The sequence below is a fragment of the Adiantum capillus-veneris genome, chromosome 11, assembly GCF_014529385.1.
Source record: "Adiantum capillus-veneris isolate H3 chromosome 11, ASM1452938v2, whole genome shotgun sequence".
NCBI classification, from domain to species: domain Eukaryota; kingdom Viridiplantae; phylum Streptophyta; class Polypodiopsida; order Polypodiales; family Pteridaceae; genus Adiantum; species Adiantum capillus-veneris.
Window position 1 is genome coordinate 113,192,594 of NC_140941.1, and position 72,089 is coordinate 113,264,682.

At 42.0% G+C, this 72,089-nt stretch overlaps 1 protein-coding gene across 1 annotated transcript; it reads right to left on the minus strand.

Annotated features, from left to right (window-relative positions):
- Window positions 1-22,784: 22,784 nt before the first annotated feature.
- LOC147447851 (Protein kinase superfamily protein) lies at window positions 22,785-51,866 on the minus strand. Its single transcript, XM_086523669.1, has 4 exons — window positions 51,434-51,866; window positions 24,925-25,016; window positions 24,372-24,845; window positions 22,785-24,127 (listed from the first exon to the last, which is right to left on the minus strand). The coding sequence occupies exons 1-4, from the start codon at window positions 51,788-51,790 to the stop codon at window positions 23,077-23,079; spliced, it is 1,974 nt and encodes a 657-aa protein (XP_086379795.1). The 5' UTR covers window positions 51,791-51,866; the 3' UTR covers window positions 22,785-23,076.
- Between the last annotated feature and the right edge of the window lie 20,223 nt (window positions 51,867-72,089).

Consider the following 72,089-nt stretch of genomic DNA (forward strand, 5'->3'; position numbering starts at 1 on the left):
AGGGAAACACACACAACTTGGATAAGACAGAGGAAGATCAAGGCACACACAAAGAGTTGTATTGCTTAGTGCACAATGAAAGATAAGATATTAGAGTGATCGGTGCATATACAATGCACGGAGGGAAAAACCTGCTAGTGAGCGAAAAAATGCCCCAATGGTCCTAAGTATGTTTGCACACATCACTACCACATGCATATGGTAACAAATCCCCCTTGGGAGTGATGCAGTGAATGAGAGCTGGCACATAGTGTATAGGGAAGTGACATGTCCTAAGGACGGGATCAGTCCACAAAGGGGAGTAAGTCCAAAGCTTTGTGGAAAGCTTCAAACTTCTCATGAGATAATGAATTTGTGAGAATATATCTGAGGTCCTGTGTTGGCACATAAGCCAAGCTAATCTCTCTTGTTGAAAGTCTATCCTTGACATAGTGGTAATGCATCTCAATGTGCTTTGTGCAAGCATGAAAAGCTGGGTTCCTTGCAATTGCCAATGTGCTCTGACCATCAATGTAGATGATGTTGGTAGTGTCCTTTCCAACACCCAAATCAGCCATAAGGCGTCTGAGCCATACACACTTAACCGTAGCTGTGAGGACTGCCCTTTAATGACAAAACCGCGAGGCTTCGTTGCATAAACTTACTCAAATATGTCACCATTCAAGAAAGCAGTAATAATATCTGATTGATGTACATCCCATCCAAAATCGGCTGCAAATGCACATAGAAAATTCACAGTAGTCATATGACAAGTGGGAGCAAAAGTTTCTTCATAATCTATGCCTTTTTGTTGTGCATAACCCTTTGCAAGAAGGTGAGCCTTATAGGGATCAATCTCACCATCCGACTTGCATTTCGACTTGTAAACCCACTTCATACCAATGGACTTCTTTCCATGAGGCAAATCGCATAAAGTCCATATGTCATTTTCTATAAGTGCATCATATTTTGATTGCATGACAGCCATCCATTTTTTTGAATTTTGTGATTCATCAAAAGACAGAGGCTCCTCAACATCACATAAGCTAGAAACAGCCAAAGCATAACAATCTAATGCATATGATGCATGGTGAGAACCTGAACAAGTACGACTAGACAAAGGTGCATGCATCCAATTTACTGTCATGCTTGCTCATTCTCAGCCCTTTCCACATCAAGTACATCATGTACATCTACATTGGTAATAGGCTAATCTGTAAAAATTTTAGAAACACCCATAGGTTGTAGCCTTTGCTTAGTATTGTAACCAACAAAAATACATTTGATAGCCTCATCATCCAAAACTTTTTGCTACGTTTGTGGCACCAAATCATAAGCCAAACAACCAAAAACATGCATGTGATCAATAGAAGGCTTTCTATCATGCCATGATTTATGCCTAGAGTAATCATCAGTGAAAGTCACGAAGTAAAGGTAATTGCCCAAGGATGGAGTTTGCATACACCCACAAACATCATTACGCACAAGCTCCAACCTGCATGTATCCCTAATTGAACCATCCTTTGGAAACTTTGAACGTTGCATCTTACCCAAAATAAAGCCTTCACATGCTTTACAGGTGCTTCAAGAGGTGGCAAAGAAGCAACCATATCAGATTTCTACAAATGCAACAAACTAGCAAAATTTAGATGCCCAAAACGTGCATGCCAAATTTTTGCATCTGAAACAGCCTTCGAATCCACAATTGCATTTGCAAAATTTTATCTACACTTGTCATAGAAAGTGATCTTAAATAGCCCACGACATTAAATGCTAGATGCAACAATTTCATCACCAAAACTGAGATCATAAACTGTACATCTGTCATCCACAAATTTCACAACAAGACCAAGTCTAGCAAGTGCAGATACAGACATAAGGTTCTTTTTTATCCTAGGTACATAAAGTGCATCAACAAGTGCAAAAGAACTTGCATTTGCAGTAGTTAGCACAATCTTTCCAATTCCCTTGATCAGATAAGAGGCATTGTTGGCAAAAGTGATTGTATTCCCATGAGGGACATCCTCGAGAGAGGTAAAGAAGTCATGATGAGATGTAATGTGCTTTGTAACACAACCATTAAAGTACCACAATTGAGCATCTACAACAACAAGATACATGCATCATGGATAGATGGATCATAAGTGCACTATTCACTAAAATCCCATTATGTATCTACATCAGCATATGAATCTCCTTCCATAGAAGACTCTACAATAGCTGTGGAACTAGCCTCTTTCTTCTTAGCCTTGTTTGCCTTCAATTCTAGACACTGGTTGATCAAGTGATCATTAGTTTTATGATGATTTCAATGCATATCCTTTTTGTCCTTTTCACCAGAATTCTTAGACGATGTGCTACCAGCAGAAGCATTAGGAACAGGTAATTTACCACTCACAGAAGAACCATGAAAAGTGGCTACATTGTTGTTACCACTTTTTCTTTGAGCAACAATAAAGGCATGTTCAATTGCATGCTTTTTAGCCCTATTTTTCCTAGAAAGGGACTCTTGTAACAGCAATGTGCATAATGCATCAAACTTGACAACTTCAGGATTTCCTTGGGTCGTAAGTCTCCAAGTACTAGCAAAAGTCTGGTAAGAATCTAGCAAAGCATCAGGAACAATTTGCACAAGGAAACTATCAGAAATGACTTCACCTATAGAAATAAAAAAGCTCGTTAATATCCTTGATACCAGCAAGGAAAGTATCCATTTCCTCTTCCTCATGCATAATCTTCGACCCCGGTTCTTTATGCAGCAATGTAATTTTAGCCTCAGTGCGACTTGTATAAAGACCAGCCAGAATATCCCAACCTGTTTTGCAGATTTTGTTGCATGAATGTAAGGAGAAATAGTGCACTTCATAGACAATGCAATCAATGCATAAACTTGTGCATCTCTTACATCCCAACGAGCCTATTCAAACATAGGCAAAACAGCTCTAGCATTAGCAATCTTGCCACCAAAACCTGTAACATCCTCAGCATCGCCTGTATCCAGAGAACCAGGACGTATATCAATGCCCTTCACAATATTCCAAACACCCTTTGACACAAGAATATGCCAGCATCATGTAATCCCACATTGGGTAATTGTCCCCATCTAATCTATCCTCATCAACAAACATCTTACATGTGTGTTGCTCTTAGCTACGATGATTACATGTACTTGATGTGAAAACAATTCGAAAAGAGGAGAAACAAAGCATGACCAATACATGCTATATAGTCCAACCGTAGAAGACTATAAGGCCATGTTATGCAAAAAACGGCACTAACAAAAAATTTGCACAACATGAAAAAACTAATCCAACTTGTCGGATCTTTTGGATTTAGAGTGCACTCATCAAGATCTATCCATTGATAAATAGCATGCCATCAGACTACTTATATTCAAGAAGATTCCATTTTTTGATGTGACAACCTCCTCCCCACATTTCAGAGACCATAAATTCTACAAATCAACTCCAAATTTGTTGGAGTTTGGGGATTTAGAACCTACTTTTTAATATATTTCCAATGATTTGTTGGTTGATACGCTTTTGACAAAGCGTTTATGTACTTCACCGAGTTTCCCACTTTGAACAAGAGAGGAAAAGTCAAACCTCCTTATAGGGCCCCTTTAAGAGTCCAAATTTTCCCTAATGAAGGGCGTAGGGACTATGTTGTTATATTTCCACTCAAGTAGCTCTCTTAAAGGAGCCCTTGGTTCCTACTTTAGGACCCCTTCACCTCACAACCGTAGATTTTAAATTTCCCTAGCACCTTTGCCTTTACATAAAAACAAACCCCCCCCCCTTCTCTCTTTCCTTGTCCATTTTGCACTCGAGAGTACAACTCATAGGGACAAAAAGCACATAAGAACTCTGCAAAGGACATTTCAATGCTTCCATGGCAAGAGTTTGTATTTTCTTTCCACGGTGCACGTCAATACGTTTACAAACCTTCGAGTGTCTTGCGTGCACCGTAGAGCATAGCAGAAGAGAGTGACTTAGAAACTACAAGTGCCCGCACACGCACACACATACACACACACACACACACAAACTCTCAAAAAGGGGAAGAGAAAGAGAGAGAGAGAGAGAGAGAGAGAGAGAGAGAGAGAGAGAGAGAGAGACTATTCTCTCTCTCTCTCTCTCTCTCTCTCTCTCTCTCTCTCCCCCCCCCCCCCCCCCCCCCCCCCCCATACCTGCAAGTTTTCGTAGTCTCTGAGTTATTGTGAAGGACAACAAGATCTTCCTTTGAACTGTCTAATCTCATGGGATGCAGTTTTGGCCCTCTTTGGGATGGAGTTGTAATCTGTGAGACACCCTCTCTCTCTCTCTCTCTCTCTCTCTCTCTCTCTCTCTCTCTCTCTCTCTCTCTCTCTCTCTCTCTCTCTCTCTATGAAGGATACTCTACGTCTCCCTCTCTCTTTTCTCTCTGGTGTGCTAGACTAAACATGCTAAGGGAATGTAGTACATGCAAAAAGTGAATAGTTGAATTTTCTATTAAAATTGTACGACACATTAAATTCCCACTAGACATAATTTGACTTTTGACACGTATGAGAAATGTATTCATTAAAATAACGTGCATGGGGGAAATGATTACATGATTGTTTAGATTGTGAGAGAGAGGGACAGGGATTGATAACGAGAGAGAGAGAGAGAGAGAGAGAGAGAGAGAGAGAGAGAGAGAGAGAGATGCTTGACTGGAGGTACTTCATGCAGGGAAGATATTTAAATATCAGGCTAGAAGTGTGCTCCATGTACATCATCTTTGCAAGATAGCCATGCCAAGCCCAAAAAAAGGTAGCAAATATTTGTGCTTCTGTTTTGCAAAATTTTGCATGAGAATTATTGATGATGTGATAGAAATATATATGAGCTTTCTATTTTGTCCCACAGTGCACGTGGACGCACATAGTGTTGCTATACTCTCTTGCATGCACCATGGGACAAAATATTGAGAGGAAGTTCTTCCCACGATGTGCGTCAATGCGTTTACAAACCTTTGAGTCTCTTGCCCACATCGTAGAGCATAGTAGAGGGAGAGAAAGAGGTAGAGAGTGACTTAGAAGATACAAACACACTGTGTGTGTGTGTGTGTGTGTGTGTGTGTGTGAGAGAGAGAGAGAGAGATCCACACCGAGATATCTCTCTCTCTCTCTCTCTCTCTCTCTCTCTCTCTCTCTCTCTCTCTCTCTCTCTCTCTCTCTCTCTCTCTCTCTCTCTCTCTCTCTCTCTCTCTCTCTCTCTCCCTCCCCCCTTTTTTGAGTCTATCTCTTTCCATTTAAGTCTCTCATCAGGATGTCGCAATATGGCATGTGGGGGATGTTTTGAGTCTCTTTTAAATTGCCCCGCGTGCCATTTGGACAATTGTAAGTGATGCACTATTCTCTCTCTCTCTCTCTCTCTCTCTCTCTCTCTCTCTCTCTCTCTCTCTCTCTCTCTCTCTCTCTCTCTCTCTCTCTCTCTCTCATTACCATATACATGTGGTAGTGATTTGTGTGAACATAGTTAGGACCGTCGGGGCATTTTTTCCCTCACTAGGAGGTTTTTCCTCCATGCATTGTATATACACCCATCACTCTAGGAATAACTTATCTTTCTATTGCACACACTAAGTAACACACTCTCTATTGTGTGCCTTGAGCTTACTTCGTCTTCTCCAAGCTGTCTGTATTTTCTTGCAACCATAATTCCAACAGTTAATATTAGAGCAGGTTGCATCCTCCCGGGCTTAATCGCCAGCAGCTCCAGCACATGCATGCTCACTTTCTTTGATTTTTGTGAGCTTTGGCGAGTGTTTGCAGGTTTTGATTTGGGCTCATTTTTCCCTTCGTTTCCACTACAGGCAGTATTGTGCAGGCTATTTTGTCATTTTGTGCAAAATTTTTGTCAATGCTATTTTTTGCATAACAGATCCTTACAATCTTCTACTATTTGTGCTATATAGCACATGTTGTTCCCGCTTCATTTCTCCTATTTTCTGGCAGTTTTCACATCAGGTCCAGGCATTCGCCATGGCTGACAACAACACAGATGTGTTCAAGATGTTTGTTGTTGAGGACAGATTGGATGGGGACAATTACCCTATGTGGGCTTACATGACGCAACATGTTCTTGTGTCAAAGGGTGTCTGGAATATTGTGCAGGGCATTGATGTACGTCCTAGTTATGAGGATGTAGGCGATGTTGAGGATGTTGTAGGTCTTGCTGTAAGGATTGTTGCTATTAGAGTTGTTTTGCCTACGGTAGAACAAGGTTGTTGGGATGTAAAATATGCACGGGCTCATGCATTGATTGCTTTTTCTATGAAGCGCACTATTACTCCTCACATTTGTTTAGTCAAATCTGCAAAACAGGCTTGGGATATTATGGCTGGTCTTTATGCAAATCAAAATTAGGCTAAAATTGCATTGTTGCGTAAAGAGCTAGAGTCAACGATTATGCATGAGGAAGATGATATGGACACTTTTCTTGTTGGTGTCAAGGATATCAATGAGCAACTTATTTCGGCAGGTGTAGTTATTTTAGACAGTTTCCTTGTGCAAACTGTTCTTGATGCCTTGCCAGATTCTTACCAGACTTTTGCTAGTACTTGGAGACTTATGACCCAAGGAAATCCTAAAGTTGTCAAGTTTGATGCATTATGCACATTGCTGTTGCAAAAGTCGCTTTCCAAAAAAAACAGGACTAGACAGCGTCCAGTTGAACGGGCCTTTATTGATGCTCAAAGAAAAGGTGGTAACAGCAATGCATCCACTTCTTATGGTTCTTCTGTGAGTGGAAAATCACCTATTCCTAATGCTTTTGCTAGCAGCAATTTGTCTGGAAATTCTGGTGATAAGGGCAAAAAAATATGTGTTGCGATTATTGTAAAGCTAATGGTCACTTGATCAAGCAGTATCCTAAGTTGAAGGCAAAAGAGGCTAACAAGAAAGAGGGTGGTTCCATGGTAAATGTTGGTTCCACTACAAATGCAGCTATTGTTCAGTCTTCTGTGAAAGGAGACTGTGATGTTGATGTTGATGCAGAATGGGCTTTTAGTGCAGAGTGTACCTATAATCTTGATGTCCATGATTCATGCTTGTCAGTTGCTGTAGATTCACATGTGTGGTATTTTGACAGTGGTGCTACAAAGCACATTACCTCACATCATGATTTGTTCACCTCTCTTGAGTCTGTCTCTCATGGGAAATCAGTTACTTGTGCCAACAATGCCTCTTATCCAGTTGAGGGATTTGGAAAGATTGTGCTTACTACTAAAAATGGCAATTCTTTCACACTTGTTAATGCACTTTATGTACCTAGGATCAAGAAGAATCTTTTGTCTGTATCTACACTTGCTAGACTTGGACTTGTAGTCAAGTTTGTGGATGACAGATGCGTTGTACATGATCTCAGTTTTGGTGATGAAATTGTTGCATGTGGCATTTTATACCATGGTCTGTATAAGCTCACTTTGTATTACAAGTGTGGGTAGAATTTTTCAAATGCAGATGTGGATTCAAAGGCTATTTCAGATGCAAAACTTTGGCATGCACATTTTGGACATCTGAATTTTGCGAGTTTGTTGCGTTTGCAGAAATCTAATATGGTTGCTTCTTTGCCGCCTCTTGAAGCACCTCTCAAACATGTTTGTGAAGGCTATATTTTGGGTAAGATGCAGCATTCTAAGTTTCCAAAGGATGGTTCAGACAGGGCCATATGCAGGTTGCAGTTTGTGCATAGTGATGTTTGTGGGCCCATGCAAACTCTATCCTTGGGCAATTACCTTTACTTCGTGATTTTTATTGATGATTACTCCAGGCATGCATGGCTATATCCGCTTAAGGCAAAGTTCAAAGTTTTTATGTGCTTCAAACAATTTCTAGCTATGGCTGAAAATATCTCGAAATGTACTATGGGCACCCTCCGATCGAGGGGGGGGAGTATATGTCTCATGAATTTAATGCATTTCTGGCTATTCATGGGATAAAACACCAATGTACAGTGCCTTATATGCCTCAGCAAAATGGTGTTGCTGAGAGGAAAAACAGGTTACTTACGGAAATGGCACGATGTATGGTCAAAAGTCAAGCTTTGCCGCATTCGTTTTGGCTTGAGGCCATCATGTGTGCCACTTATGTACTAAATAGGTGTCCTACAAAAGCTTTCCAAAATCTATTACTCCAAATGAAGCATAGCATGATAGAAAGCCTTCTATTGAGCACATGCTTGTTTTTGGTTGTTTGGCATATGCTTTGGTGCCACAAACACACCGTACAAAATTGAATGATAAAGCTGTCAAATGTATTTTTGTTGGTTATAGTGTTGAAAGCAAAGTTTACAGGTTGTATCACCCACAAACAAAGCGTCTTATGGTTTCACGGGATATTGTGTTTGTGAAAGATTTTGTTTAGCCCTTGCTGTCATGTACTAGAGACAATAATGTAAGCTCACATGACGTTTATGACACTTTTTTGCCTCTTTTCAGTGGTGGAAGTTCAAATATAAATTATAATGAGGCAAATGTACAGCCTATGGGGGTTTCTGAAACGTTACAGATCAGCCTATTATATTGATGCAGATGTACATGATGTACTTGATGAGGAAAGGGCTGAAAATGAGCAGGCTAGAGGTATGCCAAAATGGTTGGTGCATACATTGTGTGACAGTAAATTGGATGCACCTTTGTCTAGTCGCATTTGTTCAAGCTCTCGCCATGCATCTTATGCATTAGATTGTTATGCTTTGGCTGTGTCTAGCTTACATGATGTTGAGGAACCTCTATCTTTAATGAAGCACAAAATTCATAAAATTGGATGGCCGCCATGCAATCACAATATGATGCACTTATAGAAAATGGCACATGGACTTTCTGTGATTTTCCTCCTGGCAAAAAGGGCATTGGTACGAAGTGGGTTACAAGTTGAACGCAAGCGGGATGGTGAGATTGATCGCTATAAGGCTCGACTTGTTGCAAAGGGTTATGCACAGCAAAAAGGCATAGATTATGAAGAGACTTTTGCTCCCACTTGTCATATGACTACTATCATTTTCTTTGTGCATTGGCAGCTGATTTTGGTTGGGATGTACATCAGTCAGACATTGTTACCGCTTTGTTGAATGGTGACATATTTGAGGAAGTTTATGTAACACAGCCTCGCGGTTTTGTCATAAAAGGACAAGAGGTCAAAGTGTGCAAATGTAACAAGGCTTTGTATGGGTTGAAGCAATCTCCTCGTGCTTGGTATGAGAAGGCTAAAACTCATTTGGTCAAATGAAGCTTTCACAACAGTCCAACACAAAGCACATTGTATGTAAAGCATGAGGGTGATGTACTTCTCGTTGTGGTTCTCTATGTGGATGATTTGTTGATCACTGGACCAAATGAGAGACATATTGCTGAATTCAAGGCTGCTTTGAATGCTACCAAGTTGAAATATTTGGGGCTCTTGCATCATTACTTGGGTATACAGCTTAAGCAGTGTGATGGTGCTATTGCCTCGCGTTAGAAAAGTTACATAGAGATATTGCTATGTAAGTTTGGACTTGAGGATTGCAAACCTATATCCACTCCCATGGAAACAGGTTTGAAATTTAGTCTTCATGATGTTTGTGATCCTGCAGATGTCACTCTTACCAAATTGTTGTTGGATACCTCATTTATATATGCAACACGAGGCCAGGTATTCAGTTTGTAGTCTCACAGGTCAACAGATTCATGCATAGCCCAGGGTCTAAGCATTGGTAGGCTGTGAAGAGGATTTTTTTCTACTTGAGTGGCACTTTACATCTTGGCTTGTTTTATCCCAAGAGGGGATCATTGCTGCCAGATTTGCATGCTTTTTCGGACTCAAATTGTGCTGGTTGTTTTGACACACGAGTGTCCACAAGTGGTTTTTGTTTCATGCTTGGTAGCTCATGCATATCATGGTTAAGCAACCTTCTGTGGCCACTTCCAATTGTGAGGTTGAGTACATGGCACTCTTTATAGTTATAGTTGAGTGTGTATGGCTCAAACGCCTTATGGCTGATTTGAGTGTTGGATAGGACACTGCCAACACTATCTACACTGGCAGTCAAAGCGCATTGGCAGTTGCAAGGAACCCAGTTTTTCATGCTTTCACAAAGCACATTGAGGTGCATTACCACTATGTCAAGGAGAGGTTCTCATCAGGAGAGATCAGCTTGGCTTATGTGCCAACACAGGACAACCTTGCAGATCTTTTCACAAAGGCATTGTCTCATGAGAAGTTCAAAGCTTTCCACAAAGCTTTGGGCTTACTCCCCTTTGTGGACTAATCATGTCCTCAAGGCATTGCACTTCCTTTTACTCTATGTGCCAGCTCTCATTCACCGCATCACTCCATGGGGGATTTGTTACCATGTACATGTGGTAGTGATGTGTTGAACACACTCAGGACCATCGAGGCATTTTTTCCCTCACTAGGAGGTTTTTGCCCCCGTACATTGTATATACATCCATCACTCTAGTGCTAACTTATATTTCCATTGCACACTAACACACTCTATTGTGTGCCTTGAGCTTACTTCATCTTCTCCAAGTTGTGTGTGTTGCAACCCTAATTCCAACATCTCTCTCTCTCTCTCTCTCTCTCTCTCTCTCTCTCTCTCTCTCTCTCTCTCTCTCTCTCTCTCTCTCTCACACACACACACACACACACACACACACACACACACACACACACATCTCTCTCCTTTAGAAGAAAGTAGCACTATGGCACGCAGGTGGCATTTTTTAATCAATAGATTTCTCCCTGCGCATTGTAGTGAGCTCCATGAAGATTTGTAAATACCATCAATATGAAATGGACATCCAAATGACCTCCAAAATTCCCTAATGGTTTATGCAGCAACACAGACTTGTGCAAGTGATTTTTTGGTGTCCAGAGTTGCAAAAAGGGCCAAAAGGGGGGTGGCCACAAAGGCGCACAAATGGGCTAGATAGGGACCCCTACCATCATAAACCAATCAAGGGTAAGAAAAAGACAATCAAGGTTAGGAAAAACAACCTTAAAAGTAGGGTAACTCCTCCTGCTCCTTGTCCTCCTCCTCCTATTTCCCTTGCCATCTAAGTCGACGCTTGATTTCATTGCATTCACGAGTTTTGGTTGATTAGAGGGGGGTTTTGCAGTGGATTAGGCGACCTAGCCACCACAACCTTGGCTTGAGTGGCCTATAAATCTTCCTCAGCCACGTGCAACTGCTCTGCTACTAGGACCTCCACACACACAACTACAATAGTGTCACTAACATAGTCACCAAGTGGCAAGAGCTTGCTTTCAAGGGCATCTAGTGCACTGTCTAAGGGAAATTGGGCACTGGTGCATAGCATGCTCAAGCACACATCCACTCTTATGCACTCATCCATGCACAAGCCAAATGCTTTCTCCAAGTCATGCAAAAATACATACTCCTCCCCATCCACTACCACTGAGGAAAAGCAGCTAATTTCTACTTCTGGGATAGCATCATCCATCATTGGTGCATCCTCTAGAGCGTCACTAGTTCCAGCCACAATGATGGATTTTTCAACCACCTCTTTGAGCCCCCTAGGGTACTCAAGCCGAAGTGTCTGGCTTTCTGTTGTATGGTTAATGGGGACACCCTCTCGCTCCTTGGCATCCTTAATGATGGACCCAACCTGGAGGTGTGGGAGGTGGATCTCCTCCAAATCAAGTTCCTCGCTTACAAAGAATATGAATGTTGCCAGCCGCAAGAAAGATACTACACCCCCAATTTGTGCTTCTTGAGCACAGGCACCCCAAGGGAAGCTCGTCGAAGAAATGGCCTGCATCGGCTGCAATTTCTAGGAACCGTCTCAACCGCTTGGATAATGGGTAATCACCTTTGTGTATTTAGCAGAACAGATCGCAAGGCACCTAGCTCCCTGCATGTGGTCTCGGATAGGTACGGAATATTTTATGATATCCTCCTCCATGAACTCTAAATCTTGGCAAATGCATCCATGTGGAGGGCAATTGTGGCATCAAGGTCGGGGAGACGAGTGAAGAAGGTATGGAGATCCAACTTCCCCTTGTAGGTGGTGTCCTCGAGGAAGAGGGTGAAGCATGACAAAGGGTTGGATGTGGGTGCAAATGCAAAGGCTGTGGAGGCATCCATATCTAGTTCGGGGTTTAAACAGAGCATGGAAGAGCTCAAGGGTTGCGAAAGTGAAAGGGTAGAATGAGTTATGCAACCCACCTTTATAGTGGTGCCTTTTTTAAAGAAGGTATTTTTCCCAAAAAAATAATTTTTTAAAAAGGTACTTATATCAAAAATGAACTTTCGTCTCAATGCGACGTGCAAATTTCAATAATAACTAAAAATGGTTCTAAAACAAGCTGTACGCAAGGCGGCTATTGTAGAATGAAAAATTATATTCAAAGTCTTAAACCAGTCGAAGCAAATCAAATTGATTATATAGGGGATTGTTTCCAAAAATGCAAGAGTTACAAAGCTATAATAGTGATAGTGTAGTTCCATCCATGCCCCAATCCTCCTGGACCTTCATTTTGTCTTCCATCCTATTTCCAATCTATAGAAATTCTTAACAATAATTAGGCAATGATTGTCAAACTTTGATGGAGTGAAAATTCGGTGGAAGGATTCTCACCTTGTGACCTTGTAGATGAAATTGTGATTGTTGAAGGTCCTCAAAACCCATAATAGCCAAATGTTCTCGCACATTATTGAGAGTCCAATGCTTGTTCACTAGGACAGTCTCCAAAGCATCATTAGGCATCCTCTATGAAATGTCAAATCTTGCAACAGCGCCATCTACACTCTGTAAGGAAGTCCACACTCCAAGCTTCCACATCCAACGATTATAGTGAAATCGTATGTACAAGGACGTGCAAGATTTTAAATAGCGCATCCTAATACCTAATGCTCCAGCCTTACAATGGTACATATCCCCATTGTGCAGTTCCTCACAAGACCCCATTCCTCTTCTAAAACCCTCCCTAAATCCTCATAATGCACATCTTTACATACAAGCATTGCGGTAGTCTCCACAAATCCAAACTCTTTGAAGATATGAACGAAACAGTGAATAGGCAAACAACAACTCAAGCCCATAGACCTAGAAGCTGTGGAATATTTCAAGGAGTTTTGGACATCTATTATCATCTTTTGCTTGAAAGATGCTGACACTCCATACTTAATAAGGAAGATACTTTGATGGTTTCAAGCTTCCCAAACCCTTGTGTAGAAGTAGGCACAATATAGGAGTGAGAATAGAATATAATTCTTATGTGAACCGGTTTGGTTGGGCAAAGGTGGTGCTCCAATATCTGCATGTATAGCATTGAATGTGCCGGAGTGGCTATGAAGTGGCTACTTCTCCACCAATGTGGATGGAAATATGGCTGTTAGATCATGGCAAATCATAATTATGAATCCATAAAAACATTCCATTGTGATTTCACACCCAACTTTGTATTCTCAAAACATGTACTTACAATGTGTTGGGAATCAAGCTAATTGTTGCAAGTGCATGCTTGGCATTGAGAAAACATGTTGCACAATGGCTACGGTCCCCTTGTTTTTGCAATTCTTGAAGCCAAGGAACTTTCCTTTCCAATGATGATCCAATTTTGCATGATTTTGCACACGATGAGAGACAATAGCACATGGTTGCATGTAAACCCAAGCACCTTTGGTAAACTCTTTTGGCACCCACTCACCATCTATACCTCTTGTGTTGTGCCATGCAAGTGTTGTGACCTCATCCTTTGGCCGCCTTTGCAGAGTAAAGATGGCCATGGGTGAGCAAAGAAAAGTAGGAGGAGGGGGAGGAACTTGCTTGTTGCTACAATGTAGGCTGGTGTGCCATTGGGAGGTGGTAGTGGCAGAGGGAGGAGTAGCGTGGTGGCAATGGAGATAGGAGAAGGTGGATGACCCTTGCTTGGTGTGGAAATGGGAGGTGGAAGGGGAGGAGAGAGGAGCTTCCTTGCTACAGCAATGGACATGGTGTAGAGCGAGAGTGTTAGAGTAGAGGGTGAGTGTGATGGTTGCAATCAAGGAGGGCTTGAAAAAGGGGTTCTAGAGAGAGAAAATCACTTTTTAATTGAGAAATAGTTTTGGGAGGGCTTTGCATAGTAGAACATGATGTTTCAAAAGTTTTTGAATATCTTTTACTTTTAGTGGTTTTTCGGTGCACGTTTTGACATTTGGAGGTCAAAAAATGCTTTTTTGACCATAAAATAAGTTTAGGAGAGTTTTACCATAAAATAGGTTTAGGAGGGTTTTAAGAAGATAAGATTTGATATTTTTTTTAAAATAAATTTTGGGATTTTTCAAAACCAAGTCAAAAAGGGGGGAAACTTGGAGGTTCCAGGTGCCCCTCCCCCCCCCCTTCTCACTAGGTAAGAGGCCATTAAGAAGTGTAAGACTACTTTGTCCCCCTACTTTTTTGAGGGCATAGAGTGTGTCCACCACCCTCATCTCATTGGATGGCTTCTAATTAACCTTAATCCCAAAGGACCCCTAAAGGGTTCATGTTTTTCCTAATGGGTTGCATGGGCTTGTTTTGGTGAGCAAGTATTGGACCATTGCAAGAAACTTCCATGTGGCATTGACAAGAAAGTAAAGAATTGGCTGGAGAGCAATGAGGATCCATCACTTCAGCCCCGTCTTGTTGACACTGTTGGGGCAAGAGGCACAAGTGGGAAAAATATTCTCTTTTCTAGCAGCACTTCTCTAAATAGTGCCTCCTTCATAAGCCAACAAGTAAAGGCACGGGTGGAGCATATGTTGGATGCAAAAAGGGATGCATTGAAGGTTGTGAACACAAAATTGGATACATTGAGAGTAGAGCTACAAGACAAGAACCAAGATATGTAGAAGATACAAGGAACATCTTCAGCAGCGGCAGTGCTTCAGGGGCAATTGCAAGAGCTCCAGATAATGAAATCCAACATGGAGAGAGACGTTGATGCTACTCACCCTGATATTTTGGTGATTGAAGGCAAGGTGGTTGCTCTCAATAGTGCGGTCATAGCTCTTGGGATTGATGCAAGTATCTCCAACATAAGAGATGAGGTAGATCGTCTCAAGGTATCCCTAAACCCATTTTTAGGTACATTAATCTACAAACCTGCAAATAATTGTGTATTAGGGAGATAGGTATAGGCATGGCATTGATACATTCAGAGGTGGATAAATTCACAGCAAATGAAAAAGGTGAAGAGATACATGTGGTCGGGTAGGTCAACTATGCTCATGGTATTTTATTCTGTTATGGTTTTTTTTTGTCATGATAGGTTTTTTTCCTATATGGTAGTGCCCAAAGTACTTGACATATCATGACATGGTAGTTTTTGCTTGGCATGGCAGTTATTTCTATTATGATGTAAGTACCCTAGGTATTTGACATGGTAGTTTGTTTTTTGCTTTTGGGTTCTTTTGTTGCATGGCTGTCTTTATGTTATGGTGGTTGTTCCCAAGGCACTTAGCATGGTTGTTTCTTATGTTATGGCAGTTTGTCTCTTTTAATAGGAGCTAGTTATGTTATGGTGGTAGTGCCCAAGGTACTTGGCATGGTATTTTTATTTGTTATGGTAGCTTTTTTTGGCATAGTCGTTGTTTATGATATTGTGGCAATGCCCCAAGGTAAATTTTTTTTATATCTTTTATTCTATGGTGGTTTCTTTTTTTATTGAAGTTTGTATATTATAGTAATTATGCACAAGGTACTTGTCATGGTAGGTTGTTTCACCATATAAGGTACTTTTCATTTTTGTTTTTTCTTCTATGGTGGTTTCTTTTTTATTGAAGTTTTTATATTATGGTAATTGTGCACAATGTACTTGTCATGGTAAATTGTTCCACCATAGAAGGTACTTTTTATTTTTATTTTTCTTCTATGGTGGTTTCTTTTCTTATTGAAGTTTGTATATTATGGTAATTGTGCGCAAGGTACTTGTCATGGTAGTTTGTTCCACCATAGAAATTACTTTTTATTTTTTTCTTTTATGGTGGTTCCTTTTTTGAAGTTTGTATATTATGGTAATTGTGCACAAGGTACTTATCATGGCAGTTTCTTCACCATAGAAGGTACTTTTCATTTTTGTTTTTTCTTCTATGGTGGTTTCTTCTTTATTGAAGTTTGTATATTATTGTAATTGTGCACAAGGTACTTTTCATGGTAGTTTTTTCCCCTATGGTGGTTGGTTTTTTCTTTTTGGAGTTTGTATGTAATGGTGGTTGTGTCCTAGGTACTTTATATGGTAGTCTGTTGTCTTATACGTGATTTTTTTTTTTAGAGCTTGTATGTTATGGTGGTTGTGCCCAAGGTACTTTATATGGTAGTTTGTTCTCTTATGGTGTTTTTTTTTTTGAGTTTGTATGTTATGGTGGTTGTGTCCAAGATACTTGTCATAGTAGTTTTTTCTACCATGGTGGTCTTATGGGTCATGGTTGTTTCTCCAAGTTATCGTGTACTATATAAGGTACCTATTATGATACTTTTCTTGGTTGAATGGTGGTTTTTTTTTTCATGGCAATCTTTCCTATCATGGTAGTAGTGGTTTGTTTACAAGCCATCGTACTTTTCTTTGCCTTTGTGGTTTTTTTAGAAAGGTAGTTTTCTGGTATGGTGGTAGTGCCCAAGGTACTTGTCATGGTACTTTTTTGTCATGGTGCTTCTCAGATCTATACACCGTGGGATAATCTTTGTTTTTAATTTTTCATGCAGAAAGAAGTGATTGACTTGGAAGCATCAGCAAGTCAGTGTTTGCAACAAATCAACTTTTGTGAGAGCTTGCTGGAGCAAGTGAAAGCAAGGTGACACAATGTTATTGCTTCCGACAGCTGGCCAACATGTGAGCCACTCACAGGCTATAGTGTCTCTTCTAGAAACATGTGCCGCATGTGGGCTTTTCTTTATGGATTTTGATATGGTTTGCGTGTACACTCTAGCATGTGTTCATGCATACCATGCTTTGTGTTTTGCTGGTTGGGTTAGATTGGAGATGGTATGTGCTAACACCTCCTACACAAGAGGAGCATTCCGGACTCATTTAAATCAATTATTTTGCATATAGGCTGGTTGCAGTTGCATTAGATCTCATTTAAAAATAAAAATTGTTCAGGTTTCCTTCAACCATCTGCTGATTGCGCAAGCTACAACTTTATTGATCTGCTTGCAAGTTCTGCTCATATTCCTTGTGTGGTGCCAGTACAAGATGACGTTCCAAAGGAGGACAGTGGTATCCATTGCATTGACCAAACAACTCCAACTGGCAAGGAAGAGTCGCATGTGGCTAGTGAGGGCACTCCATCTATGGAGGTGGAGGCCTCTGTAAAAATAGCAATTGAGTCACAACCAAGTAAAAACAATCCAAAGGAAGAAGCAGACATTGACCTTGCAGAGGCAGTAGTGCAAGAGGGAGTGGATGTGGTGCAGCGCATGGTAGCACAGTGATGAGAATCCAGAGTCTCCCATCTTTCTAAGTGACATGATGAAGGCATCAAAGAAGCACAAGAAAGAAGACAATGGTAAGTGGTAATGGTATTAGACATGTCAACTTAAAGGCAATGACTACTTGTGACTGATGTGTGGGTTTATGACAAAGCTTGACCTTCCAAGAAGAGTATATCTTCTCCAGCCACACCCTCAAAGCAGCATGCTCAGCAGGCCCCATGAGAGTGATGGTGAGTCTTGCTTTAGACTCTGTCTTGTTATGTGACCTTTATGGGCTAAGAGTCTGACGTAGTCTAAATGAGTTAACACCATATTAGTAAATTTGGGAATCTCCAAATTCCCACTTTCAAAATAAGCTTAATATTTGACCACAGGCCAAATCTTAGCCAAATTTTTGAGAGCATGGCTTGGAAGAGAATTTCAATTACTATTTCAGGTTTCTTGAATGTTTCAAGTACTCTATCTTTTGTGTACACCTAACAAAGATGACCCTAAATCTATATCAGATATTGATGCCTGGTCATTTGACAAACACAAGGAGGAATTTGGCAATTTAACTAATCAGTTTTGTTTTGAGTCTAGAAAAGTATGTACTGTGCATTCCACTCGAGTGTAAAGTAATGCATTTTGCAGGTACTTGTTTGTTCCAAAAGATGCACAGGAGTTTATTGCATGGGATGTGATGTGGGCGAATGTATACATTTGGAGTGGTGCAATGCTTGGAAAATTTTAAGTCAAGGATTCAAAGATGTTTTCCACAGGTTCACAAGTATATTAGTGGTTGGACCGGACACCAATGATGCAATGTGGGAAACTATTGTTTTGGTGGTGGAAGACCAACTTTTTTCAAAGTCTTGCAGAATTTTTTGGCAAAGGTACAATGCTATGATGAGCATAACGTTCTTTTCATTCACACCACCTTTTATAAATGCCATTGTAATCTTCTTAGTCCATACATTGTAGTACCGGATATCGAGCACCGACATGCCCAATACTTGTCAAGGGATTTAAAGGATTGGCTGGTAAAGTGGCAGCATGCTATGGATTGGCAGTGCTTGGCTATGGATTGGCAGTGCTTGGCTGAGTCTTTCAACACCCTAAAGCCTATATAGGATGACATATATGTCAATTGAGGCGATCCAAAAAGGTTTCAAGAAGATCTCATATGAGGAATATAGACGTGGACACAGCTCAAGCCCACTCTATGCCATTAGGCTTAGGGTAAAACCACCTATTGACTACCTGTGTAGGCACTTTGAAGCTTCAAATTGTTAAGGATTGAGTCAAAAAAGATGTATATTGGGCTATAAAGGTATTTGGCTACAAGAACATGTTGGACTAAACTGCATGTAATGTGCTATAAAATTGTTAATTTCCAAGGATTGAGTCAAAAAAGAAGTATATTGGGCTACAAAAATATTTTGTTTACAAGAACATGTTGGACTGAACTGCATGTAATGTGCTATGAAACTGCATAGGTTTCTACAAAAACCACTTGTGCACTATCTTTGTAGGTATTTTGAAGCTTCAAATTGGTACTTTTATAAGTGACACTACGCAACCTACATTGATATTGGCATGCTATTGTATACATTTTCTTATACCTCTGCAACTAGTTTAAACTTATGTGGCTCTCCTTCTAAGGGTTCCAAGGGTATCTTAATTGATCTAACCAAGTGTGATGCCAGAAGCACTTTTGGTTGACTAACAAGTATGTAATAAACATCCTCAACACCCTCAACCAGCTCATAGTAGAACCCTTCAACCAAATAGGAATTTGCTGAAATTATGTTTCCCCAGGAATCCCTCAAAGCTCTTGCTGTTTTGTATTTCTCCTTCAAGCACCTCAAAAGGTAGAAGTCGGCTCCATCTTCATTGGCATTGGTGGCAAAGTTATCACCAATTCATACTGCATCATCAATTGTGTCATGGTGCCTTTTTCTGCATCGTCACCATCCAAGGCCTCAAGAGTGAGATACTCCCAGTTGTCGACATGTGTGTTTTTCAAGCATCGTCTCCAACGTTGGGACGTACAAAATTCACAATAACAAGAGATAAGTCTGCAACGGATTGCACATTTGTCATTCCTTATCCATTGACACAGTGTAGTGATCGTGAACCTTCAACTCGCTTGCAGTTCCACATCTTCTCCCTAGGCACCTCAGCAGCTTGGACCTCCCAAAAAATCCGATTCACCCCTGTATGGCCACTTTCATCGTGAAATTTATGCTTCAAGAAGCCAGCAACATCCTTGGCACACTTCATGTGCCATGCATCAGGCTTCAACTACTCGTGTTAAATCCCTCTTAACAAATTCCCTTGTCCCATCATGCTCCCCTTTGCCCTGGCCCGAGGCAAAGAAACTCCATAGCATTTCAATGCCAATCAAAGTGTAGTACCTAAAACAATGACACACCTTCAATGCTGGGCAGAAACGAATCTCTTGAAACCATTAATCAGAGGTGGAAGAAAACTTAGCATACCTTGACACAAAGAAGAACGGTCTAGATGACTTGAATTGAGCAGCACATCTATTCGACCACACCGAATGCCACTTCACAAAGTTGAAGCCTTCGTCTTGCAGCCAAGCAACTGTGCAGTTGCTTGGCAATGCTGCACAAAGAACGTGTCATGCTCTTTATCATTTGAAATGTAGAAATGTGTGTATATTAACACCTTGTCTTCCTCGCCTCGAATGTATGTGATGTGTACCAAGATAGTGACTTGTGAAGAGTAGCAATGCATTGAGTGGATTTATTTTTGCTCCTTAAAAGAGTAATTTTTTGCAAAGTCTATAACAGAGAGTATTGCATCTCTAGAAGCCTTTGAATGCAATCTTTGAACTGTTGAGATTGCCATTGAGCAATAAAATTGTGCCGGATGTAAGTGGTCAGATGCTTTTGAAGGAAAGATGTGAAATCATTGCATCCCATTTGCTTCACTAGAAGATCTTTGCACTTCTTGCCTTCAGAATGGGTTGAGGCAACATCTTCAAACAACTTAATTGAAATCTCGACTGCATTTTCAAATTTTTCTTTTGGACAGAGCATTATCCTCTCCGACCCACATTCAGGACATTCTCCCTTCAAGCAAGGTAGCTTATGAAATTCAGACTCACTTGGTTTTTCACATAACACCATCTCAATAAGTGTGTTCATGCTAGTGTATGTGTACGTTGCATCTTGACACTTACTTGGAGCCTCTTCTGGCAATCATATAGCACACATCCAGCCACACCCATTGCCATGCATTCCTGTTTTGCTTTGTCTCATGTGGTTGAATGCTTCCTTGAGGTATATCATCTGAATATGAGCATATGGAAGCATGTGCAACGGTCCTTCAACTTACGAACAAACCAAGGTTTCAATCCCTCAAACATCTGAGAGAGATCTTGATGTGTGGATCTTGCATTTGGAACCTCTTGTAAAACTCCCCCTATGCAAGAAAAAGTGAAACCCATCAGAGGATTGCAGTGAAAATCAATGGAGCTAGAGATAAAAACAAAGGACAAAATAAAATTTAGATGGTTCAAGTGCTAGAGATGTATAACACTTATACCTATAGAGAACTATGTGCACGTGCAACTAGTAAATGCAAGGAACATGTCATATTAATGATTCATTCAAAGATCTCGGTGCTCCATGACTACCTTGAGAGATACTCTATGGCTTTTCTATATCCAAAGTACCTAGAGAGGCCCTTTATTGTCATATAACTTCCATGACTACCTTTGAAAGGAACTGTGTACTTTTTTCTACCCTCAAAGTGCATAGAGAACCCATTTAAACTCTCATGGTACTTCCATGAGTACCTTTGAGATGGTACCCTATGACTACCTTTGAAAGGTACTCTATGACTTTTCTATCTCTAGAGTACCTAGAGAGCCCCATTATTGTCATGGTACTTCCATGAGTACCTTTGAGAACATGTGAGGCAAATGGTTGATTCAATGATCACGAAACTCCACGAATACCTTTGAGAGGGTACTCTATGACTTCTATCATGAAAGTACCTAGAGAGTCTCTTTATTGTCATGGTACTTCCATGAGTATCTTTGAAAACATGTGAGACTAATGGTTTATTCAAAGATCACAAAACTTCATGACTACCTTTGAGAAGGTACTCTATGACTACCTTTGAGAGGGTACTCTGTGACTTTTCTATCTCCAGAGTACCTAGAGAGCCCCTTTACTGTCATGGTACTTCCATGAGTACCTTTGAAGGAACTCTATGATCCTTTTTTACCTACAAAGTACCTAAAGAACCCCTTTGGACTCTCATGGTACCTCCATAAGTGCCTATACGAGGTATTCTAAGACTTTTTCTATCTACAAAGTACATAAGGAACCTCTTCACTCTCATGGTGGTTCCATTACTACCTTTGTTTAGTACTCTAAAGACTATTATCTATCTCCAAAGTACCTAAAGCTTTAGGATTGCTACCCTAAGGTTCCTGACTCAATGCTTCCAAGAAACTCAAAACGAAGTAAGAGTATACATTGGTGGTTTTTTAGTGCTTTTTAAAGCCTACATAATTAACTCAAATTCTAGTTTTAACATCATGTATTCATAGATAATTAGTCTTCTTATGAAAAGATACAATCCTTTTTATCTTTAGAGATATTTTGGGAATTTCAAAAAAATTGAGGGATATTTGAAGGCCTTTTGGAATTTATATTTTGGGAATTTTTAAAATTTGAGGGGTATTTTGGGAACTTCCATAAATTAGAGGGGTATTTTGGTAATTTTCCCTTTAATCAATAATCTTAAAAGTGCTCTCTATGGAGCTGGTGTCTCCCTTTATGGCCTACACTCCTCTTATGCTTGATATTGTGATGGTACTTAGCAATGTCATTCCCACCAGCTCATAATGAGTAGAGGACCAAGCTAGTGGGCCTCAAACGTGACACATGATCTTCCACACACGGCTGGCCATACAGGAGACCACTGATTGAGGCAAATGATTGGTTACAGATAGAGAAGCAACCCATTGTAACCTGCCGTTCATGGGTACATCTTGTCTTAAACCCTAAACCCTAAAGCTTGTTCACTTATATGTACCTTGGAAAGGGATACTTTTCAGATATTTATAAATCATTGTCTAACTTTTGAGAAATTAATCCAATAATCAGTGTTCCAAGACATTTGATGAGTGCTGCTGTTGTTGCAAAGGCCATAAATAAGATGCAGTCTTTATGCTCTCTTCATTCAAGTCAATCCTACCTCAATCTTTTCTATAAAATTCGATGTCTTTTTTTTAAACTGCGAACGGTGAGCACCACCCAGCACATGTGCAATCTTCCGCACGTGCACGTCACTACAGGACATAAACCAAAAAAGCTTGCTAGAGCTCCAACACTCTTAACGAGCGTTGCTGCAAAAGGGACATAAAACTCCACTTGATAGGTAAATAACAGAAGGTATTATAGTCTTCAAAGGTTAAGTCAGAAATGGAGCAGCAACAAAGAGATTCTACTAGCATATTTACAAGAGCATCCAAAATGCTCATACTGAGCTTTCATGCCCCAGGGTTGGTATGATACCCACAATGTACAATTGAGTCCTATTTGCAACACAATCCCTACACCTGTATACATGTACAACATTCAGGTTTCAATGAAAAATATTCACAATTGATATGTACTGCCCATTATAAGTAAAACCTTATCCATATGATCAACTCTGTGTTGCTATTGCATTCTCCCCGAATAGTATAGTTGCAACTGATGGCGGCAGCCACGTTGGGTTTCCTGCATCTTTACCTTGACCATCACCTGCCAGCTCGATTTTGGCATTTTGCTCAACCTTGTCCTTTCCTTTTGAACCTTTTCTTGGCAAAGGAAGCACGCGAATCACCCCTGCACCTAGCTTCAGAGCAATAAAAGATGAAACGGCAAGCACCAAAGGCCGCACACCCCAATGCATTGCTTCTAAGTGATAATATTTGTCAATCAGGTTATCATAGTCCTGCATCTGAACCACTTCAACCTCTTCGGGGTCTGCCCACCATTCCTCCCAATTCCACAATCGCCCTGGAAAGGTAACCACAAGACCCCCATTGGGTGCAATCCAAGAAATCCTTCCCGTATCCCAGCATCGATCTTTTCTCAGCGGCCACTGAAACCGAGGAGAAACCACTTCTTTCCTTACTTTTATGAACTGCCCTACATGGAAAGGCTTCACTTTTTCCAGTTCCCTTGGACTACAAATCCACAGCATCTCCCGACCCAAGAACGCAACCTTCAGCTGACCACTTGTTTCGATTCCATGTATCACGCCAACAGAAGAGGAGCTGCGCACTGAGGAATTTGAAGGCGGGCTCTGAGAGAGATGGACAAGATCCCCGACAAAAAAACCAGAAGATACTCTTTCAACAATGGCTGGACTCACATGCACCGGTTCCTGAGCCTCAGAAAATTTAACAAGAACACTGCCAGCATGTTTGTCTATCATAACAATGGTTCCCTGCGTTTTTATGGGCTCACGTGAATCAGCTGTGGCTTGGGGAACTACTGAATCCTTCAATTGAACTAGGTCTCCAACTTGAAAACAATGACTCCAAAGGGACATTTTATTGATCCTGTCACAATTAACCAGCTCATTCTTCTTGTCAAAGTACTGTAGCACAATAGAATCAGTACCCATTACAGACTTTACAACTGCAGGCTTCCCACCGGACACATCTGTCACATGCACCCAATCCCCTTCCTTGAACATGACTTCAGGGCTGCATGCACATCCATACAGAAAGTTCATTTTATTGAGAAGAAAGCCATTAAACCAAACTGGTAAAAACCAGAGTTCTTTTTCTCCCAAAGGCCTCAGTGTTACTTTATTCAAGTGAGACTGTCGAGTACTCTAAAATATTTTTAGCTCTTCAACTTGTTAGTGATTTGGCAATTGGCTTTAAAAGCCTTCTCACTCTATCGCTTCTTAGATCTTTGAGCAGTGAAGTAGATATGTATAAATACCTTTCAAACGCCTGGACAATCTCAGCAAATGATGGCCGCTTCCTGTAATCATACTCGAAACAGGCCCTGATGACCCCTTTAATAGCTGGAGGCAGGCCATTGGGAATTTTTGGGGTCTCACGCTTCCTCACGACAAGGGAGAAAATTTCTTTAGGTGAATGCCCATGCCAAGGCACTACTCCTGTAAACATTTCAATAATGCTGCATGCAAAGCCCCACGAGTCTGTCTCAAAAGAAAGCGGGCCACGAACATCAGGTTCCCATTGCTCAGGAGCCATGTAATTTGGGGTGCCCAACCAAGCTGTATTCTCATCGTCATGGAACTGCATGCCTAAAATTAGAGATGGTATGCCAAATTCTCCCAAAATCACCTTATCCTGGTCATCCAGCAGAAAGTTGCAGGGCTTCAAATTTAGTGCCATGATTCGAACAGAGTGAAGCTCTGATACTGCAAGAGCCCCGTTCAAGCCATATCTGCACGCAACTTTTGAATGATTCAAACAGCACCTTCAAGAAAAAAAAAACCTCAGAACATGAAAAAGATGAAAGCTACCTTATCACGTCTGCTAAAGGAAGTCGATTCTCTTTAAGGCGAGCCATTCTATCCCCTATTGAGCCCTCATAAAACTTTGTGATGATACATATCTGGGCAAGAGGAAAAGAATGTCACATCTCTCTCTCTCTCTCTCTCTCTCTCTCTCTCTCTCTCTCTCTCTCTCTCTCTCTCAGCATTTCCACAAAGCATTTGACAGTCCCTAGAGCTCGACTGATGTGCAGGTTACAGGAGATGGGTGTACCCACAGAGCTGATTTGAGGGATCATGGCCCTGTATAGGACAGTTGTGGGTCAGGTCCGCACTCCCGAGGGGGTGTCTGAGCTTTTTCACTCCACTATTGGGGTGAAACAGGGTTGCCCACTCTCCCCCACTTTATTTGTTGTGTATGTGGATGAGGTTTCAGATTACATTGAGAGGGGAGGCGACAGAGGAGCACAGTTAGCAGGGACTTGGATCTCATTGCTACTATATGCAGATGATATTGTGTTGATCTCAGATTCACCAGAGGGAATGCAGCGACATTTGGATACATTGCACACATTTGCTAGTGATAGCGGCTTATCAGTGAACCTTGGCAAGACCAAGGTTATGGTGTTCAACACCACACCACAGTGGGTCAAGCGATCTGCACCTACCTTTGCATATGGTCAGGAGACGGTGGAGTATACAGATAGATGCATACACTTACCTTGGTGCGGTCTTTAGTGGCCCAGTGTTTTCTTTGAGGAGAGCAGCAGAGACTAGGCTAACGAGAGCATATGCGGCTTTAGGGAAGATGGAGAGGATGTGTTTGCAGGTTCAGTTTCAGGAACCTCGAACGGAACTATGGCTTTTTGACACTTTGGTCACATCAGCTATGCTTTATGGGGTGCAGATATGGGGGTCATCAGTGGACCGCCATAGCCAGGCTGGCAGTACTGATGGATGGAAGTATATGGAGAGGCCTATGGTCTCTATGATTTCTCGGATGATTAAGGCCAAGGCCTCTGTACCGCATGAGATTATCCGTGCAGAGCTCACTGCTCCCCCATTGGTCATTGAGGCACTTACCAGATCCGTTTCTTTCATACACAATATCTGGGATCTCTCCCATCTAGCTTTGGAGTCTTCTCAACAGCTTGCCTCACAGGGAGACATCTCTTGTTGGTATGCACAGATGACAGCTTGGTTCAAGCTGCATGGTTTTGACATGGATAGATTACCCTCTTTCCAGTATTCGTTGGACGCACCCTCCTTGTCTCTCACACGGACCGAGATCACTCAGCTTATCGAACAGGACTTGATTCAGTTAGACACTAGGAGGACATGGATACAGCCTATGCGTATGCTTGGCACGAAGATGGCTTTCTACAGAGAGCATCTCCTTGAGCTTACACAGGATGGTTTTGTGACCAAACCTGCCTACATGGACACTCATCTATCCCATGGATTACGATGTGTTATTGGACAGATGCGCACATCATCACATCAGTTAGAGATTGAGGCTGGCAGATTTAGAGTAGTACCAGCAAAGGCCAGGATTTATCAGTTATGCCATATAGAGCCAGAGACAAAGTTACATCACATATATCACTGCCCAGTCTACTATGAGATACAAGGACGTTTCCACTGCCTATTCAGAGAGGCCTTGGACACTGGCCAAAGTTATGAGATATCACGATCAGAGATGCCTTGGGCTATTTTTATTGGAGCTGCACAGACATAGGGAGAGCCTCTTGAGGAAACCAGACAATAGGAGATGCTCACAGAGGGAGATCAATGATTTTTTCAGACTACATATACGACATTTAGGTGAGAAGGCATTACAGCAGACTTCAGAATCCACCTGTTCCAGGGGCACACTGACTGACAAGGCCACTAAGCTTGAGAGATCCATACTCCCACGATTGCAAGGGTCATCGAGACATCGGTGGAGGCTGCATCAGAGGGTCCGGACTATTCTGGCACGACATGGGAGACGCCCAATCAGAGTACTCACTAAGGAGGACATTGATGAGCTTCACCAGCGACAAATGCTGGATATCATAGGATCCTGATTTCAGCATTTCATTTCATTCCATTTCATTTCACTTTAGCTCAGTTCAGTTTCAGTTTTCAGTCTTTTTCACCATTTGTAAACTCTTTTGTCTCATAGGTCACTTTGGCCTTTTGAAGACGTTAATATATCATTTCATTTCTCTCTCTCTCTCTCTCTCTCTCTCTCTCTCTCTCTCTCTCTCTCTCTCTCTCTCTCTCTCTCTCCCCTTTTTTAGGATCCCATAGTACTTTTATTTTATCATTTTGTCGTTTCATTGTTACTCTGACTTTGTATCAAATTCACCACATTGTAACGCTCTGGTCTCATAGGTCATTTTGGCCTTTTGAAGACGTTAATATAACATTTCATTTCATTTCATCTCATCTCTCTCTCTCTCTCTCTCTCTCTCTCTCTCTCTCTCTCTCTCTCTCTCTCTCTCTCTCTCTCTCTCTCTCTCTCTCTCTCTCTCTCTCTGTGTGTGTGTGTGTGTGTGTGTGTGTGTGTGTGTGTGGATAGTTTCCTATGACGTTAAAACCATAGTAGCAGTGGACGGAGGGACGGAGCCTAGAGACGGGGGATGCCCGATTCTGGGACGGGGACGGGTAGGGACGGGCGGCAAATTGCCTGCCAGGTGGGAACGCAAGCAAAACGTCCCAGGACGGCAGGGGACGGCAGTCACAAACAGTCAACTTTTTTTTAAATTTGAAAAACTGGTCGTTTCTAACCTCTCCAACAACCATATTTTTGAACTTTGAAGCACCCCAATGGCTATAAAAGCCACCCTTTGGGTCCTCATTTCTCGATGTTTTATAAACACATCTATGTCTATATGACTCATGTTCTTTGGTCTATTTAGTGTAAATTTATGGAAAAAGTGATGCTCTATGTGTGGCATGTGTTTAGGTCAAAAAATGCAAAAAAAACTCTTTTTTTTTTTGCCGTTCCGACCCCCGTTCCCAACATGCCGTTCCATGTTACTATGGTTAAAACTCTCTTCTTCTTCTTCTTCTCTCTCTCTCTCTCTCTCTCTCTCTCTCTCTCTCTCTCTCTCTCTCTCTCTCTCTCTCTCTCTGTGTGTGTGTGTGTGTGTGTGTGTGTGTGTGTGTGTGTGTGTGTGTGTGTGTGCGGATACACACACAACACACACACCCAATATGCACTACACACGCACCCTAGAGCTTGCACAAGTACACAAACACGTCACTGCCAGATATCAAAACACACAACCTTTGCCGTCCATCTTTGGACTTTTTCTTGCCTTCATTGTTGATTTTCTTGGATTTTTTATTATTGGAGAGATCTTGTTTCCTAAAACATTTCTCTTCAAGATGACCATTCGTTCCACAATAGGTGCACTGATGGCATGTATACAGTCCTGACGAGAGAGCCATACCAATAATGGTGAACCTGGTAGAAGTCATGTATTTGATTTGGTGAGAAAAGTAGGAGGTGGCTGATTGCCGTCTTCTTGAGTAGGAGTATCAATCGAATAGACTCTTCCCTAGAGTTTCTCATCTTTGCAGACACGATGAAGACATGGGGAGGGAGAGGCAATCCACCAATAGAGAGATTGAACAAACCCAAAAAGCTTTCAACTTCATGAACATTCTTAAGATCTGGCTAACTCCCATGGTCTCTATCTTTGCCGGGTCCATTTGTAAACCCTTTGCTAAAAGGATGTCCCAGAAAGTGTATTTTTGGCATGAGAAATCGCTCTTCTTCCCGTTGATAACCAATTTGTTTTTCGCAGTGCCTCAAAAACCTATAAGAGATGTTTCCTACGTTCCTCTTCATTCTTAGAGAATGCGATGATGCCATCAAAGACGATGCCCACAAACTATCAATGATTTCTAAAAATCTGGTATCATCCCATTAGATGTTGCAGGAGCATTTGTGAGGCAAAGGCATCACCAAATACCCATACAATCTGAAGGATGTCCTGAACAAGGTCTTGTAAGAGCGATCTTGATCTGGTGATAGCCACTTTTCAAATCCATTTTGCTAAAACACGAAGAACCCTGTAGTCTGTCAAGTATATCATCCATCCTAAGTATTGGAAACCTATTCTTGATGGTGATTTTATTGAGAGCTCTTAAGTCGATGCACATTCTCCAAGATCCATCTTTCTTCAAAACAAGGAACAAAAAGGCGAAGTACTAGGTTGAATTAGACCCTTTTCTAGAAGTTCTTTGACTTGGTTCATTATTTCTTCATTCTGGGATTTGCTCACTTTGTAAGGGGGTCGGTGTCACAAAATGATGACGTGGCATGGCCTAAAGGACATTGAGGTCGGACAGAAAGGGCCAAATCCCTAGCGAAAGAGGCTGCAGAAGTTTTACCAACTTGCAGATTATGGCCAAGTAGCCACATTTTTGGAGCTTTCTTGTACAAAAGCAGGGTCAACCACCATGTCTAAGCATTATCCTTAAGAAAAGATGCCACCTTTCGCACCTTGGAGGCTTCAGAGAAGCTGCCCCTAAAGAAAGCGATGCCAAAATGATGTATGTACGCAAGAGCTCAATGGGAATCCTTGAAGCCTGAAAAAGTATCAGACCCTAACGCCTGACCTCATCCTTGAACTCTTCGGTCTTCTTTCTCTTCTTCTCCAAGTTGTCATATTGAGTAGCTCTCATAGGTGGTTCTACTTCTTACCATAGATGGTACCAAAAGAGTGGGAATCACTATCAGAACTGTCGAAAGAGGGCAAGGTGTCTTCCTCTGAGCTGCTACTTTGCCTTCACTACTTTCTAGACTTCTTCTTGAAACTGCTTTTCTTCGTCTTTCTCCACTTCTTCCGCCTTTTCTCATCCTTGCTGGAACTAGTGGAAGAGGAACTCTCTGAACTCTCTGAAGAGAAAGACAAAGAAGAATTGGGGTCATCCTCGAAATGGACACGCTTCTTGGATCCTCTAGCTGCCTCAAAAGTCAATTTCCAACCTAGGTAATTGAGATCCTCCGACTTGCTTTTCTTCCGAGAGTGCTTTTTGTCTTTCATCATTTGATTGATCTTCTACTCAAGACCTTCGTCAAACTCTTCTTGCGAGTACAATTTCCGCTTTCCTACACCCGGCTTTGCTTTAGTCTTCATGGCCAACTTGATAGGTGAGTCGACGACATTTTGCCATCGTCGATCGACAGTGAACCTCAGCAAGTGGGTGAATCTTTAAATACTTCATGTGGTTCACATCCTTGAGTACACGATCATTCGTTTTGGGCACGTGTCAAACTCGAGTTGACGCTTGTACTCCTTTTTGTCGAGATCCCCCGCCAGAAACTTGCCATTGTCGTCTCCCGATTCCTCAAAAGGAGGCTTGCTCCCGTTGGAAACTCTGTTGATTCTCAACAATCCCTCGCTAGGATTAGAGAGCTCTTCATCTTCTTGGGGACGGGCAATCAAAGAAACATTGTCCTCTTTGTCAGATTCACTCCTAGAACCCATGTGTGCTGCACAAGACGAATATGATCCTTCCTACGAGAAGAATCGTCTGGGTTACCACTGTAACAGACTTGGACACCCAAGCGAGAAATCAATAGCAACACACGAACAAAACTGTAACAATTGAACTTGAAGAGAGAGAGAGAGAGAGAGAGAGAGAGAGAGAGAGAGAGAAAAGGAGAGTCGACGCGAAGCGGCGGAGTTCTGCTTTCACATGCACTGGCCCCAAAGACTAGTGCCCTTCGATATTTCTGATGCTTCACAAAGTACAACGGCCGAGAGACCCTTCTCTCTAATTTGCAAAAGAGGACCCCAAGCCACTCTTATAAACTTTTACAAGGTGTCACAAGACTGGCACCACGTGCCAATAGAAAAGAACAGACTGAACAGACTTTTAGCACTTCAATAACAACTGAAACTGAAAGAGAGAGAGCACACGCGACATGGAGTGGTGGAATTCCACCCCAAAGAGTATTGGCCCCAAACCTTGGCGGCCCTTTCGGTATTTCTTTATATTGCATCATCAAAGTACAAGCCGGTACTTCATCCTCTGCACCTTCATCCAGAAGCATGCCAAAGAATGAGCCCATGGCCTCATTTTTAAAGGCCCCAGGCCCAAAAGTAGTTTACATGAAAAGCCTTCAAACTCAAAAGCATCTAGTCCAAAAGCGATGCCCAAAAGCTGCCAACATAAATCACGGAAATCCATACAACTGCCACGTCAACAGTCAACACAAAACGCGAAAATCCGTACAATCTGCCACGTCATCATGTCAGCACAAAATCCGGGTTTTCCGCATGATTGCCACGTCATCAGACCATTCCAGATTGCAAAGATCCATACAGTTGCTCGTTTTTCAGTGGGTCGACACGTCAGCAGTTTGTGACATCCCCCCTTCTTGAAACAGAGTAATCCTCCGTGATTACCGCATATCTGCAAAACAACTCAAGTTAGCTCAAAAATTTCCGAGGGACAATCAGTTTGCTCTTTTTTTGTTAAGGCGTTGGCTTCTCTTTTTGGCCCTTTTGATCAAGGAGTTGGCTTCTCCTTTCGTCCAGATCGGAACTCTTGATATTCTGGCGTAGTAAAATTAGCCATCACACCCAAACCGCACTGATCTTTCGTAGGTGTCTTGATGCACTAAAATTATATACCCAGGCAATCTCATCCAATTAGGAATATTCAGTGGTTGGCACATCACAATGCAACACAAATGCTCACATATGCATGTTAGAAGATAGAAACAAGGTAGGATCCGTACGGTGTCCGTACAGTACGGTACCGTACCGTACGGATCCGTACTGTACCAACAAAAAAACCAAAAAAAAAAAAAAAAACGAATTTCCCCTTCGCGTTTTCGGATTTAATTTCGCCTCTGTTTTGCGGGTTTGGCCGCCTGGTTATTGAGACAGAGTGAGTTTGGGCGCCTGTTTATTGCAAACTATTGACTACAGAGTACTACAGAGAGAGTTTGGGCGCCTGTTTATTGCAGACAGAGCTCTGCAAACTCACTTGCAGAGCAACCTTGTGCGCGGTAAAGGTAAGTGCTCGTCCTCGCGAGTCTCTCCCGTCTCCCTCGCGCATACCTTGTGTGTTTCTCGCGATAGCATCAATGTTTTTGTTCACCAATCTGTAGGTACACCATGCCTCGCAAACCCAACCCAGTCTGGAGCGCACACACCACTGTCATTGCGGTGGTAAATAGAGGAGGGCAAGCAGGATCAGGAACACATACTTGGGCCTACAAATATTGTGGAAAACAGAAGACAAGTACGGTGACGCGTGTGTTGAGGCACCTTACTGGCATCGGCACTACTGGCCAGTGCGGATGACTCGCCTTGGATTGTCTATTTATGACACCTTTGGATAGTAGAACAATGAGCTAATATCCTAGAAGTGATACTTATGAATTTATTATCAAGTACGGACTGTATTGTAGGTTTTTGACGTTTTCAAAAAAAACCTTACGAATTTTACGTACCTTACCACTCAATCCATTCGGTACTACGTACAGTACGTACCGTACCTTACGTACCTTTCCACCTTGGACAGAAACATAAAGTCGCCGATTAACACTCCTCCCGCATAACCTTACAAGGTCCGAGCCGGGAGTTATTCAACGACTCCCTCATCACTCCTCCCGCATAACCTAAAAAGGTCCGGGCCGGGAGAGATAGAGGCCTTTTACAACCAAACGCCCCCCAGACCGCAGCCTGTGTCTTTTGGAGGTGCTGAGAATAACCACTGCTCAGACTTCTTAATACTCCTCCCGCATAACCAACCATGTCCGGGCCGGAAGAAACAACAACATATTTTTCATGAATACAACCAAACGCTCCCCAGACATCCATCTGCGTCGTTTCGAGGTTCGAACAATACCAAAACAGCATTTCTCACTACTCCACCCGAGAGTAAAATTACCAATCATTGAAACTAGTATTAAAACCAGAGTCAAACAGTTCAAAGCGGCACCAAGACAGGTTTAAATCAAATATCATCCATTTCAAACAAATTCCAAACAGAACTCAAACTTAAAAAGCAATCTCGACATTACCCGAGCTCGAAAAGTCGACTGACTTTCCATCCTGAAACCTGCACCAAAAATTAGGGTTAAGTTCCTTCCAGAAGGTCGTAGCCGACCGCACCATGGTCCATAAGCTCTTGGACAAAAAATGTTCTTGTGACAGTGATGGTAGTCCCAACTTCCAAGACATAGAAATCACACTGGACCTCCAAGGTCATCTGCTCGTGAAGAGACATCTACTGAGAGATGTCAAGAAATTTCAAGTTATAATCTGTTAGGGTTTCAACTTTCCATGGCAAGCATTTCAGGATACCCCACTCTGCCAGAAGTTGCACTCCGAAGTAAGATGTCAAAACCATATAACTTCGGGCAAAAATTTTCTTGAAAGCTTGCCAATCCTTGGAGTGTGCGGCTTGGTAGCTATAGACATCAACATGTGCATGGCACTGACTCTGAGAAGAACAGCAGCTCGAAACAAATCTTGGATCCTTCTCTTGCAAGTGATCTTTATGGCTTATGCCCTGTAAGACATGAGCGGTGAAGATGGGAGCGCGCCCGATGCACGATGAAGTAAGGGTGGGAGTGGCTAATAAGTCCCGAGTAGGGACCCGAAGATACTTCAAATAAAATTCTAGTAGCCTCTATTTTGCTTTGTCTGCTCTTTTGTATGACCGATATGATTTCAGAAAAGCACACCTGATGCTTTGATACCACTGTCACAAGACGGGCACCACGTGCCAATAGAAAAGAACAGATTGAACAGACTTTTAGCACTTCAATAACAACTGAAACTGAAAGAGAGAGAGCACACGCGACATGAAGTGGCGGAATTCCACCCCAGAGAGTATTGGCCCCAAACCTTGGCGCCCCTTTCGGTATTTCTTTATATTACATCATCAAAGTACAAGCCGGTACTCCATCCTTTGCACCTTCGACCAGAAAAGCCTTCAAACTCAAAAAACATCTGGTCCAAAAGCGATGCCCAAAAGCTGCCAGCATAAATCACATAAATCCGTACAACTGCCACGTCAACAGTCAACGCAAAACGTGGAAATCTGTACAATCTGCCACGTCATCATGACAATGCAGAATCCGGGTTTTCCGTACAATTGCCACATCATCAGACCAGCGCAGATTGCGGGGATCCGTATAGTTGCTCCATTCTTCAATGGGTCGACATGTCAACAGTTTGTGACACGAGACCCCTAAAACAAGGCACCCAAAGTTGCTTTTCAAGGCTAAAAGCATAACCTCCAAAAATTGTTGCCAAAAGCTCACGCAAGGCTTGCTGTACGGATCCGTGATTTGCAGCAAAATTTTCGATGGCTACCACGTCAGCACATCTTATGCGATTTTTGGGTATTCATTGTTCGGCTAAGTTGTGCAACTTTTCAAGGACCTTTTTAGGCCATTGAGCTTCCATGTCATCACACTTATGACATGCTTCTTGTCATGTGGTTATTGCATTGTCCCATCAGCCTATTGCTCATGTTACAAGCTTGGACACTCCAAGCGAGAAATCAATAGCAACACACGAACAGTATTACAAAATCATTGAACTTTGAGAGAGAGAGAGAGAGAGACGACACAGTGGAGTTCCGCGCCCAGAAGCATTGGCCCCAGAGATGCCAGGCGTCCTTGTCAGCATTTCTTTATTATTTTGTCGCAACGGTACAACTCCCGAGGGTCCTCAGCTGTTAGATGCAGCGGACTGAATGTTGTATTTTCTCAAGATTAGTTATCTTTACTGCTCAAGGTTCCTTTTGATTCTTAGGAAAGGAGAGAGCCTTCCGTCTTGTAGAGTGTTGTGATCACGAACAAAGTGAGTGGATATTGTGCGTGCAAGTGAATGAAACTGAGAGAAGGAGAGAGAAGAGATACGACACCCGAGAGGTTGTAATACCCTCCTCCGAAGGCCCCACTCTCGTCGGCGAGAGTGGTCTAACTTTGATTGCACAAAGGTGTACAATGCGAATGCAATGGACTGATGCAATTTGGACTATGCCGATGACGACGATGGTGATGACTTTAGGGCTGATTTGGATCTTCTTGTATCCGTTGTCCACAAAGGGGCAAGGCTGAGAATCGGTGCTACTTTGGGGGCTGAATTGACTGCTTTACCTTGTTGACTTGTGGCTGGAATTGACTGTTCTTGTAGGGGCTGAAATGATGATAAAGAACGCTGATGTGTCTAGGGTACTGCTGCGTTTTTGAAGGAACTGCTGCCGGCTGAAAACGCTGAGTGTCTGCTGCGTTTTCAATGGCTGAATCGCTGAGGATAAACGTTGGTTTCTATACAGTTTGAAGGCCTGAATCTTGCTGCGTTTTGATGCTAAAATCGATGAGGACCTACAATTGTTGGCTAGCGTTAGTAGGACTTTGGAGCTGCTGCCAGTGAAGGTAAAAAACGCCAGGGCAAGTGAGAACTTGGGATGGCGATGGCTGGTTCTGAAAACGCCAATGGATGGATATGCATGCGATGAGGAAAACGCCAATGGATGGAGTAGCCTCACCAAGGATGTTGGGGAGGGTCTTGCTGAGAGAGGGAGGGACACCTGTTGCTTCGGGAAGTCTGCTGTGCCTTTGCTCATCTGCCAATTTGTGCTAACTTGGGTTTGCTTATATATTAACTTACCCAATTTGCCCTACTGAGTACCCGACAAAAGTCACTTAATAAATAAGTGAAAAATGTTAAAAATAGGGAAAAATGGGATAAAGTCATCTGAAAAATCTCCAAACTGACTCTGATGGAATCTGATGGAAATGCTTATGCTTATGCAATGTGCAACTAGAGGATATGCATCTACACTAAGTGACTGGGCATGCACGGTCTACGAATAGACTCACAAAAGTGCCAAATCACTTCTAATCTAACTTGACTGGACTTGACGAAAACCCTGCTATGGTGTAGCTTGTCCACAGACACATAGGGTTGGGATGTGTCACGTGACATCCCCTCCTTTATAAAGTGAGGTATTGGTACCGAGCTGCATGGCTTCCTTGTAGTCTGCCAACAACTCTCGATAATCCTTGAAGAACTCTTCGTCTACCCACACCGCTTCATAGGTTCCTCGATCTTTGAACTTCAAAAAATACTGTCGTACTTGTTTCTTCGAACCATGGCGAAACCGATGCAACAAGACTTGCTCCGGCTCCATGACTTCTGCTTCATCGATGATCTCCAGTTCTTCTTCTTCCGAAACGTCCTTTGGAGGTGTTCCCTGAAACACTTTCAACCAAGAAACATGGAAAACGTTGTGCATTGACCATGAGTTAGGCAATTTCAATTTCATTGAAATGGACTATACATACGAAAAGATAACTTAGAACATTTCTTTCCAACTTGCTTAAGACACTGTTTCATGATTCGTAGATACACCCAATCTCCCTCCTTGATCAAGACCTTCTGACGATGCTTGTTAGCCTGTCGAGAATAAGATTCCTGAGCCTTGCTTAGCCGAAGCTTCACACTCTCAGAAATCTCATCCAAGGATTGACTCTCAGCATTGGCATCGGGCATTTGATTGATCGATCGAGTCAACAGTGACTGGAATCGACGCCCGAAAGCTGCCTCATACGGAGTTCAACCAATAGCAGAAGAGAAGGAATCATTGAAGATAGCCTGAACCAATGGGAGATAGAGCTCCCATTGAGACTGCTGATCATGAACATAAGACTTCCACACATCAAAAGCAAACTGATTATAAATTTCCGTTTGACCATCTGACTGTGGATGAAAAGCGGATGAAAAAATCAACTTTGTGCCAAAATTTTCAAAGAGTGCATGCCAAAAGTTGGACGTAAACTTAGCATCCCTATCTGAAACAATGGACTTTGGCAAACCACAGAGGGGGTACCAATGCTTTATGAACAATCGTGCAACATCTTGTGCAGTAACTGTGGCCTTACAAGGAATCAACATGCAAAATTTGTTGAAACGATCAACAATAGTTAAACATTGAGTGTTCCTTGAATGTAGACTTGGTGGTAAGTTAGTCACAAAATCCATAGAGATATCCTGAAAAGGTCCCTCGGGAATAGGCAGCGGAAGCAAGAGGCCTTGCTGCTTATCCCGAGGAGCTTTTACTTTTTGACATATAGTGCAATGTGTGACATAACTAAACACATCTTTTCGCATTTTAGGCCAATAGAAAAATCGTTCAATCTTTTCCAATGTGGTGTTCATTCCCCTGTGCCCACCCGTGAGAGAGTCATGTGCATCATGCAATATGGCATGTGTATCATGCAATATGATTGGCCTGAGAGAGGGCAACACACATAGACGCTAACAAAAAAATAACAATCCATCACGAATGAGATAGTTGCTGGGCCCCCTTGGGAAGCAAGAGCCTGCAACCAATACTTACCAAACTCCGAATCTGCATACTGATTCTTCATGCTGTCAAAAGACTCACCCTGTATAGAAAATGTGGTTCTTGACTCGAGCCAAAATCTGTCCTTTGAGACTCAACACATCTGCAATAGGGTTAGCTTTTGCAGGCACATACTCAATCAAACTGCCAAATTGCTCAAAAAATTATGACCACCGCGCTTGGCGATCACTCCAATGTGCACTAGGCATAGACTGGAGCCACTTGAGGGCTTGATGATCTGTGCGCACTATAAACTCTCTACCATACAAAAAATGCTTCCAATGCTTAAGAGAGTGAATGACAGACAAAAGTTCTTTATCATAAACTGAATAATTCTTTTCCGCACTATTGAGCTTCCGAGTAAGGAAAGCTACTGGGCGACCATGCTGCTGGAGCACAGTGCCGATGGTGACATTGCTCGCATCCGTCCATACCTCAAAGGGGTCATCCCAAGAGGCAAGGATAAGACAAGGTGCTTCTGTCACCGCAACCTTGAGAACTGCGAAAGCCTCAATGGCTGTCTCGGGCAAGTCTACGCGCTGACGGCAAGTCTTTACCCCTTTCAAAACGTCAGTCACAGATGCAGCAATGCGTGCAAAATTCTCTATGTGCGAACTATATGCTTGACATAACCCAAGAAAAGAACGCACATCATATGCAATTTTGGGCAAATCCCAATTACGAACCTGTTCCACCTTCGCGGGGTCTAACTTGACGCCTTCTACAAAAATGATGTAACCCAGATAAGTGACTTCAGTAAGAACAAATTCAGACTTCTTAGCTGCAATGTACAACTGACACTCATCCAAACGAATTAGTACCCTTTCAACATCTAATTCATGTTGCTCCCACGATGCAGAAAAAATGAGAATATCATCTGAAAAGATGAACACACATACACCTACCATATCGCCGAAACGACCTACCATGAGACGATTGAACGTACCCACGGCTCCTGTCAATCCAAAAGGCATAACAATATACTCCCATTGCCCTCGCTCGATGCGAAAGGCAGTCTTGAAAATGTCGCCTTTGAATATCCGTACCTGATGGTATCCACTTTTGAGATCGACCTTGCTGAAAACCTTTGTCCCATTGAGCCTATCGAGGATATACTCAATGCGAGGCATCAGAAACTTGTTCTTGACGGTCATCTTGTTTAATGCCCTGTAATCAACACACAAACGAGACGAACCATCCTTCTTGCGAACGAACAAAATAGGGGCAACAAAAGGACTTACACTAGGACGTATGAATCCTCTAGCCACCAACTCCGTAAGTTGTCGCTCTAACTCTTCCTCCTGTGACTTATTCAAACGGTAGGGAGTCTTACTGACAGGCTGCGCTCCCTCCATAAGCTCGATGCGATGGTCCTCCGGCCGCTCCGGTGGAAGACGAGGTGAAAGATCATCCTGCAAAAAGAGATGTTTAAATTTCGTAAACAACTCCGAATACTTACCTGGAGCCTGAATGCTCTGGGAAACTGAGGCAACATAGATGAATACCGCTTGTGCTCCTCGTCGTAATTCACGCTTTACCTGCACATGCGAGATGAGAGGCAAAGAATGCAAGCCCTCCTCAACACGAATGATGAGGAGGGAATCAGTATCGGAATGTAAAGTGATCGTGTTAGCACTAAATTTAATGTCAGGATCAAGTTCACAAAACCATTTAATGCTTAAAATCATATCACATCCTCAGAGAGGAGACACAAGAAATTTCCTACGAAAAGAAGCTTGTTGAACGGTAAACATCACATCAAGGCACTCCTTCATGATAAGAGAGTCCATACCAGGAGCGAAGCCAGAAACCTCGAGAGGAAATTTCTGACTAACCTCTAGGCGAGCTCTGTCAACAAGAGGGGAACTAATCACATCATGCATACTGCCTCGATCAAACAATATGACAAAACGCTATCCTTTTACATGACCATAACACTTCATGAGAGATTCATCAATGTGTATGTCAGAGTCATGAGAAGATGCAGGTTGTGTTGTGACAGAGTTTGTGGTAGTTGCAGGTGCCTTTGGTTCTTTAGGTGGGACTGTCTTAAGACAGTTCTTCTTAATGTGACCCTTAACGTGAATTGAAAACATCTACCTTCTTTAGCATAAATCACTTGTTCTTCAGCCGTGATGTATCCTCCTATAATTCCTTGTGAAGCTTTTTCATCAAGGGTTAGCTTAGGTTTTGCAGGTGCTTTAGCTTTACCCTTAGATTCATTGTTAAGAGTTCTTTTCCGAGGAATTAGAGGAAGAAGGACTAGAAGAATTACCATTCTTACCGTTCTTACCATTTTGTGTGTTCTGAGAATTCTGAGATGTCCCTTGAGAAGACTTGTTCTCCTTAGGCTTTCCCTTGATGTGCTTCATCTCTTGGGCGAGAGCGATTGCTACCGCCTTGTTGAGATCCACGGGGTTAAAGACTTCAACATCAAACTTCATGTATTCGTCTAACCCAAAGAGAGAAGCCTCTTTGCGCTCATCATCCGACTTGCGTAATTGAGTGCCTAGCTGCAAAACACGGTTAGAAAAAGACATGACTGGCATACCATGTTGCTTGAGATTACGCCAATCCTCTTTCAAGCGTGCGAGGTACTGAGGTGGCATAAACCGCGCCTTGAGCTTGTCTTGGAAATCAACCCAACTAAAAGAGAGGGGCGTGAAATCGTCGGCTGCCTCTAGGTGCGCGGCTAGCTGTGCCTCTTGCCATGCATGGTACCAATTGATGGCATCACCGGCAAGGTACATAGCTGCCGTCAAAACTTTGCTATTTCCTGTTTTCTTAGTTGTCGCAAAATAAGCATTAAATTAATGCAACCAAGAATGAATCACCGTAGCATCCATCTTACCGTCATACTTACTGAAAGTCAACTTTTCTGTGACTGGATGGTTGGAATCCGCGTCATGGCTTGCGTCACTTGATGAACTTCCACGATCTTTGGGTGGTTCGGTCTTCGAGGCTAGCATGTGGGAAATGAATTCTTGATGACGAATCTCCCTTTGAGCTTCTCGTTCATCGCGCTCGCGTTCGAAAGCAAGTCGATTTTCTTCTTGTTTTGCGGCAAGAGCAATGCGCTCACGTTCCTGAGCAAGGCGCTCACGGTCCTGAGCAAGGCGATTTGCTTCTTGTCTATCCATCATGGCCATCATCTGCTTGACCACTGCCTCCATAGGGTTTGGTGTAGATGGCGAAGGGGGAGGGTTGAAGAACTCATCTCCGGGTGGGGACGAGTCGTCGTCGCCTCTCTCGTGCTCATCACCTGTATGCGAAGTATCCATTCCGCTTCGGGTGACGACCATGCACTATAATTGGGGTCTTAAGCTCGCGAGGAACTTGGGTTCTTGAGGGTCTTGAGGTTCTTGAGGTCCTTGATTCGGGAGAATCTTGGGTTCTTGAGGATCTTGAGGTTCGTGAGGTGTTCTTTCGCTTGCTAATCGCGTTGGAGAAGGATCTTCTCTTCACCCGAGTTCTATTCCTTTCTGCGGGCGCACCCCTTGGCGGCCTTGCGCTCACACCAAGGTTGCTTTTTCCCACCTCACATCGATTGGCCGGCCGCTAAGTGCACGGTCCGCTCTCAATGAGTGAAAAGAGACACAAGGGGAGGCTAGACAAGCCCTTCTTTCTTGGGATTCCTGTCACTCTTCAACAAAACACGATTAGGAATCGCCACACCCAAGTAACCTTGGGTTCATGCGACCGCAACAAGCAAAAAAAATTCTTGTGGTTCTTTCCTTGAGTAATGCAGAACACTTCCAAAGCTCTGATACCAATGTTAGGTGCAACGGAATGAATGTTGTATTTTCTCAAGATTAGTGATCTTTACTACTCAAGGTTCCTTTTAGTTCTTAGGGAAGGAGAGAGCCTTCCGTCTTGTAGAGTGCTGTGATCACGAACAAAGTGAGTGGATATTGTGCGTGCAAGAGAATGAGACCGAGAGAAGGATAGAGAAGAGATACGACACCCGAGAGGTTGTAAAACCCTCCTCCGAAGGCCCCACTCTCGTCGGCGAGAGTGGTCTAACTTTGATTGCACAAAGGTGTACATGTCACGTGACACATCCCAACCCTATGTGTCCGTGGACAAGCTACACCACAGCAGGGTCCAGTCAGTCCGATCAAGTTAGATTAGAAGTGATCTGGCACTTTTGTGAGTCTATTGGTAGACCGTGCATGCCTAGTCACTTAGCATAGATGCATATCCTCCGGTTGCACACAGCATGATCATCGGAATTCCCATCAGAATCCATTAGCATCAGTTAGGGGAATTTTCCAGTGCATTTAGCCTATTTTCCTATTTATTGGTTATTTTCACTTATTATTTTTAAGTGACTTTCCAACAAAAGTAGGTAGGGCAATTTTGCTAAGTTAATATATAAGCAAACCCAAGTTAGCACTTTCTGGCAGAAGAGAAAGCAAGAGCACCTTGCTCAACAGGCAACTTCTCAGCAAGACCAACCCCCGCGACTACTCTGGCGTTTTCTCCACAGAATACCTAGCGTTTTTGCATCAGATCAGCCTTGGCGATTTGTGCACAGCAGATCAGCCCCGGCGTCATCACGACACAACAGATCAGCCTAGCGTTTTTGCATTTGCAGAACCCCGGCGACAAAAGGACCAATTTCAGCCCCTGGCGTTTTTGGATTTCAGCAGCAAATTAAGACCGGCATTATTCACCTAAAGTGTAACAGATTCAGCCCGTAAAGACCATCAGTTTTCAGCCCTAAGAAACCTCATTTTTCAGCCAAGAAAACGCAGCCAAAGCAGTCATTTTCAGCCACCGAAACAGTCCCAAAATTCAACGATTAGAAGATCTCAAATTTCAGCCATCAAGTCGTCGTCGTCACCGGCATAGTCCAAATTGCATCAGTCCATTGCATTCGCATTGTACACCTTTGTGCAATCAAAGTAGACCACTCTCACCGACGAGAGTGGGGCCTTCGGAGGAGGGTTTTACAACCTCTCGGGTGTCATATCTCTTCTCTCTCCTTCTCTCAGTCTCATTCACTTGCACGCACAATATCCACCCACTTTGTTCGTGACCACAGCACTCTACAAGACGGAAAGCTCTCTCTTTCCCTAAGAACTAAAAGGAACCTTGAGCAGTAAATGTTGCTAAATTGGCTTTATCTTACAGAAAAATAATTCTAAATGAATTATTGGACTTATAAGTGAGAGGGTTTTCTCGCTTGGAACACCGAGGAAAAATAATTATAAATGAATTATTGGAATTTTAAGTGAGAGGGTTTTTCTCACTCGAGACATCCGAGTACAGAGTATTCCTAGTATGTCATTCAAAGTAATGACGGGAGCACTGAGAACGGGAATATCTGTAAGGCCACCAGGAACGGGTACTTCTGATGCGTCACATCGGATGGGTGACACGGAGCATCGGAAAGAAGTATCCAACCATCCGGGAGCGGACATCTCTGATGCGTCATAGGATGGGTGACATAGAGCATAGTGAAGGAGATTGTACCGTAAGTTCGGTAGGAAAGGACTAGGTGATGGGTATTCCTGATGTGTCACAAGGTGGGTGACTGGTGCATCGCAAAGGGAATATCCATAGTCGGGAGGAAATTCCGAATTGTGTTAGAATTGTGCACAAGGAAAAAGCAAGCACTTGAATGAAGATGGGTTTAGAGGAAACTTTGAGGAAAAACAGATGCTTTTTGAGAAAGCGGGATTGCCTTTCGGGAAAGCAGAGGCTTTCTCGCGAGGAAGTCTATGTTTGCATTGCAACTGTGCATGTGATTGCATCCAGGGACGCCTGGGAAGTGCTGTGAAAGCATTGTTTTTAACTTATAAGGTTTTATTGAGTTTTTGGACAGATTCAGACCATTTTTAAAGGTGACCGACCGCCCACTTAATAAGTGGGCAGCCATCTAATAAATAAGGCAACAGATCAACCAGCGTTTTAGCGTTTTCTCTCTCTTTTTCTGGCAGAGCAGCGAAAAAAAAAACGAAAAAAAAAAAAAAAAAACGGCCACGATCTCTACGCGAGCAACTATTCGTGTCCGTGGCTAGGAGCTATAAAAGCATCACATGCCCTTACTCAGAAAAGGACCAATCTTTGCAAGGAGGAGATGCTGCTGCAGATTTCAGCAATAAAGAAGACGTTGCCGGTGATGCCCATGGCTGCCCCAAGTGTACCATATGTCGTCAAGACCCAGTGCGCGAGTTCCCTCGCGAAGAAGTGCCTACGAAGCGTGTTTCCATCGCGACAAGTTGCTGTTTTTCTCTGTTTTCAGCCCATAAACGTCGTAGACGGGGCTGATTTACGAGAAGGAACCCGAGAACACACCTCTTTTGTGTGTAGGATTGGAAGAGAGGATTTTCTATGGAGAGATCTCTTCCGAGGAATTGCTTTTCGAGAATCGAGTTTCGTTTCGAGCGTCGAGACTTTGAAGGTAACGATTTTCATGTTCTGATCTTTGAGTATTTGATTGTAGGTGTACTTCCTCTTCGTGAGGGAGTAGGAGCAGAGGAAGGCATGAGCCTCTGCAGGAGAAAAGCGCTCTGAGGAACTAGAGCCAGATCAGCCCAAGGGTTTCGTACCCGAGTTTGGGAAGTAGATCCACAGATCGGAGAGAGGTAGTCTCTCACGTTGTGATCCGGAGGTTGGGATTCCCAAGTAAGGACTTCGTGTCCGGGAAAGCAGAGTTGTTCTGCGGGAAGAGGACTCTGGAAAGAGAGTTGGAAAAGAGTTGCAGGGATGTCATGTCCCGAGTCTGGAAGGTGAGATCCAGAGGCGAGAACCTTGATTCTCGAGGAATTGGAATAAGGAACGGAAGTTCCTTGGAATAGGGTTTTGCCCTAGGAATCGGAAGCTGAGGCTTCCGGGAACCATCAAGTCTTATTCTAGAACGAACGTGGTAATACATTCAGTTCAAGTGCTTGTATAGACTTCTCCTCAGTAATAAAGATACTATTACGGGGGGGGACCAGCCCATCTTCTGGTCCCCAGTACTGTGTCGATCTTCTCACTTTATCTCTCTCTCTCTCTCTCTATCTATTTCTCTCTATATCCTCTGGCTTCAATATTAAGTGATAAATTTTATTTATTCGAGTATATTTTATATTGTTATACGCTCCCGTTTGTGACAGTAAAGATCACTAATCTTGAGAAAATACAACATTCATTCCGCTGCACCTAACATTGGTATCGGAGCTGGTTCTGGCTGTCGATAGACTAGCTGGAAACGCTGCCACAGCAGGTTATATGGTTGTTGTCGATCTTTGCATGTGAGGAAAACGCTAGGGCAGCCAGGAAGATGGCGATTACAGATCTTGTAAACACCAGGGAGGGAGAGGTATGGCGCTAGGGGGTCAAAGGGGGGGTACTGCGTTTTCTGTCAGCAGCTATACCAACCCTAAAAACCAGCGTTTTCTGTCAGCAGCTATACCAGCCCTGAAACGCAACAGAACTCAGATTTACAGCATTGGAGGCCGATCGTGCTGCGCATAGATTGGCTATGGAGGCCGAGCGTGAAGCTCAAAGGGAGCTTCGCAATCAAGAATTTATTGCCCAAGTCCTAGCCTCGAAGACAGATCCACCCAAAGATCGGGGAAGTTCGTCAAGTGGCGCAAGCCACGACGCGTATTCCAATCATCCAGTTACAGAAAAGTTGATTTTCAGTAAGTATGACGGTAAGATGGATGCTACAGTGATTCATTCTTGGTTGCATCAATTTAATGCTTATTTTGCGACAACTAAGAAGACAAGCAACGGCAAAGTTTTGACGGCAGCTATGTACCTTGCCGGTGATGCCATTAATTGGTACCACGCATGGCAAGAGGCACAGCTAGCCGCGCACCTAGAGGCAGCCGACGATTTCACGCCCCTCTCTTTTAGTTGGGCTGATTTCCAAGACAAGCTCAAGGCGCGGTTTATGCCACCTCAGTACCTCGCACGGTTGAAAGACGATTGGCGCGCTCTAAAGCAAAATGGTATGCCGGTTATGTCTTTTTCTAATCGTGTTTTGCAGCTAGGTACCCAATTACGCATGTCGGATGATGAACGCAAAGAGGCTTTTCTCTTTGGATTGGACGAGTATATCAAGTACGATGTCGAGGTATTCGATCCAATCGATCTCAACAAGGCGGTAGCGATTGCTCTCGCACAGGAGATGAAGCACAACAAGGGAAAGCCTAAGGAGAACAAGACTTCCACAAGTACCTCGCAGACTCCTCAGAACGGTAAGAACGGTAAGAATGGTAAGAATGATAACTCTTCTAACCACTCTACCAACAGTCTCTCATCAAAGCATTCTTCCAATGAATCCAATGAACACAATTGCTAAACCTAAGCTTACTCCAGCTGAAAAGGTAGCACAAGGAATTGTAGGAGGTTACATCACTTCGGAAGAACAAAGCACGTATTCTAAGGAAGGTCGTTGTTTTCATTGTCACATTAAGGATCGCATAAAAAGAACATGTCCTAAGCTTGAATCGAATGAATCTAAAGAACCCACAGCATCCACTACATCTGTCAATGCAATGTATGATAACACGATTGTGCCCACAGTTTCTCAGGACCCTCCTATTGATGATTCTCTCATCAAATGTTATGGTCGTACGTCAGGGCACCGTTTTGTCATATTGTTTGACCCAGGTAGTATGCATGATGTGATCAGTCCCTCTTGTTGAGAGAGCCCGCCTTGAAGTTAGTCCGAGGTCTCCTATCGAGGTCTCTGGCTTTCGTCCTGGTATAGACGCTCTCATCACAAAGGAGTGCCTTGATGTGTTGTTTGCAATTCAACAGACTGCCTTCACTAGAAGATTTGTTGTTTCTCCTCTCTCAGGATGTGATACGATTTTAGGCATGAAATGGTTTCGTGAAATCAACCCTCTCGTTGATTGGAAGGCTAGCACTTTAACTCTCAATGCCAAAAGTGATTCTCCTACTGTCTTTCATGGAGTAGATACTTCTCCTTCTCTCTCTCTCATTGCTAATATGCAGGACAAGATTAACAAGATTCAGGAGAAGGAGACTCTCTCAGTCTCTTTTTCTCCCCAGCATGACACACAAGATTTGCATGATGATGTGAAGCATGATGATGATTTGAATGACAATGATAAGCATGATGATTTGGATAACAATGACAAGCATGATGATTTGCATGCTCAAGATGTGATTTCTCACAAGCATGATGAATTGCATGAAGATGATGTGATTGTTCAAAAGGATGATGTGTTAGTGGATGTTTTTTCTAGCGAAGCTAACCTCGTTGCAGATATGAGCACTCACGAAGGATCGATCTTGGCTCTCGAGCCTAGGTCAACAGAACCCCCTTAGAAAGAATCCACTCAAGAAGAACCCAGTCAGGAAGAAGCGATCTTGGCTATTGAGCCTTGGTCCAAAGAGCCATCACAAGAAGTATTATGTGTTCGCATGATTGATACGCACGCATTGTTCGAGTGTTTCATTCGTGAAGGTTTCTTGTATTTTAGTCAGCATCGTTATGTGATCCCTTTTCCTAGGCATGACATACTGTATGTTGAGCACGTTTCTCTCATGGATGAGCACGAATGTATGCGGATTGTTCATGAAAAGTTGAAAAGTTTGTATGTCAGGAAGTCACATTCTATGTCTCTTCCTTGGCATGATACATTTTCCGCAAGAGCACATGATAGTATGAGCACCAAACATGAACATTTCCATTGTGATTTGCCACAGTTGATTGATTTCGATCAAACAGAAAAGATTCGATCGCATTGTTTGCATGTGTTTGATGAACGGTTTGTCACTCCGTCTATTTGTTCATCTCTATTGCATACACAGTCTTTAGGAAAGACAAGATTTTTTTCCTTCACTTTACATGGAATGGGTATGTTCATGGTTTTGTGTTGGAGATGGTTTCAAGAATTTTCAGCCATGGAGATTCTTGAAGACGAAAGAAGCAGGACTCTAGACGAAGTTGAAGCAAGAAAGGACATTCAGAAGACTTTGTCTCGCTTTCGGTGCGGCCCAAAGAAGCAAGCGTTGCAGACCTTTATGAAGTTCAAATACCGCATGACCCACACAGCAGAGTGGGCCGGCGAAGAGTCCCTTCCAGGATTCCAAATGCATATCCTCCGGTTGCACACAGCATGATCATCGGAATTCCCATCAGAATCCATTAGCATCAGTTAGAGGAATTTTCCAGTGCATTTAGCCTATTTTCCTATTTATTGGTTATTTTCACTTATTATTTTTAAGTGACTTTCCAACAAAAGTAGGTAGGGCAATTTTGCTAAGTTAATATATAAGCAAACCCAAGTTAGCACTTTCTGGCAGAAGAGGAAGCAGGAGCACCTTGCTCAACAGGCAACTTCTCAGCAAGACCAACCCCCGCGACTACTCTGGCGTTTTCTCCACAGAATACCTAGCGTTTTTGCATCAGATCAGCCTTGGCGATTTGTGCACAGCAGATCAGCCCCGGCGTCATCACGACACAGCAGATCAGCCTAGCGTTTTTGCATTTGCAGAACCCCGGCGACAAAAGGACCAATTTCAGCCCCTGGCGTTTTTGGATTTCAGCAGCAAATTAAGACCGGCATTATTCACCTAAAGTGTAGCAGATTCAGCCCGTAAAGACCATCAGTTTTCAGCCCTAAGAAACCTCATTTTTCAGCCAAGAAAACGCAGCCAAAGCAGTCATTTTCAGCCACCGAAACAGTCCCAAAATTCAGCGATTAGAAGATCTCAGATTTCAGCCATCAAGTCGCCGTCGTCATCTTTGTCGTCGTCACCGGCATAGTCCAAATTGCATCAGTCCATTGCATTCGCATTGTACACCTTTGTGCAATCAAAGTAGACCACTCTCGCCGACGAGAGTGGGGCCTTCGGAGGAGGGTTTTACAACCTCTCGGGTGTCGTATCTCTTCTCTCTCCTTCTCTCAGTCTCATTCACTTGCACGCACAATATCCACCCACTTTGTTCGTGACCACAGCACTCTACAAGACGGAAAGCTCTCTCTTTCCCTAAGAACTAAAAGGAACCTTGAGCAGTAAAGATCACTAATCTTGAGAAAATACAACATTCATTCCGCTGCACCTAACAGTACAATGCGAATGCAATGGACTGATGCAATTTGGACTATGCCGATGACGACGATGGTGATGACTTTAGGGCTGATCTGGATCTTCTTGTATCTGCTGTCCACAAAGGGGCAAGGCTAAGAATCGGTGCTACTTTGGGGGCTGAATTGACTGCTTTACCTTGTTGACTTGTGGCTGGAATTGACTTTTCTTGTAGGGGCTGAAATGATGATAAAGAACGCTGATGTGTCTAGGGTACTGCTGCGTTTTTGAAGGAACTGCTGCCGGCTGAAAACGCTGAGTGTCTGCTGCATTTTCAATGGCTGAATCGCTGAGGATAAACGCTGGTTTCTATACAGTTTGAAGGCCTGAATCTTGCTGCGTTTTGATGCTAAAATCGATGAGGATCTGCAATTGTTGGCTAGCGTTAGGACTTTGGAGCTGCTGCCAGTGAAGGTAAAAAACGCCAGGGCAAGTGAGAACTTGGGATGGCGATGGCTGAACGCCAATGGATGGATATGCATGCGATGAGGAAAACGCCAATGGATGGAGTAGCCTCACCAAGGATGTTGGGGAGGGTCTTGCTGAGAGAGGGAGGGACACCTGTTGCTTCGGGAAGCCTGTTGTGCCTTTGCTCATCTGCCAATTTGTGCTAACTTGGGTTTGCTTATATATTAACTTACCCAATTTGCCCTACTGAGTACCCAACAAAAGTCACTTAATAAATAAGTGAAAAATGTTAAAAATAGGGGAAAATGGGATAAAGTCATCTGAAAAATCCCCAAACTGACTCTGATGGAATCTGATGGAAATGCATATGCTTATGCAGAGTGCAACCAAAGGATATGCATCTACACTGAGTGACTGGGCATGCACGGTCTACGAATAGACTCACAAAAGTGCCAGATCACTTCTAATCTAACTTGACTGGACTTGACGGAAACCCTGCTATGGTGTAGCTTGTCCACGGACACATAGGGTTGGGATGTGTCACGTGACATCAGCTCTCAAACTCTACGCCCAAATGCTCTACAAAGTGAGGGCTCAAGGGCTTGTTATAAACAGTACAAGGGTTGCCTAAAAGCAGAGCCCCAAAAGAACTCTCAAAAGCACGACCCCTAAAGCGTCTGCTCCCAAAAGCTAGCGCTAGAAACTTGCCAAAAGCTGCCAGCGTGATTTGCGAAAATCCGTATAGCCAGCCACATGGCACAGCCAATGCAATTCACGGAAATTCCTTACAGTCACTACCACGTCAACATCCGTACAATATGCTATGTCAGCATGTCAACGCGTTTTACGAAAACCCTCCTCAAAGTTCAAGCTTTGGGTTTTTAGTATTTTAGGCTCCACAGTGGGTGCTTTGAAGTTCGATCAAGTTCATTTCTTCAATTTCTCTTGTCCACTCGACCGTAACTCTTCCAGTTCGGCATGCCACATCATCACTTTGTGACATTCCCTCCTCTTGAAAGAATTGTAATCGCCCTCAATTACACTTGCAATATCAGCCGAAGGACAGAAACTTTCTTCAATTGACACTGACTCTATGTACTCATGCACCGGACTCCACCAATCCAGTACTTCTACAAAGACATCACTCAATGATCAATCACACTTCTGTCGAGGGTCTCAGATACAAATCCTCACCATTGTAACCAACATAAAGAAATATCGCCAAGCGCACCTATTTGAGGCCCGGCACTCTCCAAAGGAGAACTCCGCTTGGTGGAGTGCTCTATGTGACAACTTGTGAGACAACATAACTGACCGGTAGTAGTAGTAGTAGTAGGAGCCACTCTCTCTCTCTCTCTCTCTCTCTCTCTCTCTCTCTCTCTCTCTATATATATATATATATATATATATATATATATATATATATATATATATATATATATATATATATATATATACACACACACACACACACACACACATTATATATATATACATAAACCTAGATGAATCTAGGATAAGCCTAGATTCACCCTTAAAGGAAAGTGCAAGGTATAGGCCGCAAATCGTGGGCTACAGCTGACATGGCGGTCAACACAACAAGAGATAGCTTCTTGGCATCAGCTTGTTGAAGCAAATAATTTTTTGAGCCGATGCTTTTGATGCAGTGCTTTCAAGTGATCTTTGAGTTGCGTTTGTGAGAGGCCAAGGGCTATTGTAACGCTCAGATTGTGAGTGCATGGTCACACAATCACATACACTCTTGATTGATAAATAAAGAAATACCGCAAGGGCCGCTCGAATTGAGGGCCAAACTCTTTGGAACAAAACTCTACCGCTCTTGTGTTGTCTACAAAGTGCAAGTGTGCTCTTTTCAGTTTTGCTCAAGTCTTTAAATTGTAGTGTTATGATTTTCTGTGAGTCATCTGTTCAAAGGGTGATTGCAGTGGTATTAGAGATCAACACTTCTCTTGTTCTCACAAGAGGAGCGATCCCTCAACAAGATGGAAGCATCTATGATCCAAACAACAATGAAGGAGAACCTGATGCAACAAGAGGAGGTTTCGATAGCAAAAATTCATAAAGCAGATAATTATAAAGATAATTTTTGTAGAAAAAGAAGCATATATATATATGATAGCAGATGATGAAGGAAGAAGATCAGGACCACGGTTGACCGCTTTGGGATATGTTTGCCCAACGTAGAACACGTATTGACCAAGGGTTGACTATCACCGAACTGCACAGAGATGTGTGTGGAAGCATGGGAAATCATCCACAAGTTGTTTTTCTGGTTAAATAAAGTTGTTTTTGCTCTTAAGTGTGTGTCCTTTACAAACCTTATCAATTTGAAATCATCTAAATGTGACTGCACAAAAGAAGTGGATGTTGACTGCTAGCAGACAAAGCCACGCATAAGAGGGCTCAAGCTGCCAATCTGAGAAAGATCAGAACAACCTGGCAGTCACAAACTCTACGTAATGTTAACCCTCAATAGCAGACATGTAGGGAGCTCAGCCATGACACGGGTTGAGTCATTTGTTCCAGAGCCTGTGCTGGTCCCATATGTCAGAAAACTTCCTTCAAACAACAGATAAAGTGAAAGCTACAATATCCCACTTCCACTCTCTTTCTCAAATTATGCTAAAAAGAAAGAAGAAAATAAACAAAAACATATGTGTACCATGCCATTCTTCTCTGAAATGCCTCGAGGCGAGCTCACTCTGCTCAGATTTTGACATCTTTGGAAGATGTAGTTGAGTTTTGGAAGCAAATCTGTGACCTGTTGTGGGCTTGTGAAGGAGAGCATCTTTGCGGAGACCTCATGAAACTCATCAAAGTCTTGATTGGACCTGTGGAGGGTTGCAAGCCAGACATCGCCAAAGGGTCCCCTGCCAATCCTGTGCTTGAGATTCAGATCGTCCGGCTTGATCCACGAGTTGTACTGTGGAGCTTCCACTACTTCTGTCTTCTCTCCGCCAGCATCGCACATCTCATAGTCCTCCATTTCTCCGCTCTCTTTCTCAGTTTTGCCTTCCATTGTTTGTAGTAGGCTAGAAGTATTAAAACCGGCAAGTTTCCTTCAGTGTGGTAAGTTCGTTACGGAATGCATGAATTCAAATCTCTCTCTCACTCACACTCTCTCTCTCTCTCTCTCTCTCTCTCTCTCTCACACACACACACACAGTCAAACTACACCTCAATATGTTTTAACACAACCTTATGTCCGAGTCACACGCAGGCCAGCCTTCAAGTAGACAGTTTAGCGGGTGTTATCCCATTTCATCTCGACGAACAAGCCTTGAGTTCAAAACTAGTCAGATAGATATTTGAGATCTCTTGAGATTGCTCCTATGTCGTTAAAACCTTGAGCCTACTTTTAATCAAACATCGTTTTATGTGAATGTAAGTCTTCCAAATGACTAGCTCTAGTGAACATTGGGTTGCGATGGACAGCCTCTATCCCTCAATTGACAAGGAACATGACATGGCTATCACATGAGCTTTGAAAACTTTGTCCACTACCAAGAACAGAGAATAAAGACACTAATGCATGGTCTAGGCAGTTGCCTACATCTAAAGCTAGGGCAATAATTGATTTCAACATGAGTTCAACATAAGAGTTAATTGTTACTTCTACAATCACATAAAATATAATACATATGGGGTTTTTTATTTTAAATACCAAAATTTTTGATACCTAGGTATGCTTTTTGGCTTTCTAAAAGAAGCCTTAGAGATGAGTTGAGTTACGCATACTTTCAATTCAATGTTTTCATTGATAATTGAGACTTACCTTAAATGTTATTTTAGTTTTAAAATATTGAATGGATATCTTTATTTCACCTTTTATTCATATCCTTGACATGTTATTCATATCCTTGATATGTCTTGACTTTTCTTGCATTCTATTGTTTTAGAATGCCAAAGTGAAGCTTCACCTTGTATAATTCTAGTATATTCTACACACACACACACACACACACATATATATAGAGCGATCAACATTGTTCAAAAAAATCTTTTTTCCTAAGCGACCAAGTCTCCTGCATGTAAAGATGCAAATTGGAACTACTAATAGAAATTTTCAAACCTATACGATTTTGAACTACTTTCTCGTATGTTTTATCGATTTTTTTCTCTTACCATTGCTTGTAATTGGCTTACCTCAATTTTTAGTCGGCTCAAGGCTAAGTTGAGGCACACCTGCCCTGCACACTGGTGGCCAAGATTTCTCCTTGCAAAGAAGCAAACAGGATATACTAGCAAAAATTTTGAAATTTGGAGGATTTTTGAACTATTTTCTCACATATTTCATTGATTTTTCTTCCTTTTAACGTGGTATGTAACCAGCTGGTCTTGATTTTCAACCAGCTCAAGGCTAAGCTGAGGCAATCCTTTCCCAAACATTGATTCCAGCTAAACTCAATCTAATGATTTTATCACTTTCTTATTATTTTAAAAAGCCACTCTGACCCTTTCACTTGTTTTTTTAAGTGTTACATAATAAAAAAATTACAGGCATATTGTTTTTTAAATACCCTTTGAACGCACGTGATATAGAGGGTTTACATATAGTGGAACCACCCCCCCCCCCCCCTCCTCCCCCGCAAAGGACATAGCTAATAGTGCATCCACATCATGGGTTATTTGTTGCTGATTAAGAGGAATCTGACAAGATCCCCATCTTCCACTTTTGAAAATTGAAAGGAGCAAATATATATTGTGGTAAGTTGCTATTCTTGGAATAGCAAATTTGATTTTGGTTGTCATTGCATGTGTGGGAGGTGGAGCACCATGTGAGTGAGAGACTCCCCCCCCCCTCTCTCTCTCTCTCTCTCTCTCTCTCTCTCTCTCTCTCTCTCTCTCTCTCTCTCTCTCTCTCTCTCTGTCTCTCTCTCTGTGTGTGTGTGTGTGTGTGTGTGTGTGTGTGTGTGTGTGTGTGTGTGTGTGTGTGTGTGTGTGTGTGTGTGTGTGTGTGTGTGTGTTGGGTCTTTGCCCTCTACTTCTTTGTTAGTCAACGCTTGCTCACATGGGCACCTTGATGGAGACCCTATATAGGAAGCAAGGGGGGTACCTCTTTAGCACAGTGTAGTAGAGCGGGGGCGCGCAGGAGGGGGGGGGGGGGGGGTCAGATCTAGCCACTGCCTAGGAGTGTTGGATCCATTCCCAACATTTTTGGTGAGCACCTCTAGCATTTTTTAAATCAGCCCCAACGTTTTTGGTGGGCAGCACTTGCAGTGCATGAAGATCCTCTTACAGTGTAGTGTCTCCTCAGGGCAGCTTACACAGGCCTTTCTGATCATACAATGGCAGAGTTTCTCATTCCAGATCCAGATCTAGCGTGGAGGAGGTGCACCAAATCTATGCTCTCAGACACACACACACACACACACACAATGATGTGATCACTGATGGCACCACTGCACGTTGTCTTCTTTTCTCACAATTTTCAAATGCCCTTGCTTTTTTTAAAAGAGGATGTTCACACTAAAATGATTTAATGAAAAAATGATGTATGATGACTAATTAATTCCAACCTCTAAGCCACTTTTTTTTTTGTGAAACCTTATGTAACAGGACTAGACACTGCCTTGGTGAGAATGAATTGACACCGAAGGTAAGACCTTCTCGATGATCCAGGCTTAGAACTAATGCGTGAGTGTAGGACGAGTGCCCTTGTTAACCTTGTTGATGCATTTACTATGAGAATCTCCACGTATCAGGCACTACGCCTAGATGTATCAATAGTTCCTGGGATTACTCTTGTACGCCAAGTTTGGTTGAAGGGGGCGATTGTTGGGGTCAGTCGGCCAACTTTGTGTGAACATGGATGTAAAGCCCATTTATGGCTAAGAAAATCTAATCATAAACTCTCTTTCACTTTGTATAGTTTGTGCACGCTCATCTTATCCACTCGAGTGCCCACTGCACTCTATCATCTACTCTCTCATTCTCCATAGCCATGCATATACGCGACGTAGTAAGCTCAAGATGGTGGTTTTGGATTCTAGAGACTACCTACAATTCCTCTTAGACAAACTATGTGGGATACTCTTGAGGCATCCTCACAGAAGAACCTCCCAATTCTATAGAGCTTTCAACAGTTTTTGAACTACATGTTGCCTCAGTCTGTTCCTCCTCCTTGGGCACCAGAAAACACAAGGACTTCAAACTGAGAATTACTCAGCCCTTTATTTTGATCAAGGGAACTTTTAAAAATATGGTGTAACAATCGGATGTTTACCCTGTGCAACCGCCTCTGCCACCTCCTCTATTGCCACCTAGGTACAAGGGTGGAGCTCATATATGTACCTCTATTATCCACATGCAAAATTTGCACCGAATCAACCAAGAAACTTCAAGGATGGTGGATCTACTTTTTAGCACGAAGATAGAAAGAAATCCTTACAATTTTTGCAACAATTTGACAATGTCTAGACCCTAACATTGAAGAGTCAAAGCTCTCTCGATCCGATAGTTTTCCCAACGATAATGCTATGTAGCGGTTCATGTAGGTGGCATTGCAGGCGTTCTAGATTGGAGTCAAGGTGTCTAGCAGATCACAAGCCAGTTCTTATCCTCATTGCATCTCTGTTGCCTCCTTTGACATGGTATCAGAGCCCTAGGTGACACAACCACCTTGGATGCTCGGGTTTGGCTGATTTGGTGCCGTTTTGGACGATTGAGAGAGAAAAATCTTGCTTTTTTTTTTGGTTTTTCTCGAGTGTGAAGAAGATTTGGGTATGTGGAGGCCTTGGACCCTCGTCTATGACTTCCCCATCTTTACCCTTGATTAGCCCAACCTCTCTTCACCGAGGGGAACCCGATAGAGGTTACTAGATGTGTAGCATTGCTAGATTGTTTTGGTCTTCCTAGATAGAGTCATGTTGCCATGCCTTCTTGCAAGGGGATCAAGCATATAGTTGTTGGATACAGAAAGGAGGTATTTATTTCCAACCTTCTTCTTCAGAGAGAAGTATTTGGATAGCAGTAGGATCTTCTTCAACACTTCTAGACCATGAGTCCGGATGAAGTCTCTTTAGATACAGTTTTCATTTCATCATTCTATATCATGGTTGGTGTAGTTCTCTAGTTCTTCATCCTCGGATAGTTGATTTCTCAGTAGCCTTGGTTGTCCCATTCTTTGGACTTCCCGTAGTAGCTTGGAGATTCTGCATATGATATATGACTGAAGGTGTAGGTTTTGACTCTTTCCTTGAGGGTGGGGCACTTTAGAGTTGAAAAATAATCCAGAACTAGCAGTCTATGCATTGCCTCAGTATTGATGTAGTGTTCAGTAGCAGTATCTTCTACATATCCAGATGTGCGACTTGTGAGTCGGTTTAGTTCTTGTTAGAGCTGGATTTATTTTTAGTGAACAACTTTTACTTCACGAAAAACTTTTGGGTTTAGTGGTTGGATGATACTAAGGCGTCTTGTATTGTGCGACCTTGGAAATCTGTAGCAGATATCCTCATCCACAACACCCTCTCTTACAATTGCAAATTGCTCACTCCTGGTGCCTAGTCCATCTTCCTTTCCAGGAGCTAAGAGGGGGTGTTAAATTTTTGGCATCTCTCTAGATTCATCTAGTTGGGCCCAGTTTTTCCCAGGGATAGGTGTTAGGGAGTGAGGGTTGTTTTGTGGATGTGCTCGACAAGTGTGAGGTAGTTTTCTCATGTCGGGACATTATAGCCATGTTTAGCCTTAGCTTTTGGCTTGGTTCCATGGCCATATACGATCATGTAGGCCTAGGATATTTTATCCAAGCCTCTCCTTTTTTTTTCCTAAGCCCTATGGACCTTTGATGACCTCTCCCATTAAAATAATATTTTCCCCCTTTTATCAGGGTTGTGGAGGCTGAGGGTTGGGTCAAGAATCTTGTTGGAGAACCTATATAGGGAGCAAGGGAGGTACCTCTTCAACATATTGCACTACAGCCCAGGGGGGCACCCTTAGGGTGTTAGATTTTTGGCATCTCAAGTGAACTGCCCAATGTGAGCCCATTATTTATTTTTGCTTTTAGGTATTTATTTTACTTATTTGTCAAAGTCTAGGTAGGGCAATTTATTAAGGTTGATATATATGCAGTCCCTTTCCTCCATTGTATTACACACATTCAATTATTTATTTCCAAGGTTGATTGGTTCAAGAGACTCTCTCTCTCTCTCTCTCTCTCTCTCTCTCTCTCTCTCTCTCTCTCTCTCTCTCTCTCTCTCTCTCTCTCTCTCTCTCTCTCTCTCTCTCTCTCTCTCTCCCCCCCCCCCCTTGGTCTCCACACTTCTGCATATCGTTGACATTGACATGGTATCAGATGCTTGGTGGAGGAGGACCTGCACCCGTGAAGAGAGCTCGTGAGGAGCCTACCCTCCCTTTGTTCGTGGTGCCTAACCCCCCATAGTGGCGCTCTAAAACGCAACACTCTCTAACAGCGTTGGAGAGCACCCGTTTCTTGCGTTTTCAAAAAGCAGATCTTCTTTTGCCATGGTCCTTGCTGCCCCTTGCCAGTAGCATTTAAAAAAGCTCTGACTTCGGTTGATGCGATCAATCACCCTTCTTGGACAATTATTTGCCATCCAATTTCCTCGAGGAAGTTCCATGCAATCGTTTCGTATGAAGGCTAAGTTTATTCATGATCAACTATCAACTATGAAAAGTGCACTGACGGGTACTCAGTTAGCTGCTTCGAAGTTGCCTCAAGCATATGAAATGGTGGCTAGAACACTTCGACAACAAATCACAAAGGAAAACCTGGAATTCGGTGATCTTAGCTCTTTTCTCATTGAGGAGGAAGCCGTGTTGATAACTCAAGGCAAAATTCAGATTTCTGAGAAAGGTGGTGAAGCACTTGCTGCTTCAGATTCTAGAAAGAAGACCAAGAACCGTTGTTACAATTGTGAAAAGCGTGGTATTTGGCTAAGGATTGCAGATCCAAAGGAAAAGGCAAAGATTCTACAAAGGACAAAGGTAAAAGCAAGCATCAAGAGGAAAGCAGTGACCCAAGGAAGGACATCAAAGAGGTTTCTGGTGTGGTGGGGACTACAGTGGCACGAACACCCGCCTTCTAGTCACATGGAGATCGGTTCCACCACCAGCTTCAGCCAGAGAGAGGCTTGTGAGTGGTAGAGAGGGGAAAACAGTGCTCCATATAATCAATTTGGAGCCTTGTGTTGGAGTTCAAGTTATCGGTGTTTGAACCCGTGGGTCAAAGTTCAAGGTACATGCATTTGGAAGGGAACCAATCAGACATATCTAAAACACAATGGATGAGTGCACGAATCCATTGTTGTAGGTCGGATGATGGACATGATGTGTTCCATAGTTCATTATCTTGGAAGTATTTTAAACGTGATGTGTTCACAGCTCATGAATGGGGACTCTTGGATGTAGTGTGGTCTACAATTCAATTTTCTAAAAGGCAACCAATGCTCAAGATGGCATTATTCTCAGGTGCAAAGTTGAGGGTAGCAAAAATGAGGTGTACCCAGTTGATGGCCACTTTGTGGGGTTTCCATGGTAGCTTCTTCTTGGCCATACATCCAAGAAGATAAAACATAGATCTTCAATGATTTTTTTTTGGAAATATTGAGTCTGATTGGAAGAAATCTCATGAAACTTGGCATCACTTTAATCAAACATGCCCATAGTCACACATGTTGATAGTTATATGACAATGCTAAAACGATTTTTGCAAAGCAAAAAATGATAAAATGGGACAATTTACACTTTAGGATTTGGAGAGAATTTGTGAGTTTCATAACAAAAAAGATCTATAAGGTGAAAGCACCTTCTATTTTTAGGGTCTATGTGTTACACTTTGAGTATGGTGAATAGTTTTTATGCACATTATTATCGTGAGATCATTATTATCATACTTGATTGATGGTGTTGATAAACATCAAGATAAGTTTCAGATAAGGAGACGAGCATAAAGTCCTTGAACCATCAAAACGTGACCTTCTTCATCTAACCGAAAATTCTATGATTTTTCAATGTTGAGAAAAAAGATCTTCCAAGTGTGTTACACCTAAGGCAATGACTAAATAAGTTTTATGCGCATTACGGTTCCAACAAGTAGGATTGATGGTGTTGATAAACACTGAGATGCAAACCAAACAAGGAAGAAAGCACAAATAAAGTTAACCATGAGATCATGTCTTTCATGCTTCCAACATACAAATCACTACTAGAACTATTCTCACATACAATTTTAAGTTCCAGCTTTTGGGTGTAGCAAACGTCCATCTTGGATGTAGTACAAAGATGGTCTATGAAAGTTGGGTTTGGGATTTGGACGGTTGTTTGAATCTGGGTTTGGATTGAGATTTGCAAAATTTTGCAAATCAATCTTTCCTTGCTTCTTGAAGCACAAGCTCCCTTGTGTTGTCTATTCCCTTTTTGAACCCCTTTGAGTGAAAAACATAGAAAAAGGACTTTCAAAGTGATCAAGTATTGCACAATACAAAATATCTCGGTCTAGATCCTTGGGTCCAGAGCACAGAGATATGAACCAAACAAAAGAGAAAGCCATGTCCTTCATGATGTGAACATACAAATCACCTAAAGTATTCTCACACACAATTTTTTACTTTTCAATATGTATTTGCAAAAATATATATCTGTGAATAAAGCATTGTCAGTGAGAACAATGAAAGTTGCATAAATCACAACAAACACAAGGCCTTTGAACTATGAGATATTATAGCACATGAGATTGAAGGGTTCTTCTTCTATATCCAAGTTGTGGCATAATATACTACAATAGGGCCATTTAGTTTAGAGTTTGGTGGGACTTTACTTAGAAGGCCTATTTGCTCCTTATTTAGCTCAAACAATGGCTTCTTGCATAGGGCACAATCTGATTTTGTGTATGGATTATATCCTCCATGTTAACTGCAGAGTTCTCTCCAATTTCTTCATGAGTAGAGTTGTTGGATGTAGTTGTGCCACTCAGGCATTTAATTTTAATAGAGATCTCCTTGACTAGATCCTCTATTTGCACATACCATGGATCCCTAGCATCAAGCGGGATTTGTCCATAGCGTTTGCTGTGTACAAATGACCGGATATCAACCTCAAGTTCCAAGGCCATTAAATATAAACGCAATTCTTGTAGTAGAATGCTATCTCCTTGCAACAACTGAAAAGTTGGTGGATATATACAGTCCTCTTGAGGTTTCACACAACTCTTGTAAGGTGTGTCATCAATGAGCAATGTACGCCTAGGGTCCAAGCTTGTCTAGGCGGTATATTTTATTATGAGGATGTGTCTCACACTTCTTTTGTTCCCAAATCATAAAGAAACACATCTTTATATCCCTTGAATGATACTGCAAGGTTTTCACAATTAGATCCACATTACATTTCATAGTTGTTGACCATAATACAATATTGAACCTTTCCCATAGTTTTGACAAAAACTCCAAGTATCTTGCTCTCAATGCAATCCAGCCTTTCTCATATTTGATGCTTGTATGCTTGTCTAATCCTATTAACACATTTCTTGAGAAGTAATCCATTTTATTCAACTTTCCTCCAATGTTGTAAGTATTTGACCCAATGTGCATGTGTGATTCTTTTGGGATTTTAGTCAGATAAAAAAATGTGCTACTCTCACAATGGTAAATAGAGGTATCACATGTGTATTCTAAATTTACAAAACACACAAAATATTATAAATAGAGCACATATCATATGGTATATTTATGAAATAGATCCATAAATGAACAGACGAGAGGGGAAGGGGAGGGGAGGGGGGGGAGAGAGAGAGAGAGAGAGAGAGAGAGAGAGAGAGAGAGAGAGAGAGAGAGAGAGAGAGAGAGAGACCAGGGAGCAATCATTAGAGAGACTAAAGAGAATAGTGTATATTGGTTAAAATAAGCATGTCTTCAAGAGTGTCAATGTGTGTTCCATAAGTTTTTCAAATCTCTAGCAAAACCTTGATACATCTCCTTTTTCTCTAGCAAGCTTCGACTATCACAAGCGCACACCTAAAAAGAGTGAGCATCCTCAACATGTAATGTTCTTTCTCATTCACCCGATAGTATCCATTTAAGTCAAATAGTCTGTTCTCCATCAAGTTGCCTTGATTTTCTTCAACATCTTTCTATGTACCCTCACTATCTGAAGTAGATTCTTTATTGTCAATGTTCACCAATGTCTCCCTTATTGTCTCTCCACTTGTCAATGATGAATAGAAATCTAAGTTATAAAACTCCTTGGAAGTCATGTACAAAGATATCAACACCACATAACTTTTGACAATCAAGAATTGAGAATCTATCTTGTGTGAGCTGTAATCAATAGATCCCACATTTTTATGGCTTCATTTAACAATAAATTTCATTGCTTTCTTCAACATAGTAATGTGCTCTTCATTGATAAATGCAATCAAAACTACTTGTGTAGGGTCTGTAGTAGACATTTCTATAAGCCCTTGAAGAACATTCTAAAAACCAAAGAGCATGTCTAAAAAGCAAATGCCAATTGACACCTTCTGCTTCAATGACTCATACATATATTGAACACTTCGCATTTTGTCCTGCATTGTAAATGCTCCATGGAAGTGCACTTGACACGAAAGAGCCTTCTCATTTTCAATCAATGAGCCAATGAAGTGTTTCCATAGCAGAGCTTAGAACTTTGGAGTCTTTGTCCCATGTCATAGCCTATGTTGGAGCCATTCTTTGCAATTACCTCGCAACTCTTCATAAACAATGTCAGAGATTTCAAAATATTTATTGTGCTCATCCCAATCGGTAAATTAATCTTGAGAATACTCTTTCTTAAAAAATTGTAGGAGTTCTTCTTGGAGTGCTCTATTCTCTTTAATCATCCGAGCATATTGTCGTATATCCATATGTCTGGCATGGGCTTTATCTCATACAATGACAATTTTTTTTCTCTCCGAGTCCTTTTGAATGTGGTCGTGCATCCAAGCCTTGTAGACATATGAAGGATGAGATTATTGGTGGGTGCCCAAAATTGTTATCAACATGCGTTGATATGATTTTCACCCACCTATCATAACATTTTTTTGGTGAGCACACAATGTGGATGTCATGATTGACAAACTCTTTCCAAATTATAACGACACGAATTTCCACAAAGACATGTAAACCATGATGCAGATCCAATCAAACACTAGCACCCACAAAAATTAAACAAAAGCACTCTGTAAACTTTTAGTTCATGAATGTCTATTTAGAGTGAGAAACGATTAATTATAATAGACATACATAAAAATTTGAGAGGGTAATTTTTTTTCTCCAATTAGTATTTTTGGATTTTGGATGGCCATCTAAATCTAATGAAGACCATAAAAGAGATAACGATAGATAAATATCAACTCAAGATCCATACAAGTCTTTGGAGATGACAAAGTTGTTTTTGAAGCTTGAGTTTGATATTTGGATATTTCAATAAGTCTAGTTTGAGATTGAAATTTGCATGGTTATCTAGATCTCTCATCCCCTACAGATGTGGAAAGCTATAAATCTAAGAGTGACAAGTCTATAAAATGTGGACAATCATCCAAATCTCATATTCAAACATCAATTTGGTTTGAGAAAGAAATTTGGAGATATCTAAGTTTCTTCCCAAAGGGTTTTATATGTGTTCAAAATGTTTAAGATGTTAAAAACAATGTTCAAGGGTTAAGATGTGAGATAAGCCTTGAAAAAAAGAAAACTCATTCTAACTGGGAAAGGTATTCTTTGAAGGTTGGATTTGAGATTTTGACGATTCCTCAAATATGGTTATCATATTTGTTAGTGATATTAAGAATAATAAATTTGTGAGTGAGAAGTCTATCAAATTTGGACAACCATACAAATCTCAAATTCAAGCTTGTATATTGTGGTCACCCCTAATAATCAAATACCTGTATTTGTTAAAAGTCTCCTTCTTGAATTCTTCCCATATAATCGGTTTCTTTTTGAATTGTATGCCATAAGTTTTTCTAGAAAGGGGCATGGCTTTGGCATTGTCCCAAACTCCCCTACTAGCTTAATCACTACATTGTTTGACAATGGTCCACATTTGTAAGCATTAGGTGCCAAATCACATAATGTAACTGGGATTTCCTTGGTGTATGAAAGACCTAATGGATAATACTTCTCATATATATGCAACTAGTCCAGCTAACCCAATACAACTTCTATCATCAAAACTCTTATTGATTTTCTACTATATGTCATCATTAGGTGAGGATTTGATAACACTCTCATGAATAAATTCTTGACATGCCACATTTAAAAGATGATGTTTCTTGGGTGTTTCTTCCTTTGGACTGAACTCTCGATAGCAATTGGCTCTATAGCTTGAGCATCATTCAGAACATGTGGTTCAATGGGACTCAAGGTCAAAGTATCCCCTCCTTCTTGGACCATGCCATACTCTGAGGTGGCCACAATCTCCATTTTTGGCATTGATTGTTGCCTAGAAGGGGACCCTTCGTCAATTTGATCTTGACTACTTTCTTTGCAGAGCCTTTCATAGAGACAAATAAAGTTGTAATCTTGTAATAGTGATCAAGGATAACACCAATAGAGATGTCACTCCTATCATTTGGCTTGGATAACCACTCCTGCAAGACCATGTTATCCAATGGAATATTGTTCATACCATACCCATGATCTAAGAGCCACTTCTTAGTTTTTTGACAATGGATAGCTTGTGAATGGACTGCCACACAAGCTTCACCTCAAGAGCTCACATCTTCTTCAATAGATCTCACACCTTCTAGCATCTATGAAATCTTTCTTATCAGCCATGAATACAAACAAATGTAGATTTGGCAAATTTGTGTAATTAGCATTGTAGAAATCCAAATACCATTGCTTAAGTGCTTTTGATACACAATCTATGACTTCCTCAAGGACTGAGTTTTTTCTTGTTCTGCTTGTTGTGCTATCTGCCATGCAAAAATATTCAAAACAATTAGATTCACGATCTTGATCTATAAATCATAATCTTTGACCTACATTTTGTTTGAGACTTGGATGGTCGTTTAAATCATTAGCCAAGTATAGAGGTGTGTGCTTGTTTGCTTGTTCATATTTACAGTAGAGATTTAAGCAGTTGTCTAAATATTATGCAATGAGTTTGTGGCTAAGATAAGTCTTTGAGATTTGACTAGTCGTCCAAATCTCAAGCAAAAACATAATTTCTGTTTGGGACTAAGAGCTTGCAAGATAAAACACAACAAACTTATGGGAAAGATGGAATTTAAATATTGTGTTTGAAGTTTGGTGGACAGTTGTCCAACTCTGGTATAAGGTTGAGATTTAGAAAATGGTTCATATTTGATCACGACATACATTTTTTTATTCCTTAAAGATGTTAGTAATATTAAGTAGAGTTGGCACCATGGGTATAGTGAACCTATGGAAAATATGATGGTATTTGAAGCTTGGGTTTGAGCTTTGGATGATTGTTCAAATCTCGTTTGGGTTCCAATTTGGGATCAAGATAGCCGTTGAACGGGTTTAAGATTTGGATAGTTCTTCTCAAAATCTGGTCTAGGATTGAGGTTTAGACGATTGTTCAAATCTTGTCATCCCATACATACTCTCTATATTCCTTAGAAATTTTAGTAGCCTTAAGTAGAATTGGTAGCTTGGTTTAAGCAAACCTATAGAAAGATGATGGTCCTTGAAGCTTGGGTTTGATATTTGGATGGTTGTTCAAATCTAGTTTGGGGTTTGAAACTTGGATGTTTGCTCAAATAACTAGCCAAGTATGGATATGCACACTTGTTTCTTGTTCGCATTTAGGATTGAGATTTAAACATTTGTCCAAATATCGTGCATTGATTTTGTGGGTGAGATAAGTCTTTGAGATTTGGACAATCGTCCAATTCTCAAAAGTGTAGTTTGTGTTGGGGCTTAGAGCTTGCAAGATAGAACACGGTAGCCTAGATGCAACAAACATACAGGAACAATGGATTTTAAAGATTGCATTTGAAGTTTGGATGGTTACCCAAATTTTTTATGGGATTGATATTTAGACAATTGTTCAAATCTGATCATCGCATATGTTTTTGTATTTTTAGATATATTAGTAGTATTAGTAAAATTGGGAGTAGTGGATTATGAGAAATACGATGGTCCCTGAAGCTCGGCTCATGGCCCCAACAATTATGTTTATTAGCATAACTTATCCTCTAGTTAGCATACCATCTATGCTAGCATACACTATATGCTAATTAGCACACCATCAATAATAAGCATACCATTAACATACAGACAATTTTTCCTATTAACATTTTATATATGCTAATTAGTATACATTCTCTGTTAGTTAGCATACACACTATATTCACACTTCCTTGTTAGCATATTTTGTAGGCTAGTTAGCATTTTGATCATGGTGGTTAGCACACTTTGTATCCTAGTTAGCATAGTTAGCATAGACAATATGAATGTCTACAGGATATAGATGCCTACCATACATGGAATGCTACTTGTCACACTATACATACAAGAAATCATAATGGTATCGATGAAATTAACGGTGGCTGAATGGAGTACATAGGGGGAATGTGGGGTTTGAGATTTGGACGGTTGTCCAAATCCTGTATGATAGTCTTTGAAGCTTGGGTTTGAGGTTTGGATAGTTGTTTATGTTTGGTTTGGGTTTTGTTAAGGGTTGCGAATCAATAGAAAAATAATTCAATTGCTTGAGTGCATTGAGCTTATAGGAACAATGGTCTTTGAAAATGGGGTTTGAGGTTTGGACTACTGTCCAAATTCGTGATGAAGTTGAGAATTAGACAATTCTTTAAAACTCATAATCCACTATGCTTCAATATTGTTTACAGATTTTAGAAATGTTAATAGTCTTGAACATATGGAATTATAAGTCTTTGAGGTTTGGACTAGCGTCCAAATCTCTGATGAAGAATGGGTCCGGTGTGGGGTTAAAATAACTAATTCACTAGCCAAGTATGGAGATGCACGCTTGATCGCTTGTTTGCTTTTCTGGTTAATATTTAAATGTTTTTGGAAGTCTCATGGACTAGGTGAGATAAGTCTCTACGATTTGAACAATTGTCCAAATCTCAATCTACAACATATTTATTGCTTGGTGTTTGATAAATTTTTTAAAGAGAGAGAATTTGGTATTCTTGATGAAGCAAACATATGGCCTTGGTTTGTGATTGAAATAGGTCTTTGAAATTTGAACAACCATCCAAATCTCAATTGACAACATATTTCTTGCTTGGGGCTTGATAATTTTTTTAAAAAAGAGAGAATTTGGTATTGTTGATGCGGCAAACATATGGGAAAGATGATCTTTGTTAAGTTTGTATTTGATATGATTCTTCAAATTTGTCTATTGTGTGCCTTGAGCTTCCTTCGTCTTCTCCAAGCTGTGTGTGTTTCTCTGCAACCCTAATTCCAACAATTGGTATCAGAGCAGGTCACGTCCTCCCGGGCTTAGTCGCCAACTGCTCCAGCACACGCCTGCTCACTTTCTCCGATTTCAGTGAGCTTTGGCAAGCGTTCGCAGGTCGACAAATATTTTGGGTGAGCTCGAAGAGCTCGGTCTGCTCAGAATTTTGATTTGGGCTCATTTCGGCCTCCGTTTCCACTACGGGCAGTACTGCACAGGTTATTTCGTCATTTTGTGCAGATTTTCTGTCAGTGCCGTTTTCTGCATAACAGGTGCCTTATAGTCTTCTACGGTTTGTGCTATATAGCACAAGTTGTTCCCGCTCCATTTCTCCTATTTTCGGGCAGTTTTCACATCAGGTGCAACATTTACCATGGCTGACAACAACAACACAGATGTGTTCAAGATGTTTGCTGCTGAGGACAGGTTGGATGGGGACAACTACCCTATGTGGGCTTATATGATGCAACACGTTCTTGTGTCAAAAGGTGTCTGGAACATTGTGCAGGGCATTGATGTACGTCCTGGTTCTGAAGATGTAGGCGATATTGAGGATGTTGCAGGTCTTGCTGCAAGGATTGCAGCTGTTAGAGTTGTTTTGCCTACAGCAGAACAAGCTCGTTGGGATGTTAAGGATGCGCAGGCTCATGCATTGATTGCGTTGTCTGTGAAGCGCACCATTATTCCTCACATCCGTTCAGCAAAATCTGCAAAACAGGCTTGGGATATTCTAGCAGGTCTTTATGCAAGCCGCAATGAGGCTAAAATTGCTTTGCTGCGTAAAGAGCTAGAGTCGAAGATTATGCATGAGGAAGATGATATGGACACTTTCCTTGCTAGTGTCAAGGATATCAATGAGCAACTCATTTCTGCAGGTGAAGTCATTTCTGACAGTTCCCTTGTGTAGACTGTTCTTGATGCCTTACCAGATTCCTACCAGACTTTTGCTAGTACTTGGAGACTGATGACCCAAGGAAATCCTGAAGTTGTCAAGTTTGATGCATTATGCACATTGCTGTTGCAAGAGTCACTTTCTAGAAAAAACAGGACTAGGCAGCGTGCAGTTGAACAGGCTTTTATTGCTTCTCAAAGAAAGGGTGGTAACAGTAATGCAGCCACTTCTTATGGTTCTGCTGCGAGTGGCAAAAATTCTGTTCCTAATGCTTCTGCTGGCAGCACTTCGTCTGGCAATTCTGGTGATAAGGGCAAAAAGAAGATGCGTTGCCATTATTGTAAAGCCAATGATCACTTGATCAAGTCGTGTCCTAAGTTGAAGGCCAAAGAGGCTAAGAAGAAAGAGGGTGGTTCCACTGCAAATGCTGGTTGCACTACAAATGCAGCCATTGTTGAGTCTTCTGTGAAAGGAGATTGTGATGCTGATGTTGATGCAGAATGGGCTTTTAGCGCAGAGTGCACTTACAATCCTGCTGTCCATGATGCATGCTTGTCAGTTGCTGCAGATTCACATGTGTGGTATTTCAACAGTGGTGCTACAAAGCACATTACCTCACATCGTGAATTGTTTACCTCTCTCGAGTCTGTCCCTCATGGGAATTCAGTCACTTGTGCCAACAACGCCTCTTATCCAGTTCAGGGAGTTGGAAAGATTGTGCTCACTGCTGCTAATGGCAGTTCCTTCACACTTGTTGATGCACTTTATGTACCTGGGATCAAGAAGAATCTATTGTCTGTATCCGCACTTGCTAGACTTGGACTTGTAGTCAAATTTGTGGATGACAGATGTACAGTTCATGATCTCAGTTTTGGTGATGAAATTGTTGCATCTGGGCTTTTGTGCCGTGGGCTGTATAAGCTCACTTTGTATGACAAGTGTGGACAAAATTTTGCAAATGCTGTTGCAGATTCAAGGGCTATTTCAGATGCAAAACTTTGGCATGCACGTTTTGGTCATCTGAATTTTGCCAGTTTGCTGCGTTTGCAGAAATCTGATATGGTTGCTTCTTTGCCGCCTCTTGAAGCACCTATCAAACATGTTTGTGAAGGCTGTATTCTGGGTAAAATGCAGCGTTCTAAGTTTCCAAAGGATGGTTCAGTTAGGGCCACATGCAGGTTGCAGCTTGTGCATAGTGATGTTTGTGGGCCCATGCAAACTCCGTCCTTGGGCAATTACCTGTACTCCGTGACTTTCATTGATGATTACTCCAGGCATGCATGGGTATTTCCGCTTAAAGCAAAGTCCAAAGTTTTTATGTGCTTCAAACAATTTTTGGCTATGGCTGAAAATGTCTCAAAATGTACTATGGGCACCCTCCGTTCCAATCGAGGGGGGGAGTATATGTCTCATGAATTTAATGCATTTCTGGCTAGTCGTGGGATAAAACACCAATGTACAGTGCCTTATACACCTCAGCAAAATGGTGTTGCTGAGAGGAAAAACAGGTCACTAACGGAAATGGCACGATGTATGGTCAAAAGTCAAGCTTTGCCGCATTCTTTTTGGCTTGAGGCCATCATGTGTGCCACTTATGTACTTAACAGGTGTCCTACGAAAGCTTTGCAGTCTATTACTCCATATGAAGCATGGCATGATAGAAAACCTTCTATTGAGCACATGCGTGTTTTTGGCTGTTTGGCATATGCTTTGGTGCCACAAGTGCAGCGCAGAAAATTGGATGATAAGGCTGTCAAATGTATTTTTGTTGGTTATAGTGCTGAAAGCAAAGGTTACAGGTTGTATCATCCGCAAACAAAACGTATTTTGGTTTCACGGGATGTAGTGTTTGTGGAAGATTCTGTTCAACCCTTGTTGTCATGTACTAGAGACAGTAATGTAAGCTCACAGGACATTTATGACACTTTGTTGCCTCTTTTCAGTGGTGGAAATACGAATGTAAGTTCCAATGAGGCAAATGTACAGCCTATGGGGGTTTCTGAAAATGTTTTAGAACAGCCTATTACTGATGCAGATGTACATGATGTACTTGATGAGGAAAGGGCTGAAAATGAGCAGGCTAGAGGTATGCCAAAATGGCTGGTGCACACTTTGCGTGACAGTAAATTGGATGCACCTTTATCTAGTCGTACTCGTTCAGGCTCTCGCCATGCATCTTATGCATCAGATTGTTATGCTTTGGCTGTGTCTAGTTTACATGATGTTGAGGAGCCTCTGTCTTTTGATGAAGCACAGAATTCAGAAAATTGGATTGCTGCCATGAAATCAGAATATGATGCACTTATAGAGAATGACACATGGACATTATGTGATTTGCCTCCTGGCAAAAAGGCCATTGGTACCAAGTGGGTTTACAAGTTGAAACGCAAATCGGATGGTGAGATCGATCGCCATAAGGCTCGACTTGTTGCCAAAGGTTATGCACAACAAAAATGCATAGACTATGAAGAGACTTTTGCTCCCACTTGTCGTATGACTACTGTGCGTTTTCTATGCGCATTGGCAGCTCATTTTGGTTGGGATGTACATCAATCAGACATTGTTACTACTTTCTTGAATGGTGACATATTTGAGGAAGTTTATGTAACGCAGCCTCGCGGTTTTGTCATAAAAGGACAAGAGGACAAAGTGTGCAAATGTAACAAGGCTTTGTATGGGTTGAAGCAATCTCCTCGTGCTTGGTATGAGAAAGCTGACACTCATTTGGTCAAACCAGGCTTTTGTAACAGTCCAACAGAAAGCACATTGTATGTAAAGCGTGAGGGTGATGTACTTCTCATTGTGGTTCTTTATGTTGATGATTTGCTGATCACTGGACCAAATGAGAGACATATTGCTGAATTTAAGGCTGATTTGAATGCTACTTTCAAGATGAAAGATTTGGGGCTGTTGCATCATTATTTGGGTATACAGTTTAAGCAGTGTGATGGTGGTATTGCCTTGTGTCAGAAAAGTTACATAGAGACATTGCTATGTATGTTTGGACTTGAGGATTGCAAACCTATTGCCACTCCCATGGAAACAGGTTTGAAGTTGAGTCTACATGATGGTGGTGATCCAGCTAATGTCACTCTTTACCAAACTGCTGTTGGCTGCCTCATTTATGTATGCAACACGAGGCCAGATATTCAGTTTGCAGTCTCACAGGTCAGCAAGTTTATGCATAGCCCAGGGTCTAAGCATTGGCAGGATGTCAAGAGGATTTTCTGCTACCTTAGTGGCACTTTACATCTTGGCTTGTTTTATCCCAAGGGGGGATCATTGCCGCCAGACTTACATGCTTTTTCGGACTCAGATTGGGCTGGTTGTTTTGACATGCTTGTGTCCACAAGTGGTTTTTGTTTCATGCTTGGCAGTTCATGTATATCATGGTTGAGCAAGAAGCAACCTACTGTGGCCACTTCGAGTTGTGAGGCTGAGTACAGGGCAGTCTTCACAGCTACGATTGAGTGTGTATGGCTCAGACGCCTTATGGCTGATTTGGGTGTTGGACAGGACACTGCCAACACTATCTACACTGACAGTCAGAGCGCATTGGCAGTTGCGAGGAACCCAGTTTTTCATGCTCGCACAAAGCACATTGAGGTGCATCACCACTATGTCAGGGAGAGGCTCTCAACAGGAGAGATCAGCTTGGCTTATGTGCCAACACAAGACAACCTTGCAGATCTTTTCACAAAGGCATTGTCTCGTGAGAAGCTTGAAGCTTTCCGCAAAGCTTTGGGCTTACTCCCCTTTGTGGACTGATCCTGTCCTCAGGGCATGGCACTTCCCTTTACTCATGTGCTAGCTCTCGTTCACCGCATCACTCCAGGGGGGATTTGTTACCATATACATGTGGTAGTGATGAGTGTGAACGCACTAGGACCGCCGGGGCATTTTTTCCCTCTTTAGGAGGTTTTTTCTCCCGTGCATTGTATATACGCCCATCACTCTAGGGCTATCTATCTTTCCATAGCACACTAAGTAACACACTCTCTATTGTGTGCCTTGAGCTTCCTTTGTCTTCTCCAAGCTGTGTGTGTTTCTCTGCAACCCTAATTCCAACAATAATTGTTGTTTGTGGATGCGTTGGCTTTATCATCTTCAAATTCTTCATCCTTCATCTCATCATCTTCATCATCATGACAATCATCCTGCTAAGACTTGTGGCCGTCGAACTTGATTCATTGACCTCCCTATCGTTTGTCCCCCCCCTCATCCGAAGTAGGAGGTGGAAGAGGGTCGAAAATGGTCTCCACTTCATTAGTGGAAAAAATAGATCTCTCTTGAAATGTTATGAAAATTACGAACCAAATTTTTTTTTGGTGGATTGCTGGGATATAGATGACCTATAGAAGAGAAGCTCAAAGTGAGTAACATTGGTATAATTAATGCTACAAGCAAATAAGAATAAAAAAGGTAGTCACTCACATGCTCACAATTGTGTGGCAAAACTAAATTGTCATACCTCCTTGTGTGATGCACACTAGAGTCCACCATGTAGAGGCAATTCTCATGCTGTCTAGACACATTTGCAAACCACTTGCACTCAAAAATGAAGGTATGAAAGGTTCTAAAATTAACCTTTAGTATCCTTTCGATAGTTCCACAGTACCTGGGTTCATCACCATCTGTGTCAAAGTTTCCCATGATGCCACAGTCCATGGTGGTACTACGCTCGTCAATGTGGCACGTACGAAAGTAACAACCTTTTGACCAAATAGAGTTAAAGGAAAGGCACTACAAAATATAAAAATATCTTTTATCAATTACAAAGATAAAATCAAGAAAAAACTATACAATATGGTTTATGTATATGAGTACTCTACTTTTGGTACGCAGCCTCGTGCATACTGAATCCACTCCGCACTAATGAGATTTGGGAAACATGCAAGGTATCTAGGCACTGGGGGTGAACCTCCTTCCTCCATGTACTTGTTTCCATACTTCTCTCTCTTGCAAATGCCTTGCCTTTGCCATTGTCCACAAGTCCAACAACTTGGTCATAACCTTTGCATTGAGAATACAAAAGTTATTGACCTCT

Excerpts from the sequence above, each read along its gene's own strand:
- LOC147447851 (XM_086523669.1), bottom strand. The coding sequence starts at position 51,790 with ATGGAAGGCAAAACTGAGAAAGAGAGCGGAGAAATGGAGGACTATGAG. Across the intron at positions 25,017-51,433 it reads TTTCAGAGAAGAATGGCATG|ATATGTATCATCACAAAGTT; the intron begins GTACACATATGT and ends CCTCTTGCCCAG. Across the intron at positions 24,846-24,924 it reads CCTTTAGCAGACGTGATAAG|ATATGGCTTGAACGGGGCTC; the intron begins GTAGCTTTCATC and ends AGTTGCGTGCAG.